This window comes from Hyaena hyaena, unplaced genomic scaffold, assembly GCF_003009895.1.
Source record: "Hyaena hyaena isolate Hyena2069 unplaced genomic scaffold, ASM300989v1 scaffold_297, whole genome shotgun sequence".
Lineage (NCBI taxonomy): Eukaryota > Metazoa > Chordata > Mammalia > Carnivora > Hyaenidae > Hyaena > Hyaena hyaena.
Window position 1 is genome coordinate 417,542 of NW_024080929.1, and position 72,089 is coordinate 489,630.

At 40.6% G+C, this 72,089-nt stretch overlaps 1 protein-coding gene across 1 annotated transcript; it reads left to right on the forward strand.

Annotated features, from left to right (window-relative positions):
- Positions 1–9,886: 9,886 nt before the first annotated feature.
- On the forward strand, positions 9,887–53,918 carry LHFPL1 (LHFPL tetraspan subfamily member 1). Its single transcript, XM_039247432.1, has 3 exons — positions 9,887–10,337; positions 23,561–23,659; positions 53,737–53,918. Exons 1-3 carry the CDS (start codon positions 9,956–9,958, stop codon positions 53,916–53,918), a joined length of 663 nt encoding a protein of 220 aa, XP_039103363.1. The 5' UTR covers positions 9,887–9,955.
- Positions 53,919–72,089: the final 18,171 nt, after the last annotated feature.

Sequence of the window (72,089 nt, forward strand, 5' to 3'; positions counted from 1 at the left end):
TGCAAGAAGTGTTCCCTTCTCAATCCTGCCCATGTGATCTTATGAAAGTAGGGCTGAAAAGCATTTTAAATGAAAAGTTATCTACAGCCACAAGATGCAAGGAATTTTTTTTTCTAAGACAATTATTAACTGTAAATTAAGAACAGGAAACAAAATTTTGCCCAATGAATTAGATCACTGTTTAGGACACATTTAAGTTTTCATATTATTCCACCTAAAGTAACTGGGAGCACAGGAAAAGAAAGGATGAAAAGAGATAAGTAAAAATGATCTCTACTTAGAGTTGCAAATAGTCATCAGTTCTCCAAATGACAGGTGTAGCCACTAAGCAAAGGGCAATATTTATCGGTGCATAGAGTGGAATCAATTATTTTTCCTGTGTCAAAATGTTCAGCCATATCTCACACATATTTATTATGTGGATGTTAATATTGACTTATTTTTACTGATAGAGGGTCTAGCATTTCCCTTTTTGCAGCCATATATCTGAAGCAGTGATTCTTAAAGGGACAACAAAGGGGAGATTATAAAACTTACCTCAGGAGCTCATGCTGCCAAAAACCTGACATTCCACCTAAGAGGTTATCTGTCCCTTGCCCAGAAACTGCCTTAGTAAGCCATTATTACAGATGGGAATGTGGTTTCTCAGTGTGTTGGGGCAGGAAAAAAGTGGTTAAAAATTGCTGGTGGAAAGTAGCAAGAGAGATGAATGAATGCATGCGCAAATACAAGGTTGTATCACTGATAAAAGACAGAATGCCCACTTGTATCCACAGCAGGAAGGAAAAACGTTTAACTTATTTAAATAATTGTGGCACAAGTGTGTTGAACTGCTGGTTCATTTACTCTCCTCTATTGAATTATTGCCACAGAATGCTAGAAAACAGGCCTGAAAACCTTTATAGCATTTTAGGAAGGCAAATAGGACATTATAGAAGTAAAGGTACTTTGGACTAGTCTAGTATGCTCTATTAAGTTACACTGGTTAGCGTTCCCCCTTACAACTCATTTTGTTGAGCAAATTTCCCTATTCACAGCATCTGAGAGTAGAAATGAGACACATATGTAAAAAACTAACACAAGGTAGAAGGTGATACATTTCCCAAAATAAATATGGAGTACCAGGGACATTCACAAGTGGGAGAGATGACATCAGGTTGGAGCAGAGCATCAGACAGAACTCCATTAATCTCCAGACTTCTCAGCTACCTTTCCAAGCACAAAAGCAGTATTTAGACACTGACTTTTGGTAGTGCTGTTATTTTTTAAAGGCATTATTTAGCTTTTTCAATGTGTGACTTTAAGTTTTTTAAATGTAAACTCATTACATCTTGGGAGCTATAGATTTCTCTGTTGGAGCATCAGGCAATGGAAATTGGTTTGGGGAAAGATTATTGTGCCTTACTCCATTCCTGCATGTGTTTTCTGTTGTTTCCAGCCACTTAGGTCTGCTACCTAACATATATGGTGGAGATTATTTAGGGCTTTTGAGGAAAGTTGAGGAGAACCTCTATTCCTCAGCAGACATGTGAGCAGATCAGGAAATGAGATAGATATGCAGTTTGACAGTGGTGTGCACGTGTATGCACGCATGCGCGCGCGCGCGCGCGCGCGCGCGCACACACACACACACACACACACACACACACACACATACACATACACAGAGGTGACCTGGCAGCTATGAGGATGGAGGTGGGGGACTCTGTGCCAGCTAAGCTACTTCAAGTGCCTGCATGTCTGAGGCTGGATTTGAATCCTCCAGCGTGTGTGGAGTTAATTCCCATTAGGTTGGACTCCGCCCCTCTCTCCCAAAGGTAAAGCAAGGTTTTCAGGCAACACTGCAAAGAGCAGCTGGGATTCCTATCCCCTTCTGACAAGCTGTGAGGAGAAGTTGTTTCTCAGATTTGAGTCTGAAGAGAGGGAACAAGTCAATCAGCTTTCGTGGTCAGAAGGTAAATTTGCAACTTGGGCCAAATGCAATTGAAACAGCTGGTTAAGAAACTGCTTTGCTCTCCCCCTTGCTCAGCCCCATTTCTCCTTTTTCTTTCTCAGGCTTCCTGTACTTCCATCTCACAGCTCAAAGAAGCTGTTTTCTTCCCAAAGAGGGCCTGGTGCATTTTTACTCCCTCGTAGCCCGTTGTTTGCACAGAGGGTAAGAGGGATCTGGAGCTGGATTCCTATTTCATATTGACATGGTCTGAGGACCTAAGGGTTAACTGCTAGCTGGTTTCCCCAGGAGAGTTGGTAACTTGAGGAGAGGAAGTGCATGTCTCTGGGAGTGGAGGGAGGGATTTTGTTCTGACCTGTCTATAGAAGGAAAAGCGGATCTGCTTTGCTCCTGTGCTGAGTTGATCTCTTAGACTTGCCTGAATTGGGATTACGGGACTGAAATGGGGTGATGGGGTTAAACTGAAAGGCAGATGTTGAAGTCAGTCAGGCTGGAGACAAAAGATTGCATTCGCTCAGTAAATATTTATGAGTTCCTACTATGTGCCAAGCACGATGATTTACAGGAAAAACCTGCGGTAGTTTAAACTATAAATCCGTTCTTGAAAAGAACAGTGGGCCCAGTGGCTCCATTTTGTGATGGGAAACTGAATGCGGAAAGAAGCCAAAGGGTAAGAACTCACTGGGAGAGGGGCTGGAGGAGAAAGTGTGGGGAGAGGAGGGATGTTCTACTTCTTGGAGACTTCAAGTCTTCTCTCTTATAGGGGAATGGAATCTCTTCCATTAGAAGGGAGAATAATTGAGACCTGTCCTGTTAGGTATACCACAGATGTTATTTATCTTGAACTATGTTTAATCATCTCTATTTTATTTTTTTTATTTTTTAAAAATATTTTTATTTCTAGGAGAGAGAGAGAGACAGCGTGATCAGGGGAGGGTCAGAGAGAGAGGGAGTCACAGACTCTGAAACAGGCTCCAGGCTCTGAGCTGGCAGTCAGTACCGAGCCTGATGCAGGGCTCGAACCCACGAACCGTGAGATCATGACCTAAGCGAAAGTCGGACGCTTAACCGACTAAGCCACCCAGGCGCCCCTCTATTTTATTTTTTTAAGTTTATTTATTATTGTTGATATATATAGAGAGAGCACAAGCTGGGGAGAGGCATAGCGAGAGGGAGACACAGAATCTGAAGCAGACTCCAGGTTCTGAGCTGTCAGCACAGAGCCCGATGTGGGAGGCTCGAACCCATAGACCTTGAGATCATGACCTGAGCCAAAGTCAGACACTCAACCGACTGAGCCACTCAGGTGCCCCTAATCATCTCCATTTCATAGATAAAGCTTAAACTGGAGGTTTTAAGTGATCCTCTCAAGTTCATATAATCTATAAGGAGAAGACCTCGGGTCCCTATCTCAGATCTGATTCTAAAATCTGGACCCTTTTTCCACTAAAATGGTATTTCTCAATCATTAGCTCCCATCAGAATCAATTAAGAATTTTTTTAAAATGCAAATCTCATAAATTGTAATTGAGTGACTCTGAGAAGGAGTGTCACAGTCTGTATTAAAAAACAAGCATGGAGGGTGATTGTAATGCAGAGGGGTTAGGGCCCCAATTTTGAGAAACTCTTAATATGCCATACTGCCTCTCATGTCTGCCGAAGTGATTAAGGAAGCATCCAACCCACCTTCATCCTATACTGGCTAGTTTCACTGAATGGAGGTGGTCAGCTGTGGTGGCATGCTATTCCCCAATGAGGCCATAGGTTGAGGGTCTATTGGGCAACAGTAGCAGGGCTGGGACCATGAACCTAAGGGTTTGGGGAGATGCGGTACCAGTTAGTCCACTGTTGATAGAGCTTAACAGTCTCTTGCTAGAGCAGGCTGATAGGAATTGTTTCTAACTGGTGGATGGTGTAAGATAGGACTCCTAGCTGACCAACTGATCACTGAAGGTGGTTGCATCTGTCCAGCTGGAATAAGACCTGTGATGAAGAGCTCTAATTGGCACCTCACTTTCCAAAGCAGAAGACAAGTGAGGAGCTCAGAGAGCAGATTTTTTTAGGGAAGGGAGAAGTTCATATGAAATTTAAGGAGATCATTTCAATTCTCACCTTTCCAACCTCAAACTCTGGAGAAAGGGAATAGCCCAGGACCTGACACGGAGGTTCTTTGCAAGGACTTTCTCTGTCTCTGCATGGCCAACTTGATTATTTAAAATTGGCCTTCAAGGCTATCAGTGACTCAGTTTGTCTTCTGTCTCCACTTACCCGCTGACTTCCTGCCTTCAACTGCCTTACCTGCTTGTGAACATCTCAGATGCAAATAAATGAATAAACAAAGCCAACAGAGCTAGTTTTGCTAATCTTTCTACCCCAGAATAAAAGAGGAGGGAAGGAGGGACAAGGCTTAGAAAGAGGGTCAGCAAACATCAGCTGAATAATTTGAAAAACAAGGCTTAGTTCAAAAATGAGATATTAAGCAGAGACTAGAATGGTGGTGCTAGGGGCTGGAGAGGAGGAGGAAATGGCGACTTGTTGCTCAACAGGTATAGTTTCAGTCATGCTAGATGAGTAAATTCTAGAGATCTTCCATATTACTTTGTGCCTATAGATAATGGGACAGTGTTGTGCACTTTAAAATACATTAAGAGGATAGATATTACATTGTATTCTAAACATACACATAGCAGACACACACAAAACCAATACAATGAAATTTTTGAAGGTTATGAATATGTTCTAGTATCTTGATTCTGGTGATGGTAAAACGGATATACGGGTATATCCAACCTCATTGAGATGTGTACACTAAATGTGTGCATTTTTTGGTATATCAGTTACACATAAAAAAAAGCTTAAAAATATGAGGTCTTCTTTGAGTCACTGAGATACAAATGGAAAATAAAGCCCTTGGAGTAGATGATTTCAGGCACAGAACTAGGAGTAGCTCCCATTGTGGAGATATACGGAAGAGGAATAACATCTGAAGGACTCAGGTGGTAGAAAATAAGGAGAAAAATGTTTGGAAAGTGGTAGTAGATCTTTTGAGGCTCTGTCTGAAGCAGAAAGATCTAGAATGTTCAAATTTAGGCAGTTTATATACCCAACTTGATACAAGGAATCTCATTGGGCAAAGACATTTCTGGAGCATGCTTCTATTTACCATTGGAAACATATGCCTGTGTCACTTCCTACAGAAGTCTCAACACTGAACATGATATATTTGTAACAGGGTTGGCAGGTAGGCGATGCATACTATCTGAGGGGCATGGCAAGAAAGGCCTGTTCATATTCCTTTGCCAGCACCAGTGCCAACAAAGCTGCTCCTCACAGACCAGTAGTCTTACAGCCATGTTTTGCTTAGCAGCTGCAAATCAGGGACTCTCTGACCACTCTGTATTCTGGTCATTAACTCAATGGCTGCCTTTCCTGGATCCTGTTACCCTTGGTAAGGTAGTGCTTTCCTTAACTCAGAAGTTGTATCACAAGCTTAACAGGGAACAAAAGTATTTGAGTCGTTTCCAGTGGGAACTGGGGAGAAAATGAGGTAAAGGAAGGATTTGGTTTCTTTTCTTCCACCCAGAAGAAATAAGAGTGTTTTTTTCCAGTTTCATTGCTACTAACTGCCTACATAAGAGTACGTACACATGAGAATGAAAAAGTGAGAACAAATGATGAAGACTTGGCAGTGTAACACCACAAAGAGAGAGGTAGAATGCTCAAGGGGGGGGGGCTTAAAGGTAAGCTACCAGCAATCTGAGTTGATTAAGGACTGTCATCTGGAAGACCAGCCAAGCTCTTCTCCATTCTCTCTGAGGACACAACCAAAGGAATTGGCCTTAAGTTGCAGCAGAAAAAGTTTAAAATAAGACATAATAAATGATTTATTGACAGTGAGAGTTGTTAAGCTACTGAGAAAAATTGTAGATTCTCCTTCCATGAAGTTCTTTAAAAGCACTGTAGATGACCATTTGACATGTAATACTTAGGTGTGTTTCCTGCCTCAAAAGGCTGGAGTGATTCTTACCCATGAGTCTGCATTAGAATGACAATGATATCTCTAAAGATTAGTGAACATTAGCCTTCTGTCAAGAATAGTAAATGCAGAACACACCATGCTTCCACTCTGGTTGTTAAACTTTCTGGCCACACTCACTGCATCTTATATGACCACAACCACTCTCAGAAACAGGCATGTGACCCACTTAGAAGATGGAGAAACTAAGGGATGAGGGAGCATGTGACACCTGAAGACAGAGGGTCATTAACAAGCCTCTCAATGACTGGTTACTGGGCCAATTAGCAGGAACACCAAGGTGAGTTCTTTGTTTCTGAAATCCAGTGTAGCTATATAGCTAGAATTCTAGGACAGGGAAACAAAGCCATTGCATACATGACATATACAAGAAGAATAAAGATAGAATGAAGTGTAGCACTGTGTGTGACTTTTATTTATGTGATTGCAAAGAGACTTAGCTAGTTCCTGAGAACTATGGATCCAATGAACTTGGATTGCTTTGGAGGGCTGTCATGAAGGGAAGTTACTCCACTGCAGGCAATACAGGAACTAAAAGCACTTGCTTGAATGTGCTTCCCCACCTGGCACATGTGAGCATGTACAGTGTGCCTGCGTAGCATCCACATGGCCCATTGACTCTCTGTCCATCCACAGGCGAAATAATTCCAATTCCAATTCCCAAGCTGGGTTGGGGTTTATTCTATGCTCAGAAAATATGGAGCAATTGGATCTCTGAGATCTCTTCCTTGACTGCATGAGGTCTCATCTATGATTCAGAAAGGTTTACATTCAAAATACATAGGCTTCAGCTCTGCACTGTTTAATTCCATGGTCACTTCTGACTTTGTATTGTTTGAGTCCTGAAGAGAGAACATTAGAGTTATTTGTGGCAGTGATTCTGAACTTGCTCTCCATGGACAGTGCTGGCTCACCACACATCTGGTCCTAAATAGAATGACTAACTTTCCTAGTTTTGTCACTGAAAGTCCCACATCCCAGGAAATGCCTCAGTCCCAGGAGAACTGGCATAATTGGTCATCCTAGTTCTGAATGAAATAAGTACAATGAGTTTTTTCTGAAGTTGGAGGGATATAATTTAGGTTCTGATAGCCAATGAGTTTCCCTAAAGATAAGCATGTGTAATTTAAACTGACTTTTGTGATTCTTCCATCTTACATTTTAAAACTAAAATTGTGGTGATAGTGGTTGGTAGTATTGTAGTTTTTTTTAAAAGCCTGATTTCTCTCAGAAGTTAATAATCTTATGTCAGAGCCACACCTTTTATTTTTAATATAGTCTAGATGCCACTCACTGATATAGTTTCTTTCTCTGCCTTAGATTCTCTGCCTTTCTACTGGTTGTCCTGCTGGGGCCTTGGATCTCCAGGTGATAATGTTTTGGGGCAACATATGGGGTTGGTTCTGACTTATTGCTGAGCTTGAAAGAGCTAATGCTCTTGTTCTGCTGGTTTACACACTGCTTAGAGAAAGTGGCCTTTCTCCCACCTTCCCAGTCTGTCCTTCTAATTCTTTCCCCATTCTTAAACATTTTTTTGAAATCCTGGATGGGAAACCATGGAGGCTTTTCATTGTAATACTATTGGGGTGATAAAGGAGAACAATGAGGGAAGGTTTTGGGTGAATGGGCAGTAGGAAATGATGGCTGTGCCATTAAATCACTGTGTCACCTTGGGCAAGCCACTTAGCTTTCTGATACTCAATGGGCTAATTTGTAAATTGGGAGTGATGTTTTTCTTACCAAACACAGAAGGTTGTTGGACAGAGCACATGAAATGATGGCTTTGAAAGGGAGTATGATGAGGCAGTTGGCAGGTAGCGTTTGTCAGTTTGTTTCCTCCCATCCTCCTGCCTGGGCTTCTTCACCAGGAAGTGAATCCATAACAGAGTGCTGCTTGCACTTCTCATAATCTTACAAACTCTAATATAACAAGTAGAGGCATTACCTCATTGCGGCCAAGCATACCTGTTTTCTAACAGCAATTACTTAAAACTAGTTCCACTTCTCCTATTGGCTTACAATCCCTCATCACATCTTCTTCTCACCCTCCCCCCCTCACATCAGGCACAAAGCCTTGTTCCCAGGGGCCCAGCTCAGGGCACTTTCTTCCCAAGCCCTAACATTCCAACATAAGCACCTGCAATTTATGATCTTCTCTCCCTTCCTGCACAAAACACATAGCACACAATACATATGTTTCAGGAGGGGAATTGCGGTGGACTGAAAACAGAGCATTATGCTAAGAATCAAATAACTGGGCTCTGGTCTGGCCAGTGTACCTCACTAGCCATTTCCCCTTGGGTAAATCACTTCCTCTCCAGATTCCCGTCTGTAAAGTGATGGGGGGGAGGGATGTTAGTACTGTGTGGTAGAAAAGTATTGGCCTAGATCGGGTTTCTTATTTTCTTATTCTGGTTTTGCCGCTTGCTAACTTACTCTATGACTTAGGGGAAATCATTTCTTTCATTACCAGGCCATGATCCCCCATATATAAAACAAGAAGGTTGAATTAGGTGATTCATAAAGGTCCCTGGCATCCTGGAAACTCGCTGCTTCTACGAAATGGGTTTCATTAAACAAACATGAGTTGGAGTGCCTACTCTGCACCAGACATAGTGTAATGGTGCTTATGAAAGGGCCCATGGCTGGGCATGGTCCCTGAGACCCTGAAAACAGCTGCTGCTAGCTCCTGACAATGTCTCAAATTGGCAGTATGGCAGCCCCCATACAACCAGTGCCTGCACTGTTCCCCTTACCTTGGGTCCCCCACCCCTGTAACCCTCTCCCCCCAACCTGTAGCTTTAGACAATGGTGATGAATCATGGAGAAGTTTCTGAAATATCCTACACCATCTGCCTGCTGGAGACATTCACAGTGCTGTCATCAAGCTGCAGTGTGGTCTCTAGCTGCCCTAATTGAGGCCAGAAAGCAATGGCAGATTAATGGAGTTGGGAGGGAAGTGGTTGATTTTCAACAGAGGGGTCTGTGAAAGCCATTCGTGAGCTGGGCTGAGGAGATTAGACCTGAAAAGGATCTCAGGGTCTTGAATCTGAGATTACTTGTTCCGGAAGGTACCTTGAAAGGTCTTTACAGCTATATATACATTCCTGCTGCCAGGCAGGGGGCACCTGATCTATTTCAGAGAGAATAGAAGCCTTTGAGTGAAGGATGAGGCAGGTTTTCTCAATAGCTGGTGTAGTCAAACAACCCTTACTGGTTGGAAAGTTGCCTCTCATATTGCTTTTGGGGAAAAAGTGACTGAACAAGGCTCACTCAGTGATAAGCATGGCATGTGACAGAGTCGCCCCATATTTTATTCTACATATTTCAACCTTGTGAACAGCTCATATTGATGCACTATTAGAAATCCTACATAGATCGCAGGTCCACATCCTGTGACCCCATAGTGGCTCTCTTTCCCTCTTCTCCCTTGTAGGAGGGGCAGCCCCATGAGTTGTCTTCCTTCTCCCTCACTCTCTGAAAACAACTTGCTTCCTGACCCTCTTGAGATACCATCTCTTTCCAGGCCTCCAGGCCAGTAAAGCCATTCCACTGGAGGCTGAGGATTCTCTGGGCAGCCTTGGTTTCATTCAGCCTACCCTCCTGTCACTTGCTTCATGCTAGATGTCAAGAGTTGAAAGCTGTCTGATTAGGCTGCATTGAAGTTGCTGGAACAGCCACTAATTCAGTTCAATGGCTCTTCCATTGCAGCCTAGAGACCATAGAAATCTGAATCAGGCGGAAGAAAGGGAAGATGGGGAAAATGCTGGAAAGCAGAATCCCAGAAGGACCTAAATGGTCTTGAGGAGAATACTTTTATCCAAAAGCAAAGGCCAAGTGTTACATAAACAAGCCTTAAGACTGGCCAGCCAAATGAAAAATTGGCCACTGGAGCCTACTTGATAACTTTTTGCATTTGGTGCTGTGACCCAACTCATCTCCCCATCCCTGCAGAGAAACCTGGGACCATGAGGAGCAGCCTGACCCTGGTGGGGACCCTCTGGGCCTTCCTGTCCCTTGTTACTGCTGTGGCCAGTTCTACCAGTTACTTCCTGCCTTACTGGCTCTTTGGATCCCAGCTGGGGAAGCCAGTGTCATTCAGCACATTCCGGAGGTGCAACTACCCCGTGCGGGGAGAGGGGCACAGTCTGATCATGGTCGAAGAGTGTGGGCGCTATGCCAGCTTCAGTGCCATCCCAAGCCTGGCCTGGCAAATATGCACGGTGGTGACAGGTGCCGGCTGTGCTCTGCTGCTCCTCGTGGCACTGGCTGCTGTCCTGGGCTGCTGCATGGAGGAGCTCATCTCCAGAATGATGGGACGTTGCATGGGAGCAGCACAGTTCGTGGGAGGTAAGACTGTGTCGCTGGGGTTGGGTAGGTTGTGGAGCTTGGTGGTAGGGGTGGGGGTGGAATATGTTGCCTTATGGGGAAATCCATTCTCTACCCCTCCTGTTTATCCAACCCAAACGCTATGAATGGGGACTCCTTTGAATGACCCAGCCCAATACTCTGCAGAGTGCAATCTATATCAGGGTTTTACTCATAGCAAAACGGACTAGTAGCAAAGTTAGTGTCTGCTTTTTTTAGCCTCCATTTTCATCACCTTCTTCTGCCTGAACAGTACCAATTTAAGACTATTATCCAGATCCACTTTCCAGGGACAACAACATAAACTCTAAATACACTTGATCTCTGAGAGCCTTGATCTCTGATAGTGATCTCAAAGGGCAATGATCTAATAAATATGTACACACAAGTGCTAAGTTTAATGTACAGCTTTCACCAAAGTAATATAACTCTAAAAGTCAAATGTTAGGTAACAGACTGTAGGTGACTGCTTATTTGGCCTATATCTAAGGCTAGCCCTGTCTGGTAGCCATTAACAGTCTATCCCAATTTCCTATGGCCCTGACCTACCCTACTTATTTTCCCCTCATTTAGTATCCCTTTAAATTTTGTGCAAAAGACCTGGGGCGCTGGTACTGTGTAGATGGGCCAGGAAAGAGCGAAATGCAAAAATTGCAGACTGCAGGAAGGCAATCAGGCAGTTTAATTTGAACTTTATGAGAAGAAAAGGCAAGTTTAGGCAGGCAAATATGTGTGTTATATTTTATACCTGGATGGGGCACCGGGAAAAAGTGCTGGTAGAACATCTTGCTGAAGTTTGTTGTTGTTGCTCATGAAGTTTTAGAATATTATTCAAGTCATTATCATTATCATCTCCATTACCAGCACAATGTGGATGAGTGGAGCCAAGAAATTTGGTTCACACTCCTAGCTCTTACGCTAAGTTGCCCTGTGGCTGGGCAAGTGACAGTGACTTCTACTATGCTCGCCCCTCTTCCTTCCTTGAGTTTGTTCATTGGCAAGATAGTGCAGATCCCAATTTTCTTTCTTCTCTCTATTAACTATATTGGGTTGGCCTTGGAGTGAGAGAATAGTGGTGAATAAAGACAGTGTTTCTCAATAGGGGCTATTCCCACCCTGCCCTGGACATTTGACAATCTCTTTGAGATACTTTTGGTTATCACAATGTGGGGAGTGTGCTATTGACATCCAGTGGATAAAGGTGAAGGATGATGTTAAATATCCCACAATGCACAAGAACAAGACAGCTTCCCACTTCCAACAACAAAGAAGTGTCCAGCACAAAATGTCAATAATGCCAAGGTGGAGAAGCCCTGAACCAAGGCATCATGGTTTCCTGATCTGCTTATAAGAAGTGCCAGATTCTTTTTGTTGTGCCAGTTAAGATGATATTTTCTGGTTCCCTCTTTCTTCAGACTCACTGTAAAAGTTTTAAATGTGAATTCACATTCTAGTCTCTCTTATTTCTGAATTTTTCCATTCTTTAGCTACTAATGGTTTTCTGGCCACATTGAAAGTCATTAGACTAGCTTCTTGCTTCCCCCTTGAAAACCATGGTTCAGAACCAGTTACTAAGGCTTGTATAAGCCAATTTCTTTGTCTCCCTTTGGGGGCTCTATGGATGTCATAAATAAACCTTAAATAGGCTCACTTTTTACCTGAATTCTTGGGCATGCTATAGATAGCACTTTTATGGACACATTATTTCGGAAATGACACTTAGCTGGCAGGAGAAAGCAGTGATCTTTGCAACTCATGTTTATATTCTCAGGGCCAAGTTCAGTGCCTGGCACAGACCAGGTGTTCAGTAACTATAAAAGAATGAATACACAGCTATGGCAGTGTCTACTGTATTTTAGGACAAGTTGGACATATGAGAGCTGGGTTTGTTCACATCATATCCTTTTTTTTTTTTTCTCCAGGCTTCCATTCAGAGACGTTAGTACCCTGAGTCCTTTTCTATTCTGATTTGAGAGTGACAGCTTAGTCTCACTTGAATTTCTAAGAGTTGCCAGCAGAGGGTGAGAGGGGCTAATTGGTAGGAATCGGAAGGCAAGTAGCAACAGCTTCCATTACACCCCAGGCATCAGCAGTGGTTCCTACTTCCAGCTTGCTTGGGCTTGACTGAGACTTTTACAAAATCCTTATAGTTCTCCATATGATATATTTTAGTTGATCCCACTTCCTAGGTTTAGAAACTCAAGGGAAATTCTTGAGAAGATATGTGGGTAGGTAGTAGAGTTTTCCAATACACTCATGGACTGAGTGGGGAACAGCTTTGGCTGAGTGGCAGGAGTAATACAGAGGAAGCAAAACATCAGTACTATTTTCATCTTATATGATTCCTCATATAGAATTATTCCCCAATGACCCTTGCTTATAGGAACATGGTCACAATATTTATACCTGGTTGAAGGTCTTTATTTTTTTAATGTTTATTCTTTTTTTTTTTTTGAGAGACAGAGGGAGAGACAGAGCACAAGCAGGAGAGGAGCAGAGAAAGAGGGAGACACAGAATCTGAAGCAGGCTCCAGGCTCTGAGCTGTCAGCACAGAGCCTGATGTGGGGCTCGAACTCTCTGACTACAAGATAATGACCTGAGCTGAAGTCGGATGCCCAACTGACTGAGCCACCCAGGCACCTCTGGGTGAGGGTCTTTAAAGTTCAAAAATGAAATGCCATTTGACAGTAGTCATAGGAGTCAAGACCCAAGGTGTAGTAGTTCAAGGGTTATCTCTCGTTAAGTGAATGACACTGGACAGATCGCTAAATTTCCACAGCTCCCCCATCTGTAACACCAGCCAAATCAGGGTCATTCCTACCTCCTTTTTAAAAACTTGTACCTGAGGTGCCTGGGTGGCTCAGTCGGTTAAGCGTCCAACTTCAGCTCAGGTCATGATCTCACAGTTCATAGGTTCGAGCCCCGCATCAGGCTCTGTGCTGACAGCTAGCTCAGAGCCTGGAGCCTGTTTCAGATTCTGTATCTCCCTCTCTCTCTGACCCTCCCCTGCTCATGCTGTCTCTCTCTCTCTCTCAGAAATTAAAAAAAATTTTTTTTTTAATTTAAAAATTGGTACCTATCAAGGTTACATCAGACGTGAGGGAATGGTGAAGATTGCTTGGGTGTGTCATATTTTCTAGGAGCCCCTTGGCACATGACCATTACCCAAGAGTCTCCACAGATCTTGTGTCCAACCTCTCAGAGATATGCTCTGTCAGTGTCAGGAAGCCAAGCCTGAACAGCCTGTTTAGCACCAGGGATAAAAGACACAAGAGAAAAAGCTGTGGGGGTTAAGTTTAAGCTTGCTGTTCAGCTGAGGAGAATTGATTTTGTTGCTCCAGGTCTGGCTGCTTCTCGGCAGCTAGTGCATTAACTGAAATACATTAGGGGGTGGAGCCAATCTGTTTTAGGTCTGGTTTATCTCTGCCAGACCCCAAACCACTGAAGAGATGGAGTATCCATTAAGAACTACTCCCTCCCCCTGCCTGACTCTTGTTCCCCAGTTTGGCAGCTGCCCACAGAGATGAACAGTGGGAAGTGGGAGAGACAGGAAGAAATAAAGAGCTGCTGGCCTGAGTCAGACTTAGCAAGGTGACCTGATGGGGCCCTTGGGTCCCATTTGCTCCACCTGCAGCTGATCCAGCTGGACAAGCCTAGGGTCCAGGGAGCCTTCCACTGGGACCTTCATGCCCTGCTCCAACCGGTGAAGGAAACATCTGGCCAGGAGATTATTTCAACCCTGGGGATGCTGAGGTTTCCAAACAGCTGGCCCCCAGTCCCTGAGAACAAGGTCATTATTCACATTCCCCTGTGTATACATATGCAAGATGCTTGTGAATTGTTCTCTATCTTCAGTGAGAGCTAAACAAAGAAGAAATAGTTGAGAAGTAAATATACGGAACTTCTTGGCAGGAAAAAGTATAAGATCTTGGATTGGGTTACATGAGGGAGGCCAAAAATCTTTCTAGAGCAGGGAATGTATCAAGATCACCTGGAGTGCTTAAAAAAATGTGGACTCCCCAACTCTCCCATCCTCTTTTCCATTCTTATTTACATAGCAACAGGTGGAAGTCTGCATGTTTTGAAAAATCTCCCCAGTGACTCTGATGTGTATGCTGTGTTCCCTTTTCCCAACATAAGTGAGAACCACCACTCTGGACGTTTTTTTTTCTTAGTTAAGGAGATATAATTCAAAATACCCAGAGAGGCACCAGTTTTTCTTTCCATGTAAGGTCCTACTGCTATATGCTTCAAGCTCAATGAAAATTGCCAATAGAGACAGATCACTGAGAACTTGAATCAAGGAAAGGGGGCTATTTTTCTAAAAAAAAAAAAAAAAAAACATTATCTTCCCTATAAACCATGCATATCCTGTAAAATCCCTCAAGTTTCACCAGGCGTCATTTAACTTATCCTTACCATGCTGAACAAGGATACAAGTGGCTTTCTGCTTGGGAAAATAATGTTTAAAGAAGTTAACCTACTAGCAAATACTTATGTACCAAATTGGAGCAGAGCAGAGAATATGGGTCAGGGGTCCTGACTCTGAGCCCTGGGCTTTATGCACCGGTGCTATTGATTTTTCCTTTTCCACTTGAAGACGAAATGCTAGCATAATATTTTTAGAGTGGTCCATGAACCATTTGTATAACAATTACCTGGGATGCTTGTTAGTGCCATTCTAAGCCTACTGAATCAGAACTGATGCCTTATACTCTGTATTTTACAGTCTCTTTAGACTGATTTATTCTTTAAAATATAGTATAAAATAGTTCAGATGTATGCACCACTCGGGTTAAGAAATATATTACCAATACAGTTATAGTCTCCTTCATATCCTGATCATATTCCTTTGTTCCTACAGCAGAGGCAACTATGATGTTTCATTTGTTATTGATCATTCTCCAGCATTATTCTAGTACACACCTAAATTTGAGAACCTCTGCTCAGTTGTGTTCACAGTGTTGCTTTTTTCTGGAATTCCCTTCTCTTCCATCTATGCCTGTAAACATCTGCCTCTTTCTCAAAGTTCATGTCAAATGTAGCCTCTGTGTGAAGCCTCTCCTGATCTACTTTAAATATTTCTTGCAGAAGTAAACTTTCTTATAACTACAAGAGAGAATATGGGGTCAAATGAATGAGAGAGTTGAGTGAGGAGCTCCTTGGGAAGGGAAAGCTGAAATTATAGCTAGAGGGCAGACTTACAAATTTTCCACTATGTTTAAGTTAAAGTTGCTACAAGAGCAATAAATTGAGCAAATTAATAACAAATTAACCCATACTGGACTTCTGCCCAGGTGGTAAATTCAAACTACCTAATAACCATATTTAGACAGATATTTGGGAATGGGATGGGAGTGTAACAAAATGGTTGCACAGTCAATATTGGCACTTGTGAATGGTGGAAGGGGTAGCAAAGGGGATTGGTAACACCCAGGGAGGGGACTTCCTCTGCCCAGAGACAAAGGTTAGGCACTTGCCTAATGGAGAATGTGCAATTAGAAGGAGGTTATACAACTGTTGGGATATAGGTAAGTAGTAATTCTGCCATCAGGGGAAGGTTGAGTGTAGCTGGGATGTAGCCTTAAGAAGGGTTCCAAGTTCTGTCCAAAAAGGTGGGTCTGAGGGTTTGTATTGGCGTTGAGGTTGCCTGCCACAAGGGCTGAAGTGAGTAAAGTGTTTAACTCCAGGCATCTGCTTGGTCAGAGAAGTGAATTCAGACAAAAGCAACCACTTTGGGGGAGAATATTTAGTATATTTTGGGGTAAGGGATTTGTGGAAACCTACCCCCTACCCCAAAGTCAAGGAAGGGAAACAAGATGGCAGTCCACTGGTCACTGTATAGTAGGGAAGTAGGATGAAAACATACTCTCACATTCCCCTGTGCATACATACGCAAGATGATTGTGAATTGTTCTCTATCTTCAGTGAGAGCTAAACAAAGAAGAAATAGTTGAGAAGTAAATATAAGGCACTTGTGGGGATGAGCACTGGGTGTTATATGGAAACCAGCTTGTCAATAAACTATTCGTAAAAAAAAAAAAAAAAGATAAAAAATAAAGGTCACAGAGCAGACCTTCTAGAAGGGGGAAAAAAAGAGAAGTAAATATAAGGAACTTCTTGGCAGGAGAAAGTGTAAGATCCTTTCTAGAGGCAGGTAAAAATAAAAAAGTATCCAGCTGAACATAAGAAGTTGGGACAGACTTTTCCAGTGGACATGTTTGGTTGGAAGGGTAATAAAACCAGGAGTTAGCAATAATACATACAGAAGTGGGAGCGGGGGCTATATCTCACACAGGGCTGGAGCTGGGATTTAAACTAGTCTTTTCTGCCATCAGAGCTGCTGTTCTTCACATTTTTAGCAGTGTTTTTCTTAAGTGTTGATACCAAGACCAGATGTATCAGTATCACTAAGATGTTTTTGAAATGTATATTCCTGAGCTGCCCTTACTGAATCAAGTATCTGTGGGTAAGGCCCAAGAATCTACATTTTTAAGAAGCCCCATTCTTCTAGAAGGTGGCAAGACCTGGCACTGGCAAATGACCTCCAGGTTTCTATTTGAAGCACATCTTCAAAATCCCAAATTGATGAGAATTGTTGGAAACAAATATAATTGAGAATAAATTGCCCTATGACTTCATTTTTAAAATATGGTTCCCAGGACACATCTTTCTCTAGCTATTAGCAAATGTGATGGAATCATCTGTCAGTTACAAGTCAAACATCTCCATGAAGCATGTGTACAACCTACTGTGCTCATCTGTTTAGAAAGCAGGAGGGAGGATAGGGGATGGGAAGAGTTGGAGGGCTGGTTGGGTAGAGCATGGGGCCACATGCCCTGGGGCAGAACACATGCCTGGCCGAGATTTCTAGTCTCTGGCTTGGTGCCTGCAAAAAATTGCAAGATAACAACTCCAACCAGGCAGCTTTTGAATCGAGTCATGCCCAGTTTTTTACTTTTCAGCTGGTTTCTCTTCTGGGGAAAAAGAGGTAAGAAAGAAATCAGCATGGAGAATATGCGTAAGAAGTGAGAGAAGAATCATGGGGAGAGGCTGCTGTTTAATAACAACAATTTTTTACTGAGCATTTTCTATATGCTAGACACTTTATAAGTATTAGTTCTTGAAACAGCCCTATAGGATAGAGTACTATTGTTCTCATTTTAAAGACGAGATAACTGCACAGAGAGATTAAGTAACTTGCCAAAAGTCACACAGCCTCTAGGTGGCAGAGCTGGAATTTGAACTTAGATCTACACTGACTACAGAACCTGTTCTCTCTATTTTTTCCAGCTTCTTAAAATATAATAGACATATGACACTGTATAATTTAAGGTGTAAAATGTGATTTAATACACATACATATTGTGAAATGATTACCACAATAAGGTTAGATAACAATCCACCTCACACCATTACTTTCGTGTGTGTGTGTGTGTGTGTGTGTGTGTGTGTGTGTGTGGTAAGAACATTTAAGATCTACTCTCTTAATAACTTTCAAGTATATAATCCAGTACTGTTCTCTGAAGTCATCATGTTGTGCTGTCTCTCTGGATCTAATGTCTGTAAGATTCCTAGTGCTTGCTAGAGATATTATTGTCAAAAGGTGGTCATTTCTGGATTCCCTTCTCTAGAAGGGCAGAGCTTCCAAGTGTTGATGATCTTTCTGATTAGTGAGAAAAAGCGTTGCCAGTAACTGGCTATGTGACTGTAGGTAAATCGCTTTCCCTCTCTGAATCTCAATATCCACATCTGTAACGGGGATGGATTAGAGCAGGTAATCTCCAGAGGTCTTTCCCTCTCTAGGATTCTATAGCTGTATCAGGTGTTTATGATGATCTCCTATCCCTGCTAAGAAGATCCCTTCAGAAGGCTTCCCCCTTGGGTAGTGTGGGAAAGGTAAGCTGTCTGTTAGGTACCTAGAGCATACTCTGAAACAGATGCATTTATTAGGCACTTATTATGTACCAGGTACCAAGGCTACATAGTTGAGGATTTAAAAAAAAAAAGGCCCCTCCCTTCAAGGAACACATACTTCCCCCCCCCAAAATATTTTATTAAGAATACATTCATTGGGGAGCTCCTGGGTGGCTCAGTCAGTTAAGCATCCAACTTCGGCTCAGGTCATGATCTCGCGGTTTGTGGGTTCGAGCCCCACATCAGGCTCTGTGCTGACAGCCAGCTCAGAGCCTGGAGCCTGTTTCATATACTGTGTCTCCCTCTCTCTCTGACCCTCCCCTGATCATGCTGTCTCTCTCTCTCGCTCTGTCTCTCTCAGAAATAAATAAAACATTAAAAAATGTTAAAAAAAAAAAAAAAAAGAATACATTCATTGGGAGTAGATTCCCATGATTCATCGCTTACATACAACACCCAGTGCTCATCCCAACGAGTGCCCTCCTCAATGGCAATCATCCATTTTCACCTCCCCCCCTACTCCCCAAGAGCAACCCTCAGTTTGTTTTCTGTATTTAAGAGTGTCTTATGGTTTGACTCCCTCTCAGTTTGTAACTTTTTCCTTTCCCTCATGGTCTTCTGTTAAGTTTCTCAAATTCCACATACGAGTGAGAACATATGATATCTACTTTTTCTGACTGACTTATTTCACTTAGCATAGTACCCTCCAGAAGGAACACACACTTTAGTGAGGGGAGCAGACCACAACCAGTTATGAAAGATATATATCACACGATATTTTAATCACAGGAGTAAGCACAAAGTGCTGTGGGAACAGAGGGAAGGAATATGTAACTTAGGCTGGGGACGGGGACCTTGAGGATAGTGAGAAAGGCTTCCTGGAGGAGATAGTTTCTTTTTTTTTTTTTTTTTAATGTAGGATTTTTTTTTTTTTACAAATAGTTTATTGTCAAATTAGTTTCTACATAACACTCAGTGCTCATCCCCAAAGTGCCCTCCTCCATGCCCATCCCCCCCTCCCCCCCACATCCATCAGTCCTCAGTTTTTGTCAGCATTCAAGAGTCTCTCATGGTTTGCCTCTCTCCCTTTCCCCCACCATTTCCGCCCTTCTTCTCCCCCTTGGTCCTCCGTCAAGTTCCTCCTAATCCTCCTATACGTGCAAACATATGGTATTTGTCCTTCTCTGCCTGACTTATTTCGCTCAGCATAACACCCTCAAGGTCCATCCATGTTGCTACACATGGCCAGATTTCATTCTTTCTCATTGCCATGTAGTATTCCATGGTATAGATAAACCACATCTTCTTGATCCATTCATCTGTTGATGGACACTTAGGCTCTTTCCATGTTTTAGCTATTGTGGAGAGTGCTGCTATGAACATTGGGGTACATGTGCTCCTATGCCTCAGCATTTCTGTATCCCTTGGGTAAATTCCTAGCAGTGCTATTGGTGGGTCATAAGGGAGTTCTATTGTTAGTTTCCTGAGGAACCTCCACACTGTTTTCCAGAGGGGCTGTACCAGTTTACATTCCCACCAACAGTGCAGGAGGGTGCCCGTTTCTCCACATCCTCGCCAGCATCTAGAGTTCTCTGATTTGCTCATTTTAGCCACTCTGACTGGCGTGAGGTGGTATCTCAGTGTGGTTTTGATTTGTATTTCCCTGATGAGGAGGGATGCTGAGCATCGTTTCATGTGTCTGTTGGCCATCTGGATGTCCTCTTTGGAGAAGTGTCTGTTCATGTCTTCTGCCCATTTCTTCACTGGGTTGTTTGTTTTTCGGGCATGTAGTTTGGTGAGTTCCTTATAGATTCTGGATATTAACCCTTTATCTGATATGTCATTTGCAACTATCTTTTCCCATTCCGTTGGTTGCCTATTAATTTTCTGGGTTGTTTCCTTTGCTGTGCAGAAGCTTTTAATCTTGATGAGGTCCCAACAGTTTATTTTTGCTCTCGATTCCCTTGCTTTTGGGGATGTGTCAAGTAAGAAGTTGCTGCGGTGGAGGTCAAGGAGGTTGTTTCCTGCTTTCTCCTCTAGGGTGTTGATAGTTTCCTGTCTCACGTTCAGGTCCTTTATCCATTTTGAGTTGATTTTTGTGTATGGTGTGAGAAAATGATCTAGTTTCATTCTTCTGCATGTTGCTGTCCAGTTCTCCCAACACCATCTGTTAAAAAGGCTGTCTCTTTTCCATTGGATATTCTTTCCTGCTTTGTCGAAGATCAGTTGGCTGTATACTTTTGGGTCCACTTCTGAGTTCTCAATTCTGTTCCATTGGTCTATGGGTCTGTTTTTGTGCCAATACCATACTGTCTTGATGATGACAGCTTTGTAGTAGAGGCTGAAGTCTGGGATGGTGATACCTCCCGTTTTGGTTTTATTTTTCAGTATTACTTTCGCTATTCGGGGTCTTTTGTGGTTCCATACAAATTTTTGGATAGTTTGTTCTAGTTTTGAGAAGTATGCTGGTGCAATTTTGATTGGAATTGCATTGAATGTGTAGAGTGCTTTAGGTAGTAATGACATCTTAACTATATTTATTCTTCCTATCCATGAGCATGGAATGTTTTTCCATTTCTTTGTGTCTTCTTCAATTTCCTTCATAAGTTTTCTATAGTTTTCATCATACAGATCTCTTGTATCCTTGGTTAGGTTTATTCCGAGGTATTTTATGGTTTTTTGTGCAATTGTGAAGGGGATCAGTTTCTTGATTTCTCTTTCTGTTGCTTCATTGTTGGTGTATAAAAATGCAACCGATTTCTGTACGTTGATTTTGTACCCTGCAACTTGGCTGAATTCTTGGATCAGTTCTAGTAGGCTTCTGGTGGAGTCTGTCGGGTTTTCTATGTAGAGTATCATGTCATCTGCGAAGAGTGAAAGTTTGACTTTGGAGGAGATAGTTTCTGACCTGAGCTCCTCATTACAGTAAAGTCTGAAGAACAAAAGAGGGCTGAAGAAAGTGGAAGGATCCCCCTGCCATGGCAAGACAGACACTTGGCCAGCACTAGTTCCTGCTTAAGCAATCAGAGTCCATGCCAGTCCCAGGGATCTGAACGTGGAGGTTGGAAAGCGGAACTGCCGTTTTTTCTTAAACCTGTGTTCTTTTCTTCCTAGTGTGTGTGGAAAAGCTCACTTTTTAGTATATCTTCCCTCAAAGGATAAGTACCAGAAGCAGAAGCAGGAAAAGGCTTAGGATTCATTTCCCATTTTGTCTTTAACCTATTGTGCATACTCTAAGCTCCATACTGTGGCTCATACCTCCTCATATCATAGGATTTCAGTTCATCTGTGGTAAAAACAAACAAACAAACAAACAAACACACACAACAAAGAGATCCCTAAACAAATAGGACTGTCATTCCATTGCCACTGGATAAATTCCAGAGCCTACAAAGACCTTTGAGTGACCAGTTTCATTTCCTTTAAGACCATCAGACAGATAAGAATGCCTTCTAATTTAAAGCATTCCACTCAAGGGAATTTCTATTTTTAATTGGTCATTCTTTTAGTTTCTAAATCCTCTCTTATTGTCAGAAAGTTATCTCCTTTTTCTTATTTAAATTCTTCTTGCTATTTCTTAAGGTCGTCACCTTTTTCTCTGGACTCATTGAATATTAAGAAAAGCTGATTTCCATGTTGCAGACAAGTTTGGAGTACTTTGTGGTCTTCTTCCAAAAGGACTCATCTTAAGGCAAAGTAGACTTATAAGCTTCTCAGAGTGTATGTCGAATCTTCCTCAGTGAGGAAAGGGAGGTGAAGGTGAGGCCAGCAGTCCCTGGAGTAGCCTGCCTTTCACTGTCCAGCTGAGCCCTGGAGCTCTGAAACCTATAAATATGCCATTCATTCATCATTGATCAAACACCTGCTCTGCGGAGGTTCTGTGTTATTAGTTTCTGCATTTATATTTATGGCACATGACCTTCCCATAACCTCTGGTGTGGCACCCAAGTATAATGTTCTTGTAATTAGGCTCTCTTGGTTGCAAGTAGAAGAGACTCACTTGAGCTCTCTCACTAAAAAGGGAGTTGATTATAACACAAGGAAAGTGGAACTGGAAAGCCATTGGGAAGGACTGGATTTTCTCTAGCTCTTTCGGGGGAAGTGTGCAGCTCTTCACCATGGTGTGTCTGCTTCATGCCACTGCATTCTCTCCCTCTAGGAAACAGTTTGCTCAGCCTACCCAGAATTGATGTCTATTTAGAACTTTGGATTTAATTTGGCTTAAGCTTGACACAGACTTGGTTCTACCTCTTGGTGTTTCTTCCCTAAGCTTTGCCCTATCTGCCAATTAGCTCAGCATCTCTGTTTCTTGATTAAACTGTCCAGAAAGAAGAACCAGGCCCAGCTGATATCTTCATGCCAGGATATGATATCACCCATCACTGAGCAGCCAATGAATTTGGTTGTTTTTGTGTCAGCTGTCATGCTTAGTCCAACCCACTGTCACCAAAGACATGAGGGAGGGGGAGGACATAGGTTATAAAATGTAAACCTAGGCAGTAGGGAAGAGCTGAGGATGATGCAGTTGTCTAAAAAGACAGTGTCAGCAAGAAGACCCAGATTTGTATCTCTGGTCAGAACAGTAAGGTTATTACTAACATCCCATCGTTTCTCTGTAGTGACCAAATAACCTAAACAAAATGGAGATGAAGACAGGGGGCACAGTGGAATGTATTGGAAGCCAAATAAAGGAGAGATGCTTAGCATTAAGCTGAAATTATTTCTCAGAATAAGACAGTATTTCTGGAAGAAGCAGTGTGGTGCTCTCCTCACCAGGAGAAGCCTACCCAATGTATATGCTTTCTGTAGAGGTCAGTCTGGCAGCTGAGTCCAAGATGTAGAAACCATGACCTACCTTTAACTAGTAAGGACCCATTTGACTCTTAGAAAAGGTTGAATTTTAGGAAAGAGTAACATTCTCTACATTGTTATCCTTGAAAATCAGACCAAGATAGAAGAAGAGTCTGTCTGATTGGAGAGACCAACTTAGCTTTGTAAGACTTTGTCAAAAACATTTTGGCTGTAAAAAGTCCACTGGCCTGTCTTAATTCTTAATACTGCCTTTTATTTATAAGTTGTTCCCTCTACTATCTACTGCAACTCACTACCTATGACATGGCAAAGAAATTCTGTTGAGTTGGTAGTGTCATAGACATTTAAGGTTAATGGGGAAAGGTAAACTCTGGAAACAAGAGGCAGAATTGTACCTGAGCTAATTCAGAGAGAATTTTGGGTGACAGAAGACTTGTTATACTTTTTCTACCTATGTGTATGCTTTTCTTTCCAGGGTTGCTGATAAGCTCAGGCTGTGCATTATACCCCTTAGGATGGAATAGCCCGGAGATAATGCAAACATGTGGGAATGTCTCCAATCAATTTCAGTTAGGTAAGGTGGTCTGGGCAGGATGGCAGTGATGGTTCTTTTGGGAATCTGGTTTTCCAAGAGCTTTACTTCTTGGAGGGGACTCTTCTTGCTAATGGTGCTTGTCTGAGTCTCTGTCATTATGTTAGCTTGTGGGAAGTGGTGACATGGCTAGATTAGTTTGGCCTTGATAACTCACAAAGGTTGAACATAAATTCCTCTTTATCAATTATGTTTCTCTATATCCTTTGTGAACTTTTACCCATAGTCCTGTGACAAGTTTGGGAAAGCCCTATCTACAGGGGTATTTCAAATGTCTAGAAACCGATGATCTGTCATTCTCTGAAAAAATTCTAGTTCCTATTACTATTTCCTTCCTAGGCACTGTTTTCCAAATATAAATCAACACTATCTCTTCTCACTCTCTACGGAGGATATAATAAGAAGTAATCTGCATCAAGCAGATTACCTTTACATTAAGCATTAGGAACCTAGATTAAATACTGGGAATTGTTACTAGCATTTTTACATTGTTACTAGTACATTAATGGCAGGAGCTATCAAATATTAGAATGAGTGACAGAGTAATTCTGGACTCTTCTATGGTTGCCAGTTCTCACTGAGAATGACAAGTTCACTAATGTGAATTGGGACTAGATTAGACTCTAACTGAAAGACTTCAAAAATATTTTCCCAATCTAGAAGAGAGTAGAAGGGAAAATGTCTAGGGTTCCTTAAGTATTCTCAATCATAGGAAAAGATTTTGGAACAATGAGGCCACCTATACCCTATAGCTTATGCTCTAATATTTCCCTTTCTATCTGTTGCCTAAGGCTGTTTTTTGAGTCTCATCTGACACATTTTTTGGAGAAAGGAGTTATTCACTATACAACCACAACATGAAAAATGGCTATATAGAAGATGTGACAAGTGTGGACCCTGGAATATCTAGTGTTAGTGGCTCAGGGCAGAGCTAACTGGCAAATACAATAATTCTGCCATGGGAGAAGGAATGAGTAAATATTTGGGGGAAGGTTCTTAAGAAAAAGGAAGCCAGCCATTATTCTAGCTAGCTGGGATAGAGAATTAAAGATTTAGTACATTTCTCCTATTTTGTTGTTAGACATATAAGTCTACTTTTTAAAATAACAGCTTTATTGATATACAATTCACATGCCATAAAGTCTGCCCTTTTAAAGCATACAATTAGTGCCTTTCACTATATATACAAAGTTGTACAATCATCACTACTATCTAATTCCAGCATACTTTTATAACCCCCAAAAGAAACCCCTTCCCCATAAGCAGTCACTCCCCGTTCCTCTCTGCATCCAGTCCCCCAGCAACCACTGTCAATATAGGTTTGCCTATACTGGAAATTTCATATAAATAGAATCATATAATATGTGGTTTTTACATCTGGCTTCTTTTACTTAGCATGTTCATCCAAGTTGTAGCATGTATCAGTAATTCTGTTTTTCATGGCTGAATAATACTCCATTGCATGACTATAACACATTTATCTTCTCATCAGTTGATGGATACTTGTTTTTTTTAAATTTCCGACTATTATGAATAATACTTCTATGAATATTTTTGTATGAACATAAATTTTCATTTCTCTTGGGTATATATCTAGGTGCAGAATTACTAAGTCAAGTGTGAATCTATATTTAAGCCTTTTGAGGAACTGCAAGGCCATTACATCATTTTATATTTCCACCAGCAATGTGCAAGTGTTCCAATTTCTCAACAGCTTCACCAATACTTATTTTCCATTAAATTTTTAAAATTTTTATTTAATTTTTATTTTTTTATTTTAAATAGTTTATTATTAAGTTGGATTCCATATAACACCCAGTGCTCATCCCCACAAGTGCCCTCCTTCATGCCCATCAACCCCCTCTCCCTCCCCCCACCCCATATGCCCTCAGTTTGTTCTCAGCATTCAAGAGTCTCTCATGGTTTGTCTCCCTCCCTCTCCCCTACTATTTTTCCCCTTCTTCTCCCCCATGGTCCTTTGTTAAGTTCCTCCTAATCCTCCTATACGTGAAAACATATGGTATTTGTTCTTCTCTGCCTGACTTATTCGCTCAGCATAATACCCTCAAGGTCCATCCATGTTGCTACACATGGCCAGATTTCATTCTTTCTCATTGCCATGTAGTATTCCATTGTATAGATAAACCACATCTTCTTGATCCATTCCTCAGTTGATGGACACTTAGGCTCTTTCCATGTTTTGGCTATTGTTGAGAGTGCTGCTATGAACATTGGGGTACATGTGCCCCTATGTATCAGCACTCCTGTATCCCTTGGGTAAATTCCCAGCAGTGCTATTGCTGGGTCATAGGGGAGTTCTACTGTTAATTTCCTGAGGAACCTCTACACTGGTTTCCAGAGGGGCTGCACCAGTTTACATTCCCCAAGCTCCACACCCGAAAAACAAACAATCCAGTGAAAAAATGGGCAGAAGACATGAATAGACACTTCTCCAAAGAGGACATCCAGATGGCCAACAGACACATGAAATGATGCTCAGCATCCCTCCTCATCAGGGAAATACAAATCAAAACCACACTGAAATACCACCTCATGCCAGTCAGAGTGGCTAAAATGAGCAAATCAGAGGACTCCATTAATATTTTTAATGTTTATTTGTTTTTGAGAGAGACAGAGAGAGAACATGAGCAGGGGAGGGGCAGAGAGAGGGGGGGGGGAGACACGGAATCCTAATCAGGCTCCAGGCTCCGAGCTGTTGGTACAGAGCCCGACACAAGGCTTAAATTCATGAACTGTGAGATCATGACCTGAGCTGAAGTCTGACGCTTAACCAAATAGCCAACCAGGTGCCACTGTTTTCCATTTTTAAAAGTTACAGCTATGCCAGTGGTTGTGAAGTGGTATCTCAATATGATTTGAATTTGCATTTCCCTGATAATTGAGGATGTTGAGCTTCTTTTCATTTACTTATTGAACATATCCTTCCTATATCTTCCTTAGAGAAATGTCTATTCAAATTATTTGCCTATTTTTAACTGGGCCATTTGCCTTTTTTGTTATTGTTGCTGAGTTGTAAGAGTTCTTTATGTATTCTGGATACTAGACCCTTTTCAGATATGATTTGCAAGTATTTTTTCTCATTCTATGGGTTATATTTTACTTTCTTGATGATATCCTTTGAAGTACAAAGTTATTTAATTTTGATGAAATCCAATTTTATCTATTTTTCTTTTGTTTCTTGTGTTTTTGGTGTCATATCTAAGAATATATTACCAAACCCAAGGTCATGAAGACTATTTTGGCCATTCTGGATCTCTTATATTTCTATGTAAATTTTAGATTCAGCTTGTCAATTTCTGCACAAAAGCCAGCTGGGATTTTGATAGAGATTGGGTTGAATATGTATATAAGTTTGGAGAATATTGCTACTTTCACAATATTAAGTTTTCCAACCCAAAAACACAAGATGATGTTCCATTGAGTTAGATCACCTTTAGTTTTTTTCAATGGTATTTTGTAGATTTTGGTATACAAGTCTCACTTCTGTTGTTAAATATATTCTTAAGTATTTTGTTGTTTTTGATAATATTATAAATGGAAGTGTCTTGTTAATTTTATATTTCTATTGTTAATTGTTAATGTGTATAGAAATACAAATGGTTTTTCTATATTGACCTTGTATCCATCAAGCTTGCTGAACTCCTTTATTAATTCTAATGATTTTTTTTGGTAGATATCTTAGGATTTTCTATATTTAAGGTCATATTATCTGATAGCAGAGATAGTTTTACTTCTTCCTTTCCAATCTGGATGTCTTTTATGTCTTTTCATTATCTAATTGCCTTGGCCAGAACCTCCACAACAATGTTGAATAGAACTGGTGAGAGGAAACATTATTGTCTTATCCCTGAACTTAGGGGTAAAGCATCCAGTTTTCTACCACTAAGTATTAATGTTAACTATGGGCTTTTTCCCCCCACAGATGGCTTTTATTAGGTTGAGAAAGTTCTCTTTTATCTATTCCTAGTGTGTTAAGTGGATTCATCATGAAAGGGTGATAGATTTTGTCAAATACTTTTTCTTCACCTACTGAGATGATCACATGTTTTTTACTGATTGATTTTCATATGTTAAACCAACCTTGCATTTCAGTGATAAATCACAGTTGGTTATGGTGCATATAATCCATTTTATATGTTATTGGGTTTGGTTTGTTGGTATTTTATTGAGGATTTTTGCATCTATATTCATTAGGGATATTGGTCTATGGATTTATTTCTTATGATGTGTTTGTTGGATTTTGGTATGAAGGTAACATTGGCTTCATAGAATGAGTTGCTACTTTGTTTACTGTAGATTCCAAGGTAAAAGGTTGCAGACATGATTTGCATATAGTCATTTGGCAGTTTTCTGCACTAATCACCACGCTCAAGTGAGCAATTTTATGTGTGGCTGCCTTCGTTTTAAGTTTATGGCCATCAATCATGTTTATCATAGGATCATTATTTTTCTGTTAATTTTTACTCAATATTTCGTTATTGTTTCTCTCTCCATTACATTTTCCTCTTTTATTACCCTTCTCTCCTGTACCATCTGTCTCCCCAAGGACTTTAGCTCCCCTGTCCTCAGTGCACTAGATAATGTAGCTTTGTCAATGCTTAGGGATAAAGAGATTGCTGAATCGTGCTTGGGTCAAGCCTCCCAGTTCCTTATTTCAATCACCCTTTCTAATTCTTTCAGTCACCTAAGTGTCTCTCAACCATGAGCCACATTTCCTGCCCATATTCCTCAATTACAGGCCTCAATATTAACACTTTTCTGGTTGAAAAAAACCTGGTTAATGCTGAAAAGAAAAGACAATCTCTGCCATTCTTGACCCTTTTCTGGTCAGCTGCCCAAATATACATGATGGTGCCAACTATATTATCAGCTGTTCCCTTGTAATATAGAGGTGACAGGAGCAGCAGCAAAACATGTAGTAGAATTTAAAAATATATTTTATGATAGGTTGTTAATACCCAGCTTGTGGATACCAAGGTTTGGAAAGGCCAATGCTAGGAGTACAACTATTCCCCTTAGACGTTTGTTTAATACACTTGAGATTCTGGGGTGCCTTGGTGGCTCAGTCAGTTGAGCATCCGACTTTGGCTCAGGTCATGATCTCATGGTTCATGTGTTCAAGCCCTGTATTGGGCTCTGTGCTGACAGCTCAAAGCCTGCTTCAGATTCTGCGTCTCCCTCTCTCTCTGCCCTCCACCTCAAAAAGTAAATAAACATTAAAAAATAAGAGTATATTAATACTCTGGAGATTCTGGTAATGCGGAAGCACCCTTGGCATACCTTTGACATTGTGTTGATAGATGAATGAAATACAAGAAAAGTACACTCGGTATCCAGTGTACATACTTTTGTTTCTTTTTCCTTGAAAGGCAGCATGGTATACTGAAAGATCATAGGCTTTGGAGTCAAAGATCTCAGTTGCTATCCAGGCTCTTCCCCCCCACCCCATGTATTTGTACAGGGGTAAAGTCACTTAGTGTCTATGTCTCACCTTCCTTCTCTGTAAAATGGGGGCAGAATGTGCTGGAGGGTAGACTATCTATTGATGGCATTACTTTGATTCTGCTGTAGGCCCTCTACAATGCACTCTGTATTTTGGAAATGAAGTTTCACAGAGTCAAGAAAGCCATGAGCCCTACCGGAGGAACAAAGCTTCTTACCCTGACTTGCTTGAGAGAGATGAAGAGAATGAGGAGGACAATGGAGCAGGCATTGTTAGTCAGCCAAGGTGATTGTGAGAATGAGTAAAATATAATTCTACTCTGAGACTCTGGATAGCCTCCTTCATCTTCCAGTATGAAGGGGTCACACTTGCATCTTTAGCTCCTCTTTCCATGGGTTCCCATTGCAGTTATCCCGAACCATCCACTGTTATGATTTTTAGTCCTAACCTGAATTATGAAAGATTCTGAATTATTAAAGGCATAACTTGTATTAAGGCAGCAATCTTGAGGTCTGTTGGATGAAAGATGGGCACAAATTCTTTGAAGCTCTTCCCATAAAGAAGCTAGATGTATCTCTACCGCTTATGTTATAAATCTGGGCTGGCCTATAACTGCTTTAACCAATAGAGTGTGGCATAAGTGACATAAAGCTCATTTTAGGCCTAGCCTCAAAGAACCTGCAGTTTCCATATTGGTTTCTGGGACCTCTAAGGCATCATATAAAAACTTTGGCTATTCTGCTGGAGTGATCAAACGGAAAATCCCAGAGATATCTGGAAACAGAGAGGCCCAGTTGAGTCCAAACTTCCAGCCATTCCTGCCAAAGCACCAGACATGTGAGTAAAACAGCTCTAGGCCTTCCATTCAAGCCATCTGAATACCATTGAATGACTCTAGTTAAAGCTAATTGCAGTGGAAAAATTGCTCAGCTGAGCCCTGACCAAATTATTACCTATAGATTCATGAGATATAATAAAATGGATTTTTTTTAGTTTATTTATTTATTTTTGAGAAGGAGGGAGGGACAGGGAGAGAGGGAGAGAAGGAATCCCAAGCAGGCTCCATGCTGAGACCATGGAGACTGACGCAGGGCTTTATCTCACTAATCGTGAGATCATGACGTAAGCCAAAATCAAGAGTTGGATGCTTAACTGAGGTTAAGAAGGTGCCCCAAAATGGATATTGTTTTAATCTACTATGTTCTGGGGGTAGTTTTTTATTTTTATTTTTTTAATGTTTATTTATTTTTGAGAGAGAGACAGAGTGTGAGCAGTAGAGGGGCAGAGAGAGAGAGAGAGAGAGGGAAACATTCTCAGAGAATCTGAAGTAGGCTCCAGGCTCTGAGTTGTTAGCACAGAGCCCAGTCCGGGGCTTGAACTGATGTACTTCGAGATCATGACAAGAGCTGAAGTTGGACATTTAACTGATTGAGCCACCAGGCAGTTCTCTAGGGGTAGTTTGTTACACAACAATGGATAATCAGAAAAATTCCAAATCATATGCATACAAAGTTAAGATTATTATTTTCCATCAAAAGTTATTTATGTATGTGATTAAACAATACATAAACATATAAAATGCAAAGTCAAAGTCTTTTTCCTAACCTTGACTCCATTCCCCAAAGGGACCATTAAATTTTAATTTAAATTTAAAATTCCAGAATTTTAATAAATATAAAAATATGAGTATATCTTAATTTATTCAGCCAAGATCATATTATGTATCTATCTAGCTATCTATACTATTCTGCACCTTGCATTTTTTACTTACCAAAATCTCCTAGAGAGCTATCAATGTTTATAGTTCTCCTTTCTACATTTTAAGAATGCCATATGTTCCCATTGTAAAGATAGCATAAACTCTATGAAGACAGAGATTTTTTTCCTCTGAGATTAAGTAACTTGCTTAAGGACACTCAGCTGATAAATTGGCAGAGCTGGGATGTGAATTCTAGAAATCTGGTTCTGGCTAGCACCATCCAATAGAAGTTCCTGCAATGATGAAAATGTTCTGTGTCATTCTGTCCGATGTGTTTAGCCTTTAGCCATATGTTATTGTTGAACAATTGAAATGTTAGGTTGGTGTGACTGAATTTTTAATTTAACCTAATAAATATTTAATCTTATTAATTAATTAATTTTTAAATTAATTTTATTAATTTAAATGCAATAACCACAGCGTGACTAGTGGCTACCATACTGGAAGGCAGGGCTTGAGAGTCCATGTTCTTAACTGCTATGCTCCTCTGTAGAGAAGAAAGAGCTTACTAAGGAGACCCAGAAAGAATAGCCAGAGAGACATATAAAGAAAAATAAAGGGGTGCCTGGGTGGCTCAGTTGGTAGAGCATGCGACTCTTGATCTTGAGGTTGTAAGTTCAAGTCCCATGTTGGGTGTATAGAGTACTTAAAAATAAAATATTATTTTATTTTACTTTATCATTTTAATAGAGAAAGAGAGTGCATATGTACAAGTGGGGGAGGAGCAGAGGGAGAAGGAAAGAGAATCTCAAGCTAGCTCTACACCCAGTACAGACCCCAACTCGGGGCTTGATCTCATGACCATGAGATCATGACCTGAACTGAAATCAAGAGTCAGATGCTTAACCAACTGAGACACTGAGGTGCCCCTAAAAAGAAAATATTTAAAAAAAGAATGCAGGGTCACCAAAACGAAGAGAAAGAAAATACATCAAAGAAGAAGAAGGTGTAGTCAATTGTGTTTAATGCTGATTCAAGTTGCTAGATGAGGATATAGAAGTAACCACTGGCATCAGCCAGACAAGTTGACCTAGAGGAGTTTTTCAGTTATAGATATTGGAGTAATTATGAGATGAAGAAAATTAAAGCAGCATGTGTGAACAATTCTTTCAAAAAGTTTTGCTATGGGAGAAAGCAGAGAAACTGAGCAGTAGCTGGAGGAGAGGAGAATGTAGGATTAAGAGACATTTTTTCTAAGATGGCCAAATACTTGAGTAATGATGATAATGATCCTATGGTGGAGAGAGATTGGTACAGAAAAGGAAGGTCCATGAGAAGGTGAAAGTACAAGAAGGAGGAACCTTGAACAGAGACTTCATTTCAGTAGGTTTTACATATTTCAGATTCATTGTGGTTTTCAAAATCCTCTTAGATCCACAAAACTACTAGGGAATTCCTTCATACCCAATGGCCAATACAGACAGATGACACTTAACTAAGCCCCACTGAGACTTTTGAGAAGCTGAATACTTTTAATGGGACAGAGCTGTTTTCAAGCTAGCTTATAAAACCAGTGTGTTATCAATAGCACTTAGTTGTAAGGTCTATCAATGGATCACATTTGCACGTCTTCTCATGAATAGTATCTAATCTGTTTTTCAAAAATGCATGGATAGGGGATAGAAATATGCCCATTTTATAATGAGGAAAGCCTGAGGTAGGAATAGGTGAAGTGATTTGTGTAAGGTCATACAGCAAGTTAAAGGCAGAATTGTGAATGGAGCTTATCACCTAATTCACTGTCCTATGTGCACACAATGACTTTTCCCCTCTCCACTTGTGAGAGCGTGTCTTGAGTCATTTGAGAATTTTTTCTTAAGATACACTTTAGCTCTATTGTTTTCAGAAACAAATGTCTAAAACATCATGGAAAGTACCTAGTTTTTGATTCTTGTCTCCCTCACTTCCACCCTTAGTCTGAGTTCCCTGTCATCTTTTAGTGTAGTCAGGGTGCAAATATATAAGGCAGCAGCTGAACCTGATGGGATTCTGGAAGAGGTTGTAAGTGGAATGGATATGTGTGGGAAATTTTAAAGTGCCTCTAGATTTGACTTGCATTAGTAAAGATACCTAAGTTGTCTTGCTAAACTTAATCATAGAATAAAGGCATGCAAAAGTTTTGTTTCATATGTTCTATGATTATATACAATCTACCTAGGGCCTCTCCTAGGCATAAGGAATGTATAATGAATCCTCAAACTCTTTTACCGCAAAAGTTTGGTTATCACCAGCTAGACTCCCAAGACCTGACCTTTACTCCCCTCCTGCTTATACTCACCAACCTTCATTCCACATTTTTTTCTTAAGCTCTTTTTTCCAGCTTATCTCTTAACTTAGGCAAATGGAAAGTGAAACTGTCCTTGGAGCAAGTGAGGGCCCTGACAAGACCTCCACCAGCCCAGACCATCGAGACTAGTTTTAACTTAACCCCTGACTTGCACCTGCACAGATGGACCATGGAGTGACCTCTAGAATGACCCATGACTGCCTTTATTTTAATACTAAAATCTCCATCCAAGTTAGAGCCTCAGCCTCATTACATAACATACAGTGTATGTATAGACATATTTCTTTCAGGTACATGTGCGACCTTATGACAAGGCTTCCCTATCTAAATATTTATCCTAACCCTAAATAAAAGGAGTCCATGAACCCCTGCTTGGGGAGTCATGGCTTTGGAAGCTATTCCCTTGTGATCTCCTTATTTGCTACAAATAAAGTTTACTTTGTGCGACAACTCAACCTGGTACAGTGTCTGACTCACCAAGGAGCCAACTCGTGTTGGTTCTGTTACATGACCACCTCCCTTCCATTGCCTCTCCTATTTCTAGGATCTTCTCTCATGTCTCCCAGTCTATCCTCCAGGTCCCCTACTGTCCCAATCCTCCCTCAGTGCCTGCTCTAACTCTCTGGAACATACCTTATCTGGCTCTCACGCACCTGGGTCATCAGTTGAGCAGTTTAAGTAATTGACTCTTTTTCTTCTTTTTCTCCATTCAAAGAGGAAATTAATTTGTATGAAACGGTTGCAGGATTTTTTTTTTTACCTCAACATCCAGGGTTCATTGTCTTGCCACTTCAAAGAATGAAGATGTGGACACAAATTGAGCAGTAGGCAAAATTTTATTAGAATATAAGATCAGAAAGGAAGAACAGTAGGAAAGGTCTCTTTACAGAGAGGGGGCATTCAAAGGTGAATACCCACAATTATGAGCAAAGATTCTTATTTTATAAGGTTCTGGTCCCCCCTTTCCCTTCCCCCTTGTTCCTTCTCAGGTTCTACCCTTATTGGCTGGATAACTCTAGGTGCTGGGTTGTCCATTCCTGATTGGCTTGATTCCATTGCATGAGGGGTGGTCTATGGCCGTACCATTCCTTGTGGGTCATGCATTTTATGGTCTACTACTTATTTTCAGTTAGGTCTTTTGTCAAATTCCTGAAGGAAACCTGAGGGGGAGTAGGTGGTGTCTGTTACATTCTTAAGAGGAAACCTATGCCTGAGGAGCTCTGCTGTGGTCAGAGAGACTCCCAGAATTGTTTCAAAATATATCTTTTTCCCCACCCAGGAACCTCAGGTCCTAATCTTTCCCTCTCTGCCTACTGAATCGTACCTTTTCCTATCATAAAAGTACAAAAGACCCCCAAATAGCCAAAAAAAAGTCTTGAGAAAAGAGAACAAAGTTGGATGGATCATGTTTCCTGATTTCAAACTATATGACAAATCTATAGTAGTCAAAACAGTCTGGTATTGACATAAGAACAGACACATAGATTAATGGAACAGACTAGTGAGCTCAGAAATAAACCACACAAATTAATTTGCAACAAAGGAACCAAGAATATACAATGAGAAAAGGAACATCTCTTTAACAAATGGTATTCAGAAAACTGAATAATTATATGCAAAAGAATGAAGCTGGACCGCTATCTTATACTGTACACAAAAAATTAATTGAAAATGGATCAAAGACTTAAACATAAGACCTGAAACCAAAAAACCCCTAGAAGAAAACATAGGAAGTAAGCTCCTTGACATTGGTCTTGCCAATGGTTTTTTGGATTTGGCACAAAAAGCAAAGGTAACAAAAGCAAAAATAAACAAGTGGATCTATATTAAACTAAAAAGTTTCTGCATAGCAAAGGAAACCATCAGCAAAATGCAAAGCAACCTACCAAATTGGAGAATGTATATGCAAATGATATAGCTGATAAAGGGTTAATGTTCAAAATATATAAAGAACACACACAACTCAATAGCAGAAAAACCTCAAACAATCCAATTTTTAAAAATGGGCAGAGTATAATATGAATAGACATCTTTTCAAAGAAGACATACAGATGGCCAACAGGCACATAAAAAAGTGCTCAACGCACCAATTTTCAGGAAATGCAGATCAAAATCACAATGAGATATCACCTCACACTTGTTAGAGTGGCTATTATCAAAAAGACAAAAAATAAGAAGTGTTGGTGAGGATGTAGAAAAAAGGGAACCCCCATGCCCTGTAGGTGGGAGTGTAAATTGGTGCAGCCACTGTGGAAAACAGTGTGGAAATTCCTCAAAAAGTTGAAAAATAAAACTACCATATGATCCAGCAATTTCATTTCTTGCTATTTATCCAAAGGAAATGAAAACACTACCTCAAAAAGATATAGGCACTCCCCTGTTCATTGCAGCATTATTTACAATAACAAAATTATGGAAGCAAACTACGATGGATGAATGGATAAAGAAAATGTGGAATATGGATACTGTGGAATATTATTCAAGCATAAAAAGAAGGAAATCTTGACATTTTTGACAACATGGATTGACCTTGAGGCCATTATGCTTTGTGAAATAAGTCAGACAGTGAAAGGTAAATACTGTATGATCTATGAAACCAACCAAACCAAACTCATGGATACAGTGAAATGATTGGTTATTGCCAGAGGCAGAGGGTGGACGGTGGGTGAAATGGGTGAAGAGGCCCAAAAGGTTTAAATTACCAATTAAAAAATAAATAAGTCTTGGGGATGTAATTAATGTACAATGGTGACTATAGTTAGTTATATTGTATTGGATATTTGAAAGTTGCTAAGAGAGTAGACTTTTAAAGTTATCATAAGAAAAATATTGTAACTATGTATGGTGATGGATGTTAAGTAGACTTATTGTGATGTTAATTTCACAGCATATACAAATATTGAAACATGTACATCTGAAATGAATATAATGTCGTATGTCAATTATCTCTCAATAAAAAACAAGTAAGAAATTAAAAATCAAATACTTAATGCAGGAAAAAAACCAAACACTGATCAGGAGCTTGCACTGAAACCTACAATGGGAGGGACCTTGCAGATCAATCGGTGGGCTTATTTATTTCTAGTGAGACTCAATAGGGGCAGGTGACTTTGTCAAAGCCCCACTCCTAGAGACCTGGGACTAGCTTCCTGACTCACACATACTGCCAGTGCTGCCCAATAGCAATCCAATCAATACCTGTTTGTTGATTGAATCAGTCATTCAGTATGAAGGGGAAAGTCAGACAAAGGCTCCCAGCAACAGTCCTGTTAAGTGCAAACTTCCCCACACTTTAATTTGATTAATTAAATGAAAGATTTAAGCTGAGAAAGGTGTTTTGATGGTTGTTAGTTAAACTCTGGCCATCAAATAGAGATTTCAACAACTTGAACCCACACAAGTGAATCCTCAGTCCAACATTAAATTGATACATTTAACTCCACCTCCTATTTGTCCTTCACGGAGCCTCTAATCGGCAGGAATAGTGTGAGCCAGGGAAGAACCCAGGGGAAGATTGCCTAGTGGTACGAGTGGGCTTTAGCACAGCTATATCTTTAGCTCTGTGATCTTGGGCCAGTTTTTCAGCATTCTGGAGCTTATTGCTACCTCATGGGGTTGTCGTGAGGATTAAATGAGATCACATATGCAAAACACATAGTGCAATGTTTGGCATACAATAACCAGTCAATAGTTGTTGTCTGATATCATCATCATTAGAATAATACCAATTGTTGAAATAGAAATGCTCCCAGTACTTTTCAGTAGTTTTCAGAACAAGGACTTACTACAGCAAAGAGCCATTATTTATTTACAGCATGATGGATTAAAAACAACAGGTTAATAGTAGAAAGACCTGCATTCAAATTTGAGCCCTGCCATTTCCTAGTTGTGCATTTGGGGGCATGCTGGTTAACCTCACTGTGTCACCATTAATGGGTATCAATAAAAATATTTTTCTCCATAAGGTTATTTAGCAGATTAAGTGAAGTGATACATACAAAGTATTTCACACAATAGGCTGCACTAAATGTAACTTGTGTTTGTAGGTGGTCGGCCCAGTTCTCCAGAGCCTCTTTAGGGAGGACGTCCCAGGCTTGACTTCTGGGAGGGAGGGAGAGACCCATTCGACTTGACAAAGGCCTGCAACAGAGGCTACCCAAACGCCTTGTGTGCTCCCTGCATTTCCTCTCTCTGAGGCCCATTTCCTTTGTTCTCTCATCATTTCCTCTCATTCTTGCCAGTTCAAAGCCTTTTATGGTGACTCGGGGTTTAGACTTTATGGGTTCAGTTTCCAGGCATTTCCTGTTACTTTTCCTCTCTATCAGTTTCCTTCTTTACAGCCAGTCTGTTTTCTGCTCACCACAGCACAATGAGGCAGCTTAATACATTCTCACGTCCACAGAGGGGCAGCAGAGTGTGGTAGAAACAGTCCTGGCCTGGCTATCAGGACAGCTGTGTTTTAATTTTCCTAAATTTTCTTGGGCACGTTATGTCCCCACCCTGAGCCTCGGTTTCTCTCTTTTTATAGAGAGAGCATTGAATTAGACTGATGAGCAACTAGAGGCCCCAGACACCTACCTAGATCCCTGCTGTAACCCACCTACCTTTGTGGTGAAGCCTTTGATCTAATTTCATGTTTATCTCTTGTGTTCTCAAAAGCCCAGAAAGATAAACCAATCTACTTAAGGCAGCCTTCCTGGAGGAGAGGAGCCTTTTATTATCACTAACCCATGGGAGTGAGGGCCAGCGATTGACCCAGGGGATTGAGAAAAGCAATTCATTCATTGGGCAGCATCAGCCAGAATGCCCTGGGCAGCCTGTCCTTCTGCAAAACTCCTGGCTCAGGTGTTGCTTATGGTTTTTCAGTTGCCCTCCTAACTCACACGAAGAGGAGTTTCCATCCAGAAAAGCTGGGCTAAGCTGGAACAGACAGGAGGGGATCAGTGAGTCAAGAATCAACTTAATCAACTGTATATCCCTGGTACCTGGCACGTGCTTGGCACTCTCTAAATGTTGCTCTGAGTGGGATGAACAAATTGTAAGGTGCCTCTGTTGCCATCTTCCTATGTGACCATGGCCAAGTCTCTCAGCTCCTTATTTTTTGTGTTTTTTATTGAAACATTTGACCTATAATTGTATAAGTTTAAGGTGTATACCATATTAATATGATATATTTAATATATTGTCATATGATTGCCATTAGAGTGATAATTAGCACCTCTATCACATTACATACTTATTTCTTTTTAGTGGCAGAATAATTAAGTTCTAGTCTTTTAGCAAGTTTGATGATTATAATACATTATTATTGTCTATATTCACTATACTGTGCATTAGACCTTTAGGGTTTATTTACTCTCTGCTGACAATTTGTACCCTTAAACAGCAACTGTCCTATCTCCCCACCCCCAGCCCCTGGTAACCACAATTTTACTCTGTTTTTGATGACTTTGGCTTTTTAAGAATCCTCATATACATGTCACCTCTTTCTTTATTATTATTTATTTTTAAATGTTTATTTACTTTAGAGTGAGATTGTGAGCCAGGGAGGGGCAGAGAAAGAGGGAGACACAGAATCTGAAGTAGACTCCAGGCTCTGAGCTGTCAGCACAGAGCCTGATGCAGAGCTCAAACCCAGGAACCATGAGATCATGTCCTGAGCCCAAATTCAATGCTTAACTGACTGAGCCCCCTCCCAGCTGCCCCAGTGCCCCTACATTTCACTTCATTAATCCTAGTTCCCCATGACTAAAGCGAGGGTGGTTTTATCTACTTTCAGGGATTTTTTTGGCCATGAAATGACAAAGTGCGCATAAATGTACTTTATCAAAACAATGCTCTACAGGCATAAGGGGTAGAAGATGAGAAAGCTTATCTACTGTTAGATTCCTCCCCCCACAATATATGATTTTAGTGACTAAACTTCAGTGCCAGGTTTCTCACTGATCATCTTCTCTTAAAAATAGTGAGGAACTTAAAGTAATGAGATTCTATACATCCCATGGGATGCTAAGCTATTTTAATTTTGAATAGAAAAAACAATGATGGTGCTTATAAACATTTCTGCCTTTCCTGAAATAGCCAGCATGAGAAAAATGTGCTTACCCCTGGAAGAGTTGATCCCTAAGGTGACTTCCAGCCTGATGACTCCAGAGGGAGACAAGACTCTAAAAGACCCTAGAGGTCAGGTTCTCTCTTTTACTTGGCCTTATTTCCCCCACTTAATGCCTTGCAGAGGATCTAGCTGCTCATTCACTGAAACAGTGAAAGCAGACTTGTGAACTGATTGTCTGTACATCAGACCACCACGAGATGGCAGTAAAGTCAGGCGAATTCATTCTATTCTCTGCTGCTTTCTCAGTTCAGCCTCTGGTACTCAGGTCAAAGAATATGATTCACGCTTAATTTCCTTGCTTCCGTTTCCTCCACTCAAATTTCCTTCTATAAACCTCAATATCTGTCTTCTTTGTTCCCCTCAATTTTAGTGTGTGTCTTTCCCTGGCTACTCTGGAATGATACATATCGTAAGCCTTTCTTTAGAAACAGAAACCATTTGTAAATAGGGGTGTTAGTACTGTAATGCCCATTTTCACAGGGCTTTTGTGAGGATGGAATGAAATGATGTACCTAAAATTTAGTATAGGGTCTGAACTCAACAAATGTTAACAATGACTGCCATTATCAGTATTGTTATTCTTAAAGGTTAGACTGACCCAGGTTATTTGATAAGTGAAACAGATTTCAAAGGCAGGAACCAGAAGTAAACTGGGGAACAATTCTTGCACAAATATCCTTGGGGCAATTCTCTGTCAAGGTTAGAGTTATAGGGGTGGAAATATATGTCTTTCTGTTATGTTGTATGACCTTTTCAAACAATCGTTACCAAGCCCCACACAGGTGAATTGGGAGAAATTGCATACAAATGTGTCTTTCAAGAGAAAGCCCCTAGCATTGCATCAAGCATACTGTAGGTTCTCAATTAAAGTTGGACTTTTCGTCTAAAAGCTAGACCAGGTTGAGCTAATGATATGGTCTCATTCAGTTGCCTCCCCACTGGACTGTGTGTTGCAATCATCTGGGCCCTCTTCCCAGAGATCATAATTCTATAGATCTAGAGCAGGGCCTAGAAATCTGTATTTTAAAGCTCTCTCCAGACATTTCTGGGAAGTAGTAGACTAGTTGAAAAGTGTTTAGCTGGGAGAAAAAAGAGCCAAGGAGTATTGATCATTCTAGGTGCTGAGCTGAGTGCCTTATATGTATCATATCATTTGACTTTCACAGCTACTCTGTGAGGTGGGTGGCATCACTTCCATTTTACCCACAGGAGGGATGAAACTCAGAAGTGTTAAATCACTTGCCTGCTAGTTCAGTTTGTAAATGACAGGTCATGGTTGCAAACACTATTCTCTGTAATTCTCATCCAGGATCTTGTTCATGTACCAAATGACTTCCAAGCACATATGGGCCTGGCCCAGTCTCAACTCCCTGACTAAGTGGCAGTCTTGGTCAAATACTTATCTGTCTACTCAATGGCTTTCTCTATAACAACATTTCTGCCTCTAGCTGGGGCTTGATGAATGAGTAAAACAAACAAAAGAGGATTAAATGAAATAATGGGTAGAAAAAGTGCCTTGTACACTGTAAGGTGCTATACACATTATTTAACAGATCTGTGGCATTGGTTGTTACCTAGAGACACTGGGCCCGAGGAGAGCCTTCAAGGTCTATATCTATTGGCCAATGGAGCATGGATGGAAATAGCTAATGCTCAAAGCTGGCCTCACAGGTATGGGGCTAAGTCAATGACTGGAATGAGGGGTCACTTGCTCCTGAGTCCTGAGGTATGTCAGCTTGCCAGTTCTGGCATTCTAGCTTTCTTAAGTGTTTGAAGATTATGTCAAAAGTGTATAATAGTAGAGCAGTGATGTGGCACACAGCAGGTGGTGAGGACGTGTGCATCCTTGTTCCTTCCTCTTTCTTGACTCCATCTTTGCAGTAGAGGCTGTGGTGGCTGTGGTTCAGTCTCACTGGAAGGGATCACTCAGGAAGATCAAATCTTCCTCCTGGAAGGTACTTACCTAGAGGATGAGGCCATCCCTGGTCATTATGGAGTTGAGGCTCTGACCACCCTGGAAGTAGCTGGTGCCATGCTTGGAGGAAAAGTCTGTGGTTCCCTGGCCTGTGCTGGGAAAGTAAGAGGGCAGACTCCCAAGGTGGCCAAACAGGAGAAACAGAAGAAGACAGGCCAAGCCAAGTGGTGGATGCAGTACAATCAACAATTTGTCAATGCTGTGCCCACCTTTGGCAAGAAGAACTGACCCAGTGACAACTCTTAAGCCTGTGGTAATCCTGTATTTCCCCAATAAAGCCACTTAGTCCAGTCAGCAAAAAAAAAAAAAAAAATATGTAACAGTCACTCAATAAGCATATTATGGACACTTTCTGTATATAAGATACTGAATGAGACACTGTACATAATTTTAAGAATTCAAGAATATAGTCTTCAAGAAATTTTGAGGAGATATTATATATATATGCCCATATATATTATATATATATTATATAAACATGTATATATTATGTCTATATATACATATATAGACATCTAACATATACAACCATAGTAATATCAATCCCAAATCATAATGACATCAATCATCAAAAGGGATAAATACTGCTAAGGCTCATGAGAACTCTAGAATCTATCTTCTTTTAGTGTAAGTTTTCATCTATATTATAGAAAATAACCCCAGATCCTCTCTCCATATTCCGGAAGATACTGTACACCACTCCCTTGATCTGTCTCACATTCTGTGGCCAAAATGATATTTGAAAAAGTCAAATCTTATGTCATTCCCATTCTTTAGCAATGGTTTCCATTGCCTGCAGGATAAAGAATCCTTAAGCATGGCCTATAGGGACCTTGGCCATCACTTCCATTAACACTCAAGCTCTTCCTCTTGCCCAGCCACCCTCAAAATACCATGTTCTTTCAAACCTTTGCAACCTTGCATGTGTTGTGTCCATTGTTAGGAATACCCTTCTCCACCTTCCTCAGCTAGTTAACTTCCTACTTTTTCTGGAAAACGCCTTGCCCTCTTTGAACTGGATTTGATGCCCTGCATCTATATCTTTGTATGATTCTATGTCATAGCACTTGTCATACTAATATTCTGTTTATTTGTTCCACTTCTGTCTCTGGCTCCCTTTCCCTCAATCTAGGTTGTTGATCTTACCTATATGAGAACAACATATTTAAAGAGCTCACCACAGTGACTATTAGCTGAAAAAGTTCAAGTGGATGCAATCAGAAATCTATTGAGCAGGTGCTAGATGAGAGAGGCCAATTTCTTAGAGAGCTCATGCTGAATCAAACAGGTCCAAATACTTGGTTGGCTGGTTTTTGACCAGTCTCTTTGGGGGAGAGTACCTGTCTTAGTCCGTTTGGATTGCTGTGAGAGATGCCAAAGGCTGGATGGCTCATAAACAACAGAAATGTTTTTCTCATAGTTCTCGAGGCTAAGAAGTCCAAGGTCAAGGTGCCAGCAGATTTAATGTCTGGTGAATTCTTTCTTCCTGATTCACATGTGGCAATCTTTTCGCTGTGTCCTCACATAGCAGGAGGGAGCAAGGGAGCTCACTGGGGGTCTCTTTCATAAGGGCACTTATCCCATTTATTAAGGCTCCACCCTCATGACCTAATCAATTCCCAAAGGCTCCACCTCCAAATACCGTCACGTTGGGCATTAGGACTTAACATATAAATTTGGGGGTTCACATTCCATCTACAGCAATTCCCAAAGCTCTTCTGAAAAACCACTACAAGTGTTGTTTGATGGGCTATATAAAGAACAACAGAGTGACACAAAGGTTTATTCAGGGGCAGGTGGGAATCAATCTTGAGAAAGACCCAGAAGTACAATTTAAGTTGGCCTGAGACATGATTCTTTTCCTTTATCCCCTATTGAAGAAAAAGATGAGCAGATTAGCTAAATCTTGGGATAGCTATGCAAGAAATAATATAAATAGGAAAGAATGGTTGGCAACATATGTGGATGGGTCAGAAGTAAATGCTTAATAGTGTTGCAGGAGATTTCAATGGAAGGACTTTTTTTTGGCAGACCAACAAGAGAAAAAAAATCAAACATATCATGGCATCTCTGTCACCATGAGGACTTGACTCATTACTGAGTGCTACCCTGACTTTCTAGTAAATGACTAGAAATAGTGGCTACTGACAAAAACATGTTTACTTGAACTACTGAAGTATTTTCAAAGGATTTTTTTTTTTTTTTGCCTTTGTCTCTGGCAAAGGAGCCTAACAGGGTCCTGGAATCTTTAGTATGTTCTGGACCTTCAGTCTGGGGTCCTGTTGATACTCATACCCAGCCTGGAAAGTAAGAAGAAAGCTGTCCTCATGGCTTTGGCTATCTTTTTACTGGGGACTGTGGTAGGATGTTGGAGGGTAGGGTGTTTGACAATTGCCCTTGAATTCGTTGGCTTTGCTTAATCCTTTACAATTATTCATCTGAGCTGAACCTAGCGGAAAAGTTCTCTCCTCATTTAGCTTGGCTGCATTGAAAATATTTTTATGCTGCTACCTATGGAGACCCTATAGTTAGCAGTATCTCTCCAAACAGATGGGACCACCAACTTCTTTCAAACCCTTGCTGCCTGCTTAACACAAAATGCAAGTCCCCATGGCAAAAATATATTGAAAAAGCAAGTAGCAACCCTAGCCTCCCCGCCCCCAACCATGAAACCAACCAGGTGGTTGCAGCCCTGGTTTAGATGGTGCTACAGTGATGGGAGGAGCAGCTGATTTTTCTGAGCTGCGTCTGCTTTGGGAAAAACTCCTTTATTAGGCAGAGGTCTGTTGAAAAGCTCAACCTCTCAAAAAAAAAAAAAAAAAAAAAAAAAAAAAGAAAAGCTCAACCTCTCTACTCAGTTTCTAAGCACCAGGTTCTCTAGTGTTCTAATTTTATTTTAGGTTTTTTTTTGTTTTTGTTTTTTAATGTTTTGTTTATTTCTGAGAGAGAGAGAGAGAGAGAGAGAGAGAGAGAGCGAGAGCGAGCAGGGGAGGGGGGCAGTGAGAGAGGGAGACAGACACAGAATTCAAAGCAAACTCCAGGCTCTGAGCTGTCAGCACAGAGCCCAGTGCAGCACTCAAACTCATAAACTGTGAGATCATGACCTGAGCCAAAGTCGGATGCCCAACTGACTGAGCCACCCAGGCGCCCCTCTAGTGTTCTAATTTTATACTAATGTTTTCTAAACTCCCCCTGTCCTTTTTTTCCTTTTCTACCTACCCCATTGACTTTCCTTTAGACTCTTTCCTTTTATTTTTTTAATGTTTTTTAATTTATTTTTGAGAGAGAGATAGCGACCATGTCAGCAGGAGAGGGTCAGAGAGAGAGGGAGATACAGAATCTGAAGACAGGCTCCAGGCTCTGAGCTAGCTGTCAGCACAGAGCCTGACACGGGGCTCGAACCCATGAACCGTGAGACCATGACCTGAGCTGAAGTCGGAAGCTTAACTGACTGAGCCACCCAAGAACCCCTGACTCTTTCCTTTCTTTAATTTCTCTCTAATTCTTCTCCTTTCCTTCCATAGAATTCTAAAGGAATCTTTTCTTTAACTTTTTTTTTTAACATTTATGCATTTTTTTTTGCAGAGAGACAGAGCGTGAGCAGGTGAAGGGCAGAGAGAGAGAGGGAGACAGAATCTGAAGCAGGCTCTAGGCTCCGAGCTGTCAGCACAGAGCCCGATGCAGGGCCCTGAACTCATGAACTGTGAGATCATGACCTGAGCTGAAGTTGGACACTTAACTGACTGAACCACTCAGGCACCCCAGAATTCCAAAGGAATCTTAAAATATCTCTCTGTAGCTGAGGTGATTGTTCTCAGGGCCAGTGTGTGCAGCCTGGTTTGATATTAAGCCTGCAAAAGCCCTGCAGGTGGCTCCTAGACAGATATTCTGCATATCTGTTCTGTCTATCTACTCTGGGGTGGTGAGGTTGAGGACAATATGCTTGTTCCCATTGCAGGTCCTTCTCTACCTTGGGGTCACTTCTTCCTTTATTTTGCCTATAAGGCTCGAGCAGTGTCTCTCAAGCTCCCTGGTTACTGGAGTAGATTAGATGATAAAACAGATGTCAATATTGTTCTCCTTCATTATACCTGAGCCCCCTCCCCTAATCCTGACTTCATGAGTTCCTAGAATTTGGATGTCATCTTTATATAGGAATGTAGTCTGCAGTCCATACCCCTGAGCTGCTTACATTGTTAAATAGCTCTATACCTTCCTGCCCTACTCCAAAACTCCAAGCTACTTAATAGTTCTTATCCATTCCATTAGCCTATTTCTCACCACATATGTAAGGCTCCTTACCTCTCATCCTAGGTCATAAGCATGCCTTTTTCTGGAATATTAGCTCCTAGAACCAGGCTTTTGGCAACACTTGCATCAAAGCAAAACTTCATATTTCTGAAAGTTCCATTTCATTTCTTTTAGCCCTAGTTAGTGTTGGAAGTGTTAGTGGTCATTTTGTACTTGCTATATTCTCATTCCCTGTCTCTTCCTCCAAATTTTCAGGGGCCAGGCCTTCCAGCAAATGATTTTGTGAAAGGGAAGGCTTGAGAAACACAAAAGACAGACTTATCTCACTCTTTTTAAATGATGAGTTTAATAAGTCAGATTAAGATTTATAGCAAAATTGAAGGGAAGGTGCAGAGATTTCCTATATACCCCCTACCCCCATGTATGTATAGACTCTGCCATTATTAACATCCCCTATCAGAGTGGTATACGTGTTACAACTGATGAGCTTACATTGACACACCATAGTCACCTAAAGTCAATAGTTTACATTATGGTTCACTCTTGGTGGTACACATTCTATGCATTTGCACAAATGAATGTTGACATGTATCCACCATTATACTATGATACTCACTGCTCTACCAACACTCCATGCCATGCCTATTCACCCATCCCCAAGTCTACCAACTCATGGCAACCATTGATCCTTTTACCATCTCCATAGTTTTTTCTTTTTTCAGATGTCATATAGTTGGAATGCTACAGTAGGTAGTATTTTCAGATTGGCTGTTCACTTAGTAATATATATTTAAGTTTCCTCCATGTTTTTCATGGCTTAGTAGCTCACTTCTTTTTGGTGTTGAATCATATTCCATTGTCTGAATGTGCCACAGTTAATCTATCCATTCACCTACTGAAAGACATCTTGGTTGCTTCCAAGTTTTTGGTAATTATGAATAAAGTTACTATAATAATCCTTATGCAGGTTTTGTGTGGACATAGTTTTTTTAAATAGTTAATTGTCAAGTTGGTTTCCATATAACACCCTGTGCTCATCCTCACAAGTGCCCTCCTCCATGCCCGTCACTCCCCTTCCCCTCTCCCCCACCCTCATCAGCCCTCAGTTTGTTCTCAGCATTCAAGAGTCTCTCATGGTTTGCCTCCCTTCCTCTCCCCAACTATTTTCCTCCTTCTTCTCTCCCATGGTCCTCTGTTAAGTTCCTTCTAATCCTATAATACATGCAAACATATGCTATCTGTCCTTCTCTGCCTGACTTATTTCTCTCAGCATAACACCCTCGAGTTCCATCCACGTTGCTACAAATGGCCAGATTTCATTCTTTCTCATTGCCATGTAGTATTCCATTGTATAGATAAATCACATCTTCTTGATCCATTCGTCCATTGATGGACATTTAGGCTCTTTCCATGTTTTGGCTATTGTTGAGAGTGCTGCTATGAACATTGGGGTACATGTGCCCCTACATTAGCACTCCTGTATCTCCTGGGTAATTTCCTAGGAGTGCTATTGCTGGGTCCTAGGGAAGTTCTATTGTTAATTTTTTGAGGAAGCTCCACACTGGTTTTCAGAGGGCCTGCACCAGCTTACATTTCCACCAACAGTGTAGGAGGGTGCCCATTTCTCCACATCCTGTCCAGCATCTAGAGTCTCCTGAATTGCTCATTTTAGCCACTCTGACCGGCGTGAAGTGGTAACTCAGTGTGGTTTTGATTTGTATTTCCCTGATGATGAGGGACGCTGGACATAAGTTTTAAACTTCTTTGGGTAAATACTAAAGAGCATGGTTGCTGGAGCATAAGGTATAAGTATCTTTAGTTTTATAAGAAATTGTCAAACTGTCTTCCAATGTGGGCTCACTCTCTTTTATACCATTTCCCTCTTTCTCCAAGCAGGGCTCTTTTTTTTTGGAATAGTTCTCTAGCATCCTGACTTCTGAGCTGGCATTCTGAGTGTGTCCCCTGCAGAGAGAGCCTTTCTATTAGACTCTTTCCTACTGATTCCCAATCCTGACACCCATGCAATGCTAGGCCTTAACCAACAGCATCAGCTTGTGGCTAACACCTCCCAGTAGTTCATAATGATCCATTTATAGTTGGCCAGACGCCATGTCCCTTAAGGACATAGGACTGGGGCTCTGTGGAAGGGGGTCAGTTTAAGTAGCAGCCAGTGACAATTTGTTCTCTAAACAGCAGAGATGTAATAATATAACATAATGCTGAATCAAAGAAAATAGAGTCAAACTCCAAACGAATCTGATTTGCAACTTGGAATAAAAGCAACGTGTCTTGATTTAAATGTCAGGCCCACTGCTGAGTGATGATTTAATAACTTTTATGAGGGATCTTGTCACAGCAAATTCAATACTGGAATAGAATGACTCACGGATAGAGTGTTAGAAATTATACAGAGGAGCACAAAAAGGAACAGGCTTAGCTCAGGGCTCCTCTAGAAACTTTGCATAATGCTAATTTGCAGTTAGAAACTCTTTTCTCCCCCTATCCTACCACCTAATCTTTTCTTTTTAACAGATACATATGCATGAATATAGAGACAATCCCCAGGTGTGATGTGAGCTTACTGCATTATTTTCTGAGAACACAGGCTCTTGAACAATTGTAGCATGGAGGCTCAGAATTGGTACAATCTTAAAGAAGGCAGCAGTGATCCTAGCTACTTCTGAAAAAGACTTCAAGAACTCATCTGATCTTTATTGCTCTGTCTTTAGACAGGTACTTAATTAGTTTCTTCCATTTTAGGGGTGAGAGAGCTGAAATCCAGTGGAGTTAAGAGATTCCTTCAAAGATTCCAGTCTCCTGACTCCCAAGGAATCAGTGCTTTCTCCTTAATAACTTGTGATATCTCTCTCCTTGACCTTCCCCAGCTTCCTTGGGCTAGCATAATAGAATACTCAAAGCTGACCATGCTGCAGTTCCAGCCAGCTCCCCAGGCCAATAGATCAATGCACAGATGTTCTTAAGGGAGAAGCTTCCATCTTGCTGGGCTAATTGTTCAGTCATCAAGATTCATTTTGGAGGTCATGCAAAGTGTAAATATCTGGTATTTGCCTAGATGAGGGTTGCTTAATATCAAAAATATTGACATTTTTGGCCAGATCATTTTCTGTTGTGGGAGGCAGCTTTATGTATTATTGGATATGTACCAGCATCCTTATCCTCGGGTTAACTGGTCTCTTCCTACAGTGTACAACTGCCTCCAATCTCTTTTATACAGAGATTTCAGGTTAATCTTCCCAAACTATACTTCTAACTCAGTTGTTCTTTTATTAAATTTGTAACGTTTATTTATTTTGAGAGAGAGAGAGAGACAGAGCATGAGCAGAGGAGAGGTAGAGAAAGAGGGAGACACAGAATCTGAAGCAGGCTCCAGGCTCTAAGCTGCCAGCACAGAGCCTGATGCGGGACTTCAACCCATGAGTGAGATCATGACCTGATCTCAAGTCAGACGCTCAACCAACTGAACCACCCAGGTGCCCCTCAGTGGCTCTTAATGGAAAGCAATCAATCACATTCTCACTCCCAGGGATGCTTGACAATGTCTGTTGATATTTTTGGTTTCCACAACTCAGTGGGGGAGGGATAATTTGCAGACATCTGGTTGGTAGAGGCCAAGGTGCTACAACACACAAGACAACCCTCTCCACCCTGCCCCACTTCACCCCCATACAACAAAGTGGGGGGTTATTTTGGCCCAAAATATCAATAGTGCCAATGCTGAGAAACTGTTTTCTATAATGTTATCCTCTGATCATAAGATTTCCATTGTTCCCCATTGCTTGTGGGAAAGATGCCAGATTTCATGACCCCTCCTGGTCTCGATTCAGCTTATTATTTGCTAACTATATCTTCTTTTCTGTAGCAACTCTGAATGGAGTACTGTTTCTGAAGAATGTGGTCAACATTCTCACATACATAACTTTGTTCACACCAACCATTCCCACTTCCTAGAATGCCCACTTCTCACTACTAAAGTCAAGTTGAAATGCTATGTTCTCTATAAAGCATTACCTGAGCACTTGTTGTGATGAGCACTGGGTGCAGTATGTATGTGATGAATCACTAAACGTTGAATTATATTCCTAAAACCAATATTGCACTGTATGTTAACTAACTAAAATTTAAGTAAACACACACACACACACACACACACACACACACACACACCACAAACATTACCTGAGCCTGAATTCTCCCAGATAAAAATAATTCTTCTTTTCCTAGATATTTCTGTAGAATTTCTTATATGTCTCTTAAAGCATTTATCACAGTCATAGTAGAATGGACATTTTGAGTTGGAAAGGGATTTTAAAAATCTCTCCAGCAAAATTTCCTTCACTTAAAAAAAAGGAAATTGAGATACAAAAAGTTGAAATGATTAGTTGAAGGCATTATACTTTGGACTATAGTAACTTGTATCCTTGGCTCCATTCTCTTGGCATGGTTGAAATAGGTGACCATGGATGTTCAGTCCTGGCACTCACATCTGAACACTTGTAAGTTGGTGAAGTAATTTATCTTTCTGAGACTCCATTTTCTCACATGTTAAGGAAAATAATTATACTGTTGTGAGAATAAAATCAAATAGTGTATTCAAAATGTATGGCATATAGTAGGAACTTAATATATATTTGTTAGATGAATAGAAGAATCAACAGTGCTTCAAGGAATAGGATTTAGGGGTTGGTGATGGTCCATGGGACTTCACTAAAAGGCAATTGGAGGAAAAGTATGGTATCTCATTGTCACTGCTCTCTGTTTTGCACCTTTTCATAGGAAGCACAAGTTCCTCTATAGAGCATCAAATCAGTGTCCAAGCTTTCTGTGGAGTAGGTGAATATTGACAGCAAATCTCAACTTGAAGGTGTAGTTCTCAAAAGGTTTGCTTCCCCCCACCTCCCCTTTGCAATGCTAGTGATATAACCTCTTTATTTCCACAAGTAGATAATAGGGAGGATTGTGGGAAGAAGTTTGGATAGAAGATGTATTTCCTCTATTTCTCATTGGCTCCCTGTATGGCAGCAGCCTGTAGCTTAGTGCTGCTCAGTGACCTAATAAGAGTCTCTGTGACTCTGTGACTCTGTGAAAAGAAACTCTGAGTGCATTTGGTGTGGCAGTGGGAGCGCTTTGGTGCTGAATCCTAGCCCAGCGATACCTGGCTCTGACTGACTTCAATAAAGTTTATTGAAGCTCTTCTAGCCAGGTCTTCGCTCTGGAGTTACCCACTCTGTCAGCTTTCTTTTTGTCTAGGGCTTTGAAGTACTGGCATGCTATGCATTTATTCCTTTCATTTACAAAAACAAGTCTTTCCCTGGTCCCTGGGTGCATGTATCTAATAAAAGTATCCCCGCTACTCTGACAAGCAACCAAAGAAATACAATGAAACTTCTGATGCCTTGTTTGGACTAGATTGAGCATTCCAGAGAGGAGGAAGTTGCCTGACAGTTGGTCCACTGCAGAGCTGGATCCTGTCTACTCTACTATGTGAGCACAGGAGATTTCAGTTAGAGAGGTTACAGGAGAAGTTCAGGTAAATCTATTATGAATTAATTTAGAAGCCTCCTCTTTAGGGCTTATAGGTCAAGGATCCTATAATGGGAAAATGGCTTTTGAGAGGATGAAAAAAGTGAACAGTAGAAGACAGAGTACCAGAGAGTAGAGAGACGTGGTCTGGATCCTTGCTTTTACCGCTTTGTTTCTGAGAGAGTTCCTAAGGCTATCAACTAAGCCTCACATTCCTGTCTGTGAACTGGGTACAATAAAACCTGCAGCCTTCTTATTAAGGATGGAAGAAGTGGAAGATTTCCCCATCTCTAGAGTTTTCACCTTGTGAAGCCCAAAGCATTATATAAAACCTCCTACTTTTAGTAAGGAACTGAGTATGTGTGTATGTCTAAGGAGAGGTGTGACAAGGTGGCTGGGGAACAAATTTATTGGTTGCTTGCCTCAATATGATATTCTTGTTTATTCTTCCCAAAGATCCACGATTATTGTTCATGTTAAGGCCACTTTATAGATAGTTAGATTATTTTCTCTAATAATGGTTCTCTTTCAAATTCACCCCATCTATCTAAGGATTGCATTATTTCCATTATCTACTATAGTCTGGCTTTCACTATAATTTTCAGTGGGACTTCAGGGAGTTATATGCCTGCCTCCATCTATGGTAAAGTAGTATTTCTGCTGAAGAACTGAACTTTGACATTTGCCATGGGATGGGATAAGGGATTCACTCATTCATTCAAGTATAGAAGGAAATATATACACAGTGCTAATGAGGGCCTCTGATGAAGGAATTTGACTTAGGGAGGTCAGGGAGGGCTTCACTAAGGAATTAATGATTAGGCTAAGCTTTGAAGAATGACCGAAAATTCACTAGGCAAAAAGAGTGGTGGGAAGTATATGTGTACATGTGTACATGCAGTAAGCGTGTTAGGGAGTAGAATATGCATAGGCCTTATGGTGGGAAGGACCATAGCACATTCCAGAAACAAATAGATTAATACTATAGCCAGTTTTGTAACTTTAATAAAAAAATTTAAGCCATAGGGTTGGATGTTGAGGGTTAAAAATGTAAGTGTACCCACCTTTGGAGTATTGTTAGGCTAAATTGTGCATACTGAACACCCATTGTTGATAGAGCATGGGAGTCATTATCAAGAAAGAAACTAATACATCTGCACTGTTGAGCCAATAATCTGGAAGTAGGTAAAGGGTAGATGAAAAATATTTGATATATAAAATTTCCTCCCAACATTTTGACCAACAGGTATACCTATGTAAGGGATGTATGGACAAACTCCTGGAGGGATACTTGGTTGAGGTGACTTGAGCCCACTGGGGTTAATCGAGGAAAGTTTCTTGGAAGTCCTGGATAGTGTTCCGAGGAAGATATGAATTGGTGAATAAGAGGAAAGAAGTTGTTTCTGGCAGGAAAGACAGTATTAATGATAATTTGGTGTAGAAGGAACACTATATCTGAGGTGAGAAATTTGGGATAAATTAGGCTGGCGTGAATGGAGGAGCAAAGCAGCCTAATTTGGGGCCATCTTAGACTCTTTATATGACACACCAACTAGTCAATTAGAAAAAGGAAAACTAAGGTTCACTGGGCACCATGTGAACAGAAACAATTGGTTATTAAAAAGTAAATTGTGAAGACCAGTCTTGACATCTCCAACTGACTGTAGTTAGGACCAACTTTCTGCAAGAGTGTGAGGTAGGTGAAGGTCACTTCCTACCTTTTACCTCAGTACCACTCTGTAATTTCCTATCACTGGCATCTATTCCAATTTCTGGAGTTTTGTTTGCTTAAGCACTTGATTTTTAGCATTTGGTTTTTACTTTGTTCCCTTATAAATTAATAGCTCTCCTTTCTTTTGGCATTGACATTTTCTGAGGGAGAATTCTCTGAGAAAGAACAAATACTTCAAAAGACAGAATCTACTTCTGATAGGATGGCAGGTGGTGGAGTGGATGTTTTTGAACAGGCGACCTTTCCTATTACCCTTCAAATTGAAATTGCTGCCTTACAAGCTTGGCCTTGATTCCAATGCATATTTCTTCCCTTGATGCTGCAAGGGTAGGTTAAGATAAGGACATGTAATAATGAGCAAGGTATTTTTATTTATTTTTTGTCTGCCAAATCTCCTGATGATGCAGAATATGGTTCTTTGGAAATAGTCTATGCACTGTAGTACATCATTGTGGTGAAAAACATAGAGCTTTAGAGTGAAGGTTAGCCAGTGTTTATACCCTGACTCTATTGCTGTCTATCTGTGTTATTTTTCACAATTAATTGAGCCTGTGCCTCAGCTACCTCATCTAATATAAAACAGGGATAATAAGAGTGCCTATCTCATATAGTTGCTGTAATGATCAATGAGATGTATGTCTAAAGAGTTTAGCATAGTTCTTGACACATGATTAAGTTGTTATCAACCTAATGCTATTTTATTAGCATCACCACCACCATTACCACGCACACCACCCCCAGGTTCCTACTGTAATACAATAAAATTTTGTAACTTCTTTCTAAAGCAAATACCAGCCATAAGCAAAAGAGGAAAAGGAGGAAACAGGAAGCCAAGTTGTATTTGTTGTTTCATATTGTCACATTAACCCTAACATCTCAAAGAGAATGTATGGGAAGACAACCCAACCCTTATGTCTCTATCCCCATTTCTACAGGTACCTGTCGGCTTGGCTGGGCCTATTACTGTGCTGGAGGTGGAGCAGCTGCAGCCATGTTGATCTGCACTTGGCTCTCTTGCTTTGCTGGAAGAAACCCCAAGCCTGTCATTTTGGTGGAGAACATCATGAGGAACACCAATTCTTATGCCATGGAGCTTGACCATTGCCTCAAACCTTGAGTTTTGGCAGAAGAGTGGAGAGGTGGAGAGGGTGGGAAAGAGAAGGGAAGAGAGCCTTGAAAAGAGGCACTAAGACTAGGCCACTTGCTACCCACCTGCTAGTAGTGTAGCCTAGTGTTTGCATGCTTTTGAACTCACTGGTCAGTCATTTTCACTTTCGTTTAAGCTAATGGGTCAACAGCTATTTACAGAATTCATCCAGAACTATGATTCTCTCAAATGTTTACCTAGCTGGTGAGTACCCACTAGCCCTCAAGTCCCAAAGTGCTCTTTTATGCAAAATAAGGAGAAGATCCTCGCCTGAAAGTTAAATTCACAATCAAGTAGCTCTTCAGAGTTCTACAGCTCCTGTCTATCACTTAAAGGCTGTGCAAGAACCTGTGTGCAGGGAAGGACTAGGAGATGGACAGAGCTGGTTCCTACCACTCCATTCATATGGCCCTCCCCCTGGTATTTATTGCCATATCCAAACCTCTATAGAGTGCCACTGCTCAAATTTTTGTGACCTTCTCAGGACTATAGCTTGACTCTTCCTATTTTCTCCTGCTTCTCTACCTTTCCAGTTGTGGGAAACCTTATGGGGAGGGTGACTCCCAGTGGAGAAAACACTAATCAAGTATGTTTGCCTTAGTCCAAGACCCTATCCTTACTATGCTTTACAATATTCATAAGAGTTCATTTAGTGTTCTGGCTGGGCGACTGGCATCAAAATAGTGGCAAGAATTCGTTACTCCCTTACAGATTCAGAAATGGTGGTCATCCAATGTTCTTGAGCAGAGACTAACATTTTTTGTACCCTCAATAAACATGGATTCACAATGATAATAACAAGGATATATCTGCTGGCTCCTTATTGACATTTCTATTAGAGTTTGTTTTTATTGACTAAGAAATCCACAGTGACCTTTTGCCCCTATAGTCATTCCTAGCATGATATAAGCTGCTCTGCCTGTTTCAAAGAATGCTCATCAAATGCTTTCCCCTCCATCTGGGGTGAATTCGACATGAAAGAGCATAGCTCTGGTGTGACCTAGGGCTGATGTATTTTTAGGGTTGACCTCCATCCCATCTGTGCTCAAGGTTGATGGATGTTGTAGAAGAACTTGGTATCTCCCAGGGACAGAATTTGTCTACTGCTACACCTCCCCCCACCCACAGCCATTAATCCATCCAACTCTATTGTTCTATAACTATAGCTTTAGGGATTAGGGAGAGCCTGTGACCTAAAAGCCCAGCTCATCTGTTTCTATTCTTAATCACTCCAGAGTGGTTTGGGTACAGCCTTACCGGGAAGGAGAAAAATGGCAAAAACTGGCCTCATTAGTTATATGCCATTTCAAGAAGTTTTGATCCTGATATTGATCTTACATAGGTAAGTGAATCAAGCATATATTTCATTCATGAGCTCATTCGTTCATTTATTCATTCATTCAGGACACATCTCTTGAGCATCCTACTACATGCCACATTCTGTGCTAAGTGCTGAGGATAAAAGGAAGAAGAAACAGTTTCATATCTTAGAAGAGTTAGTTGTGGGCATTGACAGACATGTAGATAAATAATTGCCAGTGTGTTGAGTGCTAGTAAGTGAAGGAAAGGGGGCTAAAGGATCATGCAGAGAAGCCACTAAAACAATTTGGGGTGAAGGGGTTCATGAGAAAACTTCATAGGAAAGATGATGCCTAAGAGAAATCTGAGAGATGAGTAGAAAGAGCTAGCAAAGGCAAGGTGTACCAGACAAAAGAGCAGGGAAACCAGAGTCATGGGGACATGAAAAGAAAATGAGACCATCATGAAAGCAATGAATGGGTTTGTATAAGTGGAGGTGGCAGAAAAATTTGAAGCTGAAAAGGGAAATACTACCCAGATTCCATGGGGCTTTCTACATCAGGATAAGTAGTTTGGATTTTATCCTAAAGGAGCACCATTGAAAGGGAAGTGACATAAACCTATTTGTGTTTTTTTCAAAGGTAAGTTTGACAGAAGTGAGGAGAATAAGGAGAAACTAGAAATATTTCCATAATCCAGCTGTAAAAGGATCCAATCCTGACTAAGGTAGTAACTGTGGGGCTTGAGCAGATCGTGAATCTGAAAGAAGATATTTAGGAATTAGATTCCGCAGCACTTAGCCTAATGGATATGTATAAGTGAGGGCAAGTGAAAATTTGGGGATCACCACTTTGAGATATGAGTGGTCTTTGTCACTGAGATGGGGGTACTGGAGGAATAACATAGTAAGGAACTGGTGATTGAATTCATGTCAAGCATTATCTTCCTCATGGAACTGGATTAAGTGTTTAAAGTAAGGCAAGTTGAAAATATCTCAATGGGAGGAAAGCAGTGTAATTGGGTTTGCAATTATAAGAAAGATGACTAAGAAGAGACAAAACAAAATGGAACCAGCACAAACCTCCTTTTTAATTATGTAGAAAAAATAATGCAACTTTAATATAGGAAACCCCAAGATATGGAGAGTAAGTCAGGCATTTGAGAAAAGACAGACAACTCTCTTTTAAAAAGATCAGGGGACCCCGCTTCTCAGGATAGGGAACATTCTGGAATTCTGTGGTATGGAATTTGTGGAAGTGGCATAAGTCTTTAAGTCAATGTCTTGGGAGGAAACAGATGGCATACTCAGTAAGGTAGATTTAGCTGAGATGAGTTTAATGCAGGGACCATTTATGGTGGTATGGGTAGGATTAAAGAAACCTGCAGTGCTGATGAGACATACAGATACTATGAACAGTGCGGAGGTGTCAGCACCCCTAAGACTGAAAGGGCAAGGGGAAGAGACTGAATTATTGGAACCCATCAAAATGGGTTCCATCAAAATAGCTATACTAGTGCTGATGGGGGCTGCTGGGTAAGAGCTGTGGCTTTAGGTAGCACAATGTGGGCTCTGCCTATATACAACACAGCTGGGAGGGATACAGGGACATAAAATCTGTATATCTCACTCTGTTACCACTCTGATCTCCTGCCAGTGCCCACCATTAGCCAGACCCAGCCAGATGCCAGCTGGTAAGGAAGCTATTGCTACAGTCCATTGAGGTCAGCTTTGGCATGGAACATGGCAGAGAAGGGCAGAGAATGGACTTTGGGGGTGTGAGGGGCAAATGGAAAATAACAGCTCAGTGGTGAGTATACTTAGCCCTTGACACTGCCGTTTTCTTACACATTGCTCTCCAGGAAGTCTATGCTTTGCTGCCCTACATGGCTCAGACATCTGAACACACTGGGAAGTATTTACACCCTGAACAGGAGACTGAACAGGACAGAGTTAATTCAAAAGAACAACTATTTTAAATGACTGTCACCTTGTATAAGGTACTAGTTATTTGGAATGTTTACTCTCCTTTTCCAGGGAAAGGGGATAGGATTTAAAAGGGATTTTTTTCCTTGTTCTTTGAGGAAACCAGGCCTTCAGGGGGCTTATACTGAAAGAAGGATACAGCCCCTTATTCAATTTGAATTTAAATTCCTTTCTGCCTGTGTCTGGTTTCTTTGCTGCCAAGCCTTGTTTTTGCATAGATGTCTGAGTAGCCTCTTTTTTTCCCCCTGTGGCCTGGAGCAGGCTCTTGAAAACTAAGCCTGCCTTCTCTGGCTGCTGTTGAGCAGAGAGGAAGAAGAGCCATTTGGTCAAGAGGAGGGCCAAATGAGTCTGGTGAGGACCTTAGAAACTGTGGTTTGTCTCATGCCTGGCTGGCTGTCATGCTCCCCACCTGCATACACAGATGGAGTAGCAAGCCATGGATCCTTTACCACTCCTGGAAACACTTAGATCTTCTGGGGGGGTGGGGGATTGGTGACAGGTGGGAGGCTATTCACCTGGACAAGCTCACAATACACTGACTATTTCATAAGAGCCCATTTAGCAGGACATTTCAGGAGAAAATGCCAGATTGGCAGTAACTGCCCCATTAATATGCCTTCCTGTCTGTAGGGTTATAGTTTCTACACCCTGGATGGCCCTTGGTCTACTGCAAGTGTTAAGTCACACAGGTGTGTCTTAGGCAATGTCCTCTCCCGAATGTTGTCCCTCATTATCTCTGTTCTCAGAGGAATAGCTGCCTCTGTTCACTTCCAGGCACCGGGATCCTGCCTTGCAAAGATGGAAAGGAAACAAAGATGGAAAGGCTCTGGCCTCTGGGAAAGGGGTTTCTGGATTCTGTAAGAATAAGTGGCAATAAAAGATTTTTGCTGGATAAATAGCTTCCCACATCCCATGAAAGATGTGGGGATGAGGAAGCTACTGAGACCCACATGCTTTATAAACTTTTGAACAACTTGCATTATGAGGGAGGGCCTGGCCCCTTCAAAATGTGATAGAGACCCTCTTCAGTCTGGCATTCACTCTTGGTAGAAGTACTAATGTGATGAAACTACAGGATTGTATTTGGTCCCAAGGCAACCTGTTGGGGGGGGGGGGGGGGAAGGAAGTTTCAAGAAAACTAATAGTGAACGCATTTTGTAAAATATGGAAGGCATCCCACTTGGGGGTTTAAGGGGAAAGGTGTGCTATTTCTGGAACTCACAATGATCTCTTACCAGGCCCAGTAAAACTTTCTTAGAAGACAGGAGGCAGGACCCTTTCAAGGAGTCATCTCCACTCCATGTCCTTGGTTTAAAGGCATTTCCTGAGCTGCAGAGAGGGCTGAAGTCAAAAGATATTATTACTGGCCTCCCTTTCAGATGTAAAGATATGTATTTTCAGCTTGAATTTTCATTTTCTCTACTTATGAGATTAGGCTTTCCCAGTGTTGATCTCTTCTCTAGACACATTGAACCCCAACTGAGTCCTCAAAGCTAACAGTAAAATAAACAGTTGCTATGTGTGCACACAAATGATTTAGAGTTTCATTATACAGAGCTGCTGATACATCAGGAGGAAGAAGTAGGGGGGAGATAAAATGCTTGATTTTGACTGCAGCGCTGCATTCTATTTCTTCCTTCCTCTGTAGAAAGGAGGTCCTAGAGAACAGTATTTAGGGAAGGGGGGCATTGCGGCCAGCTGACATCCATGAGGGAAGCCCACAAAGTTGGCTCCCTTTCATGTAGTTCCTCTACCTCCTGGGAAGATGGTTGCAAATACAGAAAGGAAACAAAGCTGGTAGAAAGGTCAAGGGGGATAAAAAGTGGTAAAGAGCTAAATACTGGAATCATTCCAGAGACATGTTGTCTCTTCTCACTGTGGCCTATTAGAATCTCATTTGTGAAATTTTGAACTTCTTTTCAAGACATCTCTTTGTATCTTGTCAGCTAAAATACTGACCCCTAGACAACATGGTAAAGTGAAGACTATCTAGGCTGTGAAATCAGGCTGATCAAGTTTTGAATCCCAGCCCAAACATTTCCAAGCTATGTCTCCCTGGGCATATTACTTAACTTCTCTTTGTTTATTAAACTTTCTAAGACAGCATTTCCTATTTACTCTTGGCTTTCACATTCCCCAGGAGCTATGGTAGGTATTTACCATTCAGCAGCACCTTACCTTTCATTTCACATTGATTATTCTAACACAGTGATTTGTATTTCTGGTTCACATTAGAATCCTCTGAGAAGCTTTGAAAAAAGTTTGATGCCTATGTTTCACTCCAGTTTAACTGAATCAGAATCTCTGGGGGCCACTAGACCATACAATTCCATTTTCATTGTTGATATCATCTGCTGGCCTCTTACTCATCTGTCATTCATTGAAGACTTAAGCACGTGGCTTACTTCTTGACTGTCATACTTTTGTAAATTTCAACATCCATGTGAACTTCTGTGCCGACTTCTTGCCCTCCAAGTTCTTTGACTACCTCCAAATATATTTTCTTTCACTTAATTTCAGCCACTCCCACTCTTGATCAGCAATAAATGCTCCATCACTAAAATATTGATTTTAAGCTTCCCATTTCTGACCAACACCTCGTATCCTTTCAGCTCATGGTCTTAATATTTTCAGTCTACCGACTTTTTGAAAAAAATGTTTAATGTTCATTTATTTTTGAGAGAGACAGAGTGCAAGTGAGGGAGGGGCAGAAAGAGAGGGAGATACAGAATCTGAAGCAGCCTCCAGGCCAAGAGCTTTTAGCACAGAGCGAGATGCATGGCTCAAACCCATGAACCATGAGATCATGACCTGAGCCAAAGTCAGACACTCAATTGCCTGAGCCACCCAGGCTCCCTTGGTCTACCAACTCTTTGATCCCATCCTATTTACCCAATCTAGAGTCCATAGTTCATCAGCATAATCACCTCTTGAATAAATTTTTCACTTTTTTGCCTCTCACTCATCCTGTTATATATTTGTCACACAAAGCCTTCTTCCTGTTTAAATTTAATAATCTCCCTGGCCTGTGCATTTACCAATTTCCCAACCGCTGAGGAAAATTAACCAATAACTGTTCTTTTACCTTTTCTCTGTCTACACCCACTACCTTGATGAGTTCATCTAATCTCATGGCTTTAAGTATTATCCCTATCCTTGCTACTCAAAGTGTGAGCTGTAGTTCAAAACCATAGGAGTTCATTAGAAATTTAGAATCTTGGGCTCCACCCCAGACCCACTGAATCATAATCTGCATTTTAGCTGGATTCCCGAGAGCATTAAAGTTTGAAAGACAATGATCTCTAACAGTGGTTCTCAGCTCTGATTTCAAACTGGAATCAGGTGGAGAGTTAAAATTCTGCTAATGCCAAGGTCCACGTTAATGGTCTTGGGTAGAGCCTGTACATACACAAATTTTATAAGTCACTATGTGATTTTAATGTGCAGCCATATTGAGAACCACTGACTTAAATATTAATGGCTCTCAAATTATTATCTGTAGGCCAAATTTCTCCTATGAATTCCAGGCTCATAAGTCTAACTACATACTCTACATATGTACTTGGGTGTCTAATGGACTTTACAAATTGTACATATCCACAACCAAGATGCAAATCTTCCTCCCTAAACCTGCTTTTTGTAATTATCCCCATATTAGTAAGCAAATGGAACTGTACTTATTTGGTTATCTGCCTACCACCTTTGGTGGCCCTTTTCATCCTTTTCTGGCTCTTTTGCCTCTGTTCTACTTTTTAATGTTGAAATATTCTAGGGCACATTGCTCCTCTCAAGATGCAGAATCTATCCAGGTGATCTCATCTATATGACGATGATTTCAACATGATTAGGTTTCTCACATCTAAACTACACAAAAGATAATTACTATTTTTATTCACTGTTCTCTAACCATTGCTTCTGCCAAAATTTGGAAGTAATCTCTGATTCTTTTTCTTTCTTTGGTCCCTACCTCCCATCCATGTGCAATTTCTATCAATTATACCTACAAACTATATTCCTAATCTGTTTACTTTTCTTATCTTCAGTAGTACCATCCTAAGAGATTAATGATAAAAAAAATATTAGAAAACTGGGACTATACCCTAGTCTGATAACAGATATCAAGCCTTCAACAAAAATCATACTAAATAATGAATTTTAGAAACATTCTAATTTAAGTCAGAAAGAAGTCAATGAAAAATATGTCAGTCTACAGTAGCAACCAAAAGTATAAGGTACTTAAGACTAAATCTAACAAATGAAGCAGAGAAAGTTACAAAACATTACTGAAGGGCATGGGAAAAGACTAAAAAGAGAGATAAATATGTGTCACAAATTTAAAAAATTGATAACTCAGTGTGTCCATTCTCTCTAAATGAATCTATAAATTCCACGCATTTCCAATAAATATTCCACCTGTTTTTTAAGTGTAACGTTATTACTGATTTGATTGATTGATTGATTTTTAATATAATTTATTGCCAGATTGGCTAACATACAGTGTGTAAATATACTCTTGTCTTTTGGCGTAGATCCCCGTGGTTCATCGCTTACATACAACACCCAGGATATCCCAACAAGTGCCTTCTTCAATGCCCATCACTCATTTTCCCCTCTTCCCCAATCTCCCCAAACACCCTCAGTTTATTTTCTGTATTTAAGAGTCTCTTATGGTTTGCTTTCCTCCCTCTCTGTTTGTAACTGTTTTTTCCCTTCCCATCCCCCATGGTCTTCTGTTAAGTTTCTCAAGAACCACATATGAGTGAAAACATATGATATCTGTCTTTCATATTTGGATTCAGATATCAAAACTTCATGTAAAGTTATAATGATTGATAAGTATAATATTAACACAGGGATCAACAAATAGACTGATGGAATAGAATACAGCATTGCTATAGACTGAATTGTGTGCCGCAAAAATTCATATGTTGAAGCTCTAACTGACAAGGTTACATGACATTAGATTTGATCCACAGTAGAAACTGAAAGGTCTATTTTTGTGTATGTATATATATACACACATATACACACATATATATACATAAGTATATATACAAAACATGACATAACATATATATGTAACATAACATGTATACACACATACATTACATAAATACATATATACATATCACCAAGTCCATGTATGTATGTAATATGTGTGCATGTGTCATAAAAATAGGAATAATAAGCACTAGATTTAAGTGACTGGTATTTTTTAGGATAGGAACAAGGAATCCTTATTACTCTTTATTCTGCTTCTTTTCCCTCATAGCATGTGTTTGCCTATTTTATTCCCTCTCCCTCCCATTAAAATGTAAATTCCACAAAAGCAATCAACTTTTCTTATTTGTTGGCTGGTGTGGTCCAAGCATCCAGTACATTGCCTAGCGCAGAATAGGAACTCAATAAACACTTGTTGAAAAATCAGAATTGTTTACACATCTGTAAGTAGGGACAATACTACCAGCCTTGCATAGTTGTACTGAGGGATAAAGAAGCATAGGTCTTCAAGCATGCATAGTTGTTGAGCCTATCATCTACGTTCTCAGTTATGTCAGTCTCCTTTCTTGCTCTATTCCAGATCTGCAGTTTCTCTGTTGAACTATCTCAATAACGTATAGAACACTCAAAGTGTAGGTTCCACTACTTCTTAGCTGTGCAATCTTAAACAAGTTATGTAACCACTCCATGTCTTAGTTTCCTGATCTATAGACTGGGGACAATAATACCCACTTCAAGGTTGGTTGAAAGTATTAAGTGTTATAATGACATTAAGCACTTCGCACTGGGTGTGACACATATTAAATGTTCAATAAATATCAGCTGTTTTACTACTGCTGCTGCTGCTGCTCCTGCTACTACCACCACCACCTCTGCTACAAAACAGGCAGTTGTTTGTGGAGTATAAGTTCAAGATTATTTCGAAGGTTTCATTACTAAAATAATATCTTCTACACCAACCTGCCATTTATATCTTAAATTTCACCACATAGAATTATTCTTTTGCTTTATGTCTTGTCCATTCCAGCTACCCCTTATAAACTTCATTGGGAATATTTTGCCAACAGTTTTGCATCATTAGTTTTATATGATATCTTACTTTCCTCCAGTCCTGGGAATATGGGGGACATGAGGGCCTTGAGTACAAGTTTGGGAAGAGAAGTGGTGGGAAAAATTCCAAAGACAACCTTGGGTTATTTATCTCTCCTTTTTAGGATGGTCCTGTTCAAAATTACTTCTAGTCATCATTCTCTTTCTCAGCAAGAGCCAACTCTCTAGAACCTGTTACTTATAATGTGGGTGAGAGGTTGGAAATCTGTGAGACATGTTTCTTCTGTTAAAGTTCCCAAGTGTTCCATCTTCTGAGAACCATTTCTAGTTCCATCATCTAGTCCCATCATCCCTTTAATCATTGTGAACCTGCCAAGAGAAACCATCTGCAAACTCACTACACAGGTGCTATTGCAGTGACTTCTTCCTGGGCCTGAGAGTATTATGCTTAGCTCTCCTGATTATAAGGCTGCATTATTTAGCTCACATCTTATTTTATGGATACGTCCTTAGAATTCTTTGAAGTGAATTCTGGAATGATTATAATTGATGTGCAAATATGTACAAAGGTTTGTGAAAATACCTGTACTTAGGTGACCTCTTTTTTAAACAACCTTGTTAAAGTATAATTTAAACATCACAAAACTCACCTGTTTGTATATATAATTTATCTATTGTTAGTACATTTATAGAGTTCTGCAACCATCACCACAATCTAGTTTTAGAACATTTATCATTGCCTCCTGAATGTATTCCTTGTGCCACTATTTAGTATTCTTGGTGGGAATCCTAGAAAATATCTAAACTTTAGCTACATAACTTTATGGAATAGATGGCTTCCAACAAAGTGGTACAAAATAAATTTCTGTAGAATTAATACAATTTTTAAATGACTAAAATTTTTCATACTACTTATATAAGTAAAAATGTATTTAGTGACATGTGTGGGAGAAATATGGAAACCATGCAAAAGACTGACTGAATTGGATATTCTCATGAGGATAATATTGCATTAGGACTTGTAATCACTAACTTCCTTAAAAGACAAATAAACAACAAGTTTATTTTACCAAGTTTAATGCAAATTGGTGTGAATTTTCCTCCAAGCAGTGACTCAATGATTCAGGTTCCACCTATTTTGTGACACTATCATCTCAACATATAGCTTCCAAAGTCATAAGAGGAGACGATAAAGATGGAGAAGAAACACCAGCTCTTAACCCATTTGACCTAGAAGTAGTACACATGACTTCTACTTACAGTCCATTGGTCAGAAATTGCTACATGGCCCCAACCTGACTGCAATGGAGTTTGGGAAAGTAGGTTAACCCATAGATAACTATGTGAACAAGCTGTAGTGGCCAAGCCTTTGGTGCTTTATTCTCCTCCTTCTGCCCCTTCCTCAAGCCTTCATAATGACTAACATCTCACAAGCTTCTTATTCCACATATTTTTCTTTTAGAAATTAGATTTGCTCTTGTCATTTAAAGTGTGCAGCTACAGCTAGATTGCAATACCATGTTCACTAAGAGGTGACACAAGTGAACATACCTGTCTTTTGCCTGCAAAATACTCCTCTAAGATTGTCAGTTGTCTACAACAAACTGTTTTACTTCATCAATTTAGCAAGTTTAATTCTTTGTAAAATTCATACATCTGTACCAATAAATGTCCACATTTTAATGAATGTTTAATTTTTCCAGTTTGATTGAGATTTTATTGACAAATAAATATTATATATATTTACGGGGCGCCTGGGTGGCTTAGTCGGTTAAGCGTCCGACTTTCGCTTAGGTCATGATCTCGCGGTTCGTGGGTTCGAGCCCCGCGTCGGGCTCTGTGCTGACTGCCGGCTCAGAGCCTGGAGCCTGTTTCAGTCTGTGACTCCCTCTCTCTCTGACCCTCCCCTGCTCACGCTGTCTCTCTCTCTCCTAGAAATAAATAAAACATTAAAAAAAAATTAAGAAAAAATATTATATATATTTAGATAGTACAATATTTTAAGGTGTACAACGTGATGATTTAATATACATATACATTATAAAATTATTACCACAATCAAGTTAATTAATATATCCTTCACTTCATATAGTTGCCAGCGTGTGTGTGTGTGTGTGTGTGTATTTAAGAATCTTTAGATGGCATCCATTACCTAACCAGCTCAATAAAACCACCAATGAGTTTGGTCACTGATTATCCCTATTTGGTTTTTATGATAAATGTAATGGAGGGGTGTCTTTCCTTGTCCTCTAATTTCCTTTTGCTCAATCCTTGCCATACTCAATAATATTGTACAATGATTTATTTAAGGTCAGAAAGAGCCTAGAAATGAAAACTGCCAAAAAGGTCAGAGACATGAGATCCAGCCCTGGCTCCTGCTGCTAATTAACTATATGACTTTGGGTGAGTCTTTTAATCTCTCTGAGTTTTCTTCCTTGTCTGAAAAAATTATAAGATCTGCCAATGATAAATAAGTGGTGAGTGGACCTCCAAAAATGCAGCTTTGTAGTTACTGTTGCTATCTAATTCTCCTTTCCTGCATTCTAGGGGTTTCTTCTCTGAGAGCCTTGCTCTTGGAGTCCTAGTCCCTCCCTCAATTTTCATGGTGCTTCTTTCTCAATTATTATAGATTGAAATATAAATTGTATTTTTATAGTTTTTGTTGGTTCATTAAATTTTCTTATGCTTCTATACCCCCAGTATAATGTCACATCTCTGTCTCTTCTCCCTCTCTCCCCCAAAATGCAAGGTCTTATTTGACTGAACTTTATACACTGCATCTCTCCTTTCTAGGTCAGACATGCTCTCATTATTTATACAAAATTCTGACTCAGTAGCATTCCAAGATCCAAAACCAAGCTCCAAACTCTTTGGCATACAACCTAGGAAAAATGACCTTTCTCATTGTTATACAAGCTTTCCCTCTCTCTCTGACACTACCTTCCCCACAGATCTCCAAGCTCTTTCACACTTCTGCTGTATCAGCCAGGACCAGCACATCTCTACACCATACTTTTAGGTCTGAGTCATTGGTAGTTTAGGACATTAACTCATTAACAACAAAATTATCTTTTATTACTCTCAACTGTTGCCAGACTACGGTTGTTTTCAATTAGCAAATTGAGAGAGGGAGAGGTCTTTATCCCTCCCCCCATTTTTTTGCATAGTCATTATGTTTACAGGGTCGTTGGGAGAAACTCAAAGGGATCCATGTAAGTATACACGGCACATATCCATATGATAGGTATAGAGCAAAATCAGATATAGGGTGGCAGTGTATATGGGGACCATTCTCTATAATTTATTTTTCCCTGGCTGCTTTTAGAAGGAAAGGGGTTAGAATACTCACACATCTTGAGTTTCAAAGACTTTTATTATTTGTATGGCTGGCATACTACCATCCAAATATCTATTTTCCATCACTATTCGGTTTTGAAGAATAATGCACATCTCTTTTCTTATGTAAATCATAGCAATACATGGACATTAACCTTCTGCCCCAACCTGATTCCCAGCTGCACCACTAACTGAAGTGTATCCTGCTTTCATGTCTTCATTCATGCACTACGTTCTCTTTGCACAGCAGGCTGAAAACCATTTTATTTTTAATAATAAAATAATCATTGGCATTCAGATAAATTTATGTATTAAAAATCAGCAACTCAAGTGGTGCCTGGGTGGCTCAGTCATTTGAGCGTTTGACGCTTGATCCCAGGATTGTGGTATCAAGCCCCATTTTGTGCTCCATGCAGTGTGGCGCCTGCTTGAGATTCTTTCTCCCTCTCCCTCTGCCCCCTCTACCCTGCTTGTGTTCACACTCTGTGTCTAAAAAAATCAGCAACTCAATTTGGGGTTCCATTATGAAGTATAAATGTCTACCATCCACTGCTATACACTACTGAGCATTTACATAAAACCAACAAAAAATGGTTTCCGTTCTTCTGGCCAGCCATGAGGGAGAATTCTTTCTCAAAGTGATGTTCTACCACAACTGTAAATTCAGTCATTATTTGTGTCAGAACTAAATAATTATACTGATATCTGAAATTATGTGAACAGTAGGTCTGTTTTATTTCCAGAATCATGAGATTAAAAGAGTTGGGGAATAGTATGAGTATTGCTAACTCCTGAATGTGTATTGATTTATGGACCCTCAGATCTGCAAACCTGTGCATGGCAAAGAGGGAGAGGTAAAGAGTGTATGTGGGTATACACACATATACAAGTGTCCTTTTATTACTGTTATAGGAAGAGTTCATGATTATATCCCCTATGATTATATTATGTTATATGGCACAGTTGACCTTTAGATAGGGAGATCATCCCAGTGGGCATAATATAGCCACATAAGCCCTCAAAGGCAGAAAACATTTTCTGGTTGTTGGCAGAAAGAAAAGGCAGAAGGAGGAGTGAGATTTAAAGCATTAGAAGGATGTGAAGCGCTATTGCAGATTAAAATATGGAGGGGACCACGTGAGAAAGACTGCAGTTGGCCTCTGGGAGCAGAGAGTGTGCCTGGCTATAGTTAGCAAGAAGCGGTCCCCATACCTTAGTCCTATAATGGCAAGGAACTGAATTCTGCCACAAGTACATGAGCTTGGAAGAGAGCCCTAGGCTTCAAGATGAGAATGCAGTTCAGTGGACAACTTATTTTCAGTCTTGTAAGACCCTAAACAGAGATTGCAGTCACACCATGCTGTACTTCTAACCTACAGAACTATGAACTAATAAATGGATGTTATTTCAAGCCACAAAATTCATGTTTGTTAGGCAACAATAGAAACTAATACATATCTGAATTAATCATGTCCCAGGACCATGGAGCTCCTGAAGGCATGGATCATGTCATATCTATGGAAAAGGCACACTTTCCCTAATGCAGTCTTCTGTCCAGTGCAAACTCCAGAACTATTAGCTGGTGACAAATAAGCTCACTGGGCCAGGTGTAATTGCTCAATGTACTCATTGCACTTGGAGTGTCATTGAGCTGCTTCTCTGGTTCACTGATACTATTAAACTTCTGGCTGGAAAACAAGGACGAGAGAGCTGAGAGGTTCAGCTTAGGTTCTCTCTTCCTATACAACAGATAGGAAGGGTTCCTAAGGCACACAGGAGTTTAACAGCAACACCGTGTGGTCTTAAATAAGCCAGGCTGGGCTCCCTCTGGAACCAGGGGGATGATATCAGGGATAAAATAAACCACTAGGCACTTGCTGCCCTCGTTCTTGGGCTGATGAGGGCAATGATGATGTTGCACTTTTAACATGATCATGAGAATGGAAAAGGGCTCACTCCTCCTTCAGTCCTCATTAGAGTCTTTGTCCAGAGAAAGGCTAAATTTACAGGTGCTTTGCAAAATGTAGCACCCTTCCTGTTCTCAGCAAGGAGGGCAGCATTGGCCACTATACTATTTGCTTGCTTTGCCTTCCACCTCCATTTCTTCCTTTTCTTCCTGCTTTCTTTCCTTCCCCTGACCCCAATTTCTAATTTCATTTTTTTCCCTATTGAGCTGTTTGGTTGGGAGAGTGAGAGCCCCAGAACAGTGGCAGAAAAAAACTCAGCCTCTCAGAGTGAGATAGATGCCCTTTATTCTTATTTGAGTTTCTCACTGCCTAGAGTGTAAGAGTAGAAAATAGAACAGTCTAACAGAAGCAGAGAGCAAGACCTTTTCCATGGTGTTTGGAAAAGACTAAAATAGGGGGCAGAAAGGAGGATGAGGTGACCCTGTTCCTGTCCCTCAGCAATCACTCAGTCAACATTTCTGGAGTGCAATGACATTTACTGTCATTTCATATCACGTCATTAAATAGGGTATGAAGTGATTTCAGTACAAGTGCCCACTGTGTGCTCAGACATTTGCTGTCTATTCTTGGGCTCTAAAGGAAACAGACTTGGTTCCTGCCCTTAAGAATTAATAAGGTTGCCATGGAGCAGAGAATTCATATATTAAAAAGATAGGCAGTCCCAGGATCATGCAGAAGAACTAAGGAGACAGATTGTTGTGGGCTGGAGAAGAATGGAATGTAACTTAGTGAGCACAACAGTCAGCATTATCAAGGTGCAGAGGAAGGTTATTTGCAGCATGTGATTAGGAAGTATGATCGAAATATAGTTTCATGAATGCAGCGTGAAGTGGGGATGAACACTCTTGTACCCAGTTGTCACAGAGTTTTCATATTGTTATGAACTGAATTGTGTCTTCCTAAAATTCATCTGTTGAAGCCTTGACTCCCAAAGTGACCATATTTAGAGAAGAGCCTTTAGAGAGGTAATTAAGGATAAATGAGGTCATAAGGGTTGGGAGCTAACCCAAAAGGACTAGTGTTCTTTTAATAACAAGAAGAAACACCAGGGAAGTGTGTGCAAAGAGAAAAAGGCCACGTAAGGGCACAGAAAAATGGCAGCCATGCCCGGCTAAAGAGAGAGGCATCAGGAGAAACCAATTCTGCTGACACCTTCATCTTGGACAGCCAACCTCCAGACTTATGCAAAAATAAATTTTTATTGTTTAATCCACCTAGCTTGTGGTATTTTGCTATGATAACCCTAGCAGATTAACACTCATGTGAAGGAAGATTGTTGTTCTTAAGCCTCAAGCCCTGTTTTCAATGTTGGATGAGGTTTGCCCTAAAGTCACTCTCATGGTGAAAGGTTTAGGTGGGCTAACAGTGATGGGTGTATCAGCACTGGAGGACATGGGCAGGTTCTGGCATCACTTTCATCTAGATGACCTTTTGTCATGTTACTTAACTGGGACATTTTTGTCTCTTCAGTGAACTAGGAAATTCATAAGAATAACTTGCTAATGAATGGATATAAAGTTCAAGGTGAGAATCATAATAACCTTGGTACATTTTTCAAAACACTAATGCTCCATTGCTTTGTTCCCAGTTCCTATTGAGAGTCCCGAATTTTAATATTACAGGTCATTTCAGGTCATTAAGGTATGCAGTCTTATGTACTCATACATCTCTACTTCTTGTTCTTGGTAAGACTTCTAGTCCCTAAAAAAACAAACACCTGCTGCCTTTTGGCAGGATAGAGCCAAGAACATAATTAATCCTTTGGCACCACCATTAGGTGCTAGGTGAGAAAAAAATGCCTCTTCTGAGGTGAAAGTTGAGGGAAACCATGACAGTGGTGTGTAGGAACTCTTTGATCTCTTGGCTGTTAGATTGCTCAATAGGTGAGTCTCAAACTAGGAGACACCAATGCCTTCACCTCCTGCTTTGTGTTCACTCTTAGAAAAGATACCCAGCTCTGAAGGAGTTGTGTGGAGTAGTGTGACTTCTCATTGTCAGAGTAGAGCCCCAGCTTTAGCTCTCTTTGCTTTTCATCAACCAGACATATATCTTGGCTGTAATTGTCTGTTTAAATATCCTGGATCTTTATCTGTTCATAGAGAATATGGGCCTGGGTACAATAATGGAGTTTTGAACTCATACACACAGACTTACTGGTTCTTCCCTGCCACTAAGCCTGCTTACTTCTCCCAACCTGTTCCCAACCTCCACTATGCAAATGCACACACCACCCACCTGAACTGGGGGGAGGGGGCACCCCTTGAAGCCCATACTAAGAATTCTGAGTACATGTGTTATATGGCAGAATGATTGAGCATTTTTTCCTTCAACTTTGATGAGCCTCTAACACAAGCAAGAGATTTATTTCTGTTGTCAATGTTATTTTAGGGCTCAAGAAGTAGTTTTCTACCTGGTTCGTCAGCCAGTCATAGGCAATGGTAAAGAGAGGCTTGGCAGGCAACAAGGTCCACTGGGGATCATGCAGGTTATTTTGAGCTTATCTTATTCTTAGCCAGAAGCCTGGGGCATTGGTGTCTGCACATGATTCAGTTTTGCCCGGTGGTGATGGCAGCAGGATACTTTGCTTCAGGTGCTTAGCATTCAGTATTGCAGAAATGAACTGTGGGAAAAGCAGTTTCTGATGCCAGTAAAGTCTCCCAGTAGACCTGGAGGGTCAGGAGGAAGATTTCACATAGGCAGCCTGCTATGTAAGCAGACGCAGAAATGCCAGTGCCCATAGGGTAGCCTGGTACTTAGAAAAACAATCAACCCCATACCATAATATGTTTGGTCTGATTTAGAGATTGGGGAAATTAAGGCCTCCATCATTTTCATGTGGTAAATGAAAGATTGGTAAGAGAGTGGGAAATGGGAGAAGGGCTGGTAAAATGCATTAGGGAAGGGATGCCTTACTCTTTGTGCTTCTCTCTAAGAGAACAGCAATGGACAGCCAACACTTGCACCTTCTCAGTGCAACACACACTAGGGGATGAGTTACTGTGGTTTCCAGAAAGCCCTTCCCCATTGTCTCTATGCTTTCAAATCCTTGGTGTGTGGAATTTTTTTAATAACTCTAACCTTTTTGTAACTTCCCATAAGAATGTTTAGCATGACGTGCTGGCCACATCATAAGTATTCATTAAGTGTTGAATGAATGAATGAATTAATGGTCTGATTGGTGGCTTTCATTTAAAAAGTCATCAAAACTCTTTCTTTCAAATGTAATCTTACTCTTAATGGATAAAAGGAGAACCACTCTCATTATACAAGTCATGAAGGGTTGTGGGGGGAGCAGAGCTATGCCTATCAGCCCTCCCTTCACTATATCCTATGGGAAAGAGTCAAACATGCTAAAATTCCCTCAGCAAGGATTAATTAAGTGTCTATTATCTGTCCAGCCCCATAAGTATCCTGAAGGGTTTCAAAGGAGTAGAAAACTTTATCATGGAGAGGACAGAGTTTAAGATAGACACATATACATTAAATATATATGAGAGAACCAGG

Excerpts from the sequence above, each read along its gene's own strand:
- LHFPL1 (XM_039247432.1), top strand. The coding sequence starts at position 9,956 with ATGAGGAGCAGCCTGACCCTGGTGGGGACCCTCTGGGCCTTCCTGTCC. Across the intron at positions 10,338-23,560 it reads AGCAGCACAGTTCGTGGGAG|GGTTGCTGATAAGCTCAGGC; the intron begins GTAAGACTGTGT and ends TTTTCTTTCCAG. Across the intron at positions 23,660-53,736 it reads CTCCAATCAATTTCAGTTAG|GTACCTGTCGGCTTGGCTGG; the intron begins GTAAGGTGGTCT and ends CCATTTCTACAG.